This window comes from Ovis aries, chromosome 15 (genome assembly GCF_016772045.2).
Source record: "Ovis aries strain OAR_USU_Benz2616 breed Rambouillet chromosome 15, ARS-UI_Ramb_v3.0, whole genome shotgun sequence".
NCBI lineage: Eukaryota > Metazoa > Chordata > Mammalia > Artiodactyla > Bovidae > Ovis > Ovis aries.
This window is the reverse complement of record NC_056068.1, coordinates 3,077,132-3,149,220: the sequence shown is the minus strand read 5'-3', so window position 1 is coordinate 3,149,220 and position 72,089 is coordinate 3,077,132. Positions and strand designations below refer to the sequence as shown.

Genomic DNA, 72,089 nt, shown 5'->3' with positions numbered 1-72,089 from the left:
TAAAAAGCCTCGATGAAATTGAAAGAGGAGACTGAAAAAGTTGGCTTAAAGCTCAACATTCAGAAAACGAAGATCACGGTATCAGGTCCGATCACTTCATGTGAAATAGATGGAGAAACAGTGGAAACAGTGTCAGACTTCATTTTGGGGGGGGGGGCGCTCCAAAATCGCTGTGGATGGTGATTGCCACCATGAAATTAAAAGATGCCTTCTCCTTGGAAGGAAAATTATGACCAACCTAGATAGCATATTCAAAAGCAGAGACATTACTTTGCCAACAAAGGTCCATCTAGGCAAGGCTATGGTTTTTCCAGTAGTCATGTATGGATGTGAGAGTTGGACTGTGAAGAAAGATGAGCACCGAAGAATTGTTGCTTTTGAAGTGTGGTGTTGGAAAAGACTCTTGAGAGTCCCTTGGACTGCAAGGAGATCCAACCAGTCCATTCCAGATCCAACCATCTGCATTCTAAAGGAGATCAGTAGTATGGTTTTTTTGGAAGAAATGATGCTGAAGCTGAAACTCCAGTACTTTGGCCACCTCATGTGAAAAGTTGACTCATTGGAAAAGACTCTGATGCTGGGAAGGATTGGGGGCAGGAGGAGAAGGGGAGGACAGAGTATGAGATGGCTGGATGGCATCACTGACTCAATGGACGTTAGTTTGTGTGAACTCCGGGAGCTGGTGACGGATAGGGAGGCCTGGCATGCTGCAATTCATGAAGTCGCAAAGAGTTGGACACCACTGAGAGACTGAACTGAACTGAACATCAAAACCTTAGAAATGCACGAACACACACACACACACACACACACACATAATAAAAGAAAAAGGAAGGGGGATGATCTGAGGTTATCTAGGCATAGCTCAAGCAGTGACTGCTGGAAGATGATTAACTGTGTACCACCACCTTCTGCTCACTGACTCCCCCACAAAAATACTTTTGTCCTATCCCTAGCTTGCAGTACTCCACATCCATTTGCTTTTGCATTTCTTTCCTCTCTTAAAATATGTTTAATTGTATGATAATTACTTTACAGTGTTCTGCCATACAACAATGTGAATTAGCCACTAGTTTACATATATCCCCTCCCTCTTGAGCCTCTTTTCCACTAGTTATCTATTTTATACATGGTAGTGTGCATTATATGTCAGTGTTATGCTCTCAGTTTGTCCCACCTTCTCTTTCCTCTTGTGTCCTGAAGACCATTCTGTATGTCTTCATCTCTATTCCTGCCTTGCAAATAAGCTCACCAGTGCCAGTTTTCTAGGCTCTTCATATATGCATTAGCATACAATATTTGTATTCTCTGTCTGACTTTCTTAACTCTCTATAACTGGCCTTATCCACCTCAGCTTAAATGACTCAAATTTGCTCCTTTTATGGCTAAATAATATTTCATTCATTTCCAAACACCCTGTCCTCAGCCACATTTGTCTTTGCTCTCTGTTTATAATTCCCTCTGTTTATAATTTTTTATCCCTTAGGTATCACCATTATTCCATTTCTACACAAAATCTTCCTCACAGGAAAGGTTTTCCCTAATCATGACTTTCAAAATTATATACAACCACCCGCTGTGGTCACCTTTTATTTTAGATCCTGTTTCCTCATGACTCATTAGTTACAATATCTGGTCTAAATCACCTGGCTTCAAATTTCCAGTGTCGTTACTTACTAGCTGCATATATTAATCATTCACCTTATTTTTCTTCACTAATTTACAGCAGACATCACAGAAATGAAAAGGATAATAAAAACTCCTACAAGCAAATATATGCAAATATAATTGATAACTCAGAAGAAATGGACAAACTCTTAGAAATGTATAACCTTCTATGACTGAACCAGGAAGAAATAGAAAATGTAAACACACCAGTCACAAGCAATGAAATTAAAACTGTATTAAAAGTCTTCCAACTAACAAAAGTCGAGGATCAGATAGTTTCACAGGTAAAGTCTGTCAAACATTTAGAGAAAAGTTAACATCTCTCCTTCTCAATCCCTTCCAAATTTTTCAAGGGGAGGAACACAACCAAGCTCATTTTATGAGGCCATCATCATCTTGACACCAAAATTAGATAACAATATCAGAAAAAAAAAAAGAAAAAGAAAACTGCAGGGCAATGTCAATGATGAACATAGATACAAAGATTCTCAACAAAATGCTAGCAAACAAAATCCCAAAACACATTAAAAGAATCATACACCATGGTCAAGTGGGATTTATCTCAGGGATACAAAGACTCTTCAATATACATGAATTAATGTGCTACACCATGTTGAAAAATTTTAAGATTAAAAGTCATATAGTCATCTAAATAGATGCAGAAAATCTTTTGATAAAATTCAATACCCATTGTGAAAGAAACTCTCTAGAAAGTGAACATAGAGGGAATCTACCTCAACATAATAAAGAGCATATACAACAACCCCAAAGCTGACAACATCCTCAGTGGTGAAAACCTGAAAGCATATCCTCTAAGATCAAGAAGAAGTGAAGGATGTCCACTTTGCCCTTTTTATTCAACATACAGTTTTAGAAGAAGGCAATGGCACCCCACTCCAGCACTCTTGCCTGGAAAATCCCATGGACGGAGGAGCCTGGTGGGCTGCAGTCTATGGGGTCGCGAAGAGTCAGACATGACTGAGCGACTTCAATTTCACTTTTCACTTTTCACTTTCATGCTTTGGAGAAGGAAATGGCTACCCACTCCAGTGTTCCTGCCTGGAGAATCCCAGGGACGGGGGAGCCTGGTGGGCTGCCATCTATGTGGTTGCACAGAGTCAGACATGCCTGAAACGTCTTAGCAACAGCAGCAGTCTTGTCTATCTGAGAAGAAAAAGTAATACAAAGAATACAAACTGGAAAAGAAGAAGCAAAACTGCCATTATTTTCAGGTGATGTGGTGTTATACATAGAATATCCTAAAGATGACACCACAAAATCACTGGATCTAGTCAACAAATTTGGTAACGTTACAGAGTGCAAAATTAATACATGAAAATCTCTTGCATTTATATACACTAAAACTTAAAGATAAAGAGTGATTATGAAAACAATAATATTTACTTGCAACACAATGCATAAAATACATAGGGATCACTTGCCTAAGGAGGCAAAAGACCTGTACCCAGAAAACTATAAGATGCTAATGAAAGAAATCAAAGACAACAGAAACAGATGGAGAGAGATGCCTCATTCTTGGACTGCAAGAATCAATGTTGTGAAAATTTTTATACTACCCAAAGCAATATACTGATTCAAGCAATTCATGCAAAATTATCAAGGGCATTTTTCACAGAATTAGAGCAGAAAAAAAAAAAAACAACAACAAAAAACAACAAAAACAAACAAAAAAACCCCACCATTTGTATGGATACACAAAAGACCCTGAATGATCAAAGCAACCCTGAGAAAGAAAAACATACCTGGAGTAATAAGTGTCTTTGACTTCAGATTATACTATTTACAAAGCTGCGGTCATCAAGGCAGTATGGTATTGACACAGAAACAGAAACATTAGATAAATGAAAGGGGATAGAAAACCCAGCAAAAAACTCATGCAATTAAGGTCAACTAATCTATGACAAAGTAAGCAAGAAAGTACAATTGAGAAAAGACAGTCTTCAATAAATTGTGCTGGGAAAACTGGACAGCTACATGTAAAATAATGAAATTAGAACACTCTTTAACACTGTACACAAAACTAAACTCAGAATGGATTAAAGACCTAGCTGTAATGCTGTATACTATAAAACTCCTAGAGGAAAACAGAGGCAGAGCACTCTTTGACATAAATCACAGCAAGATCTTCTTATGTTTACCTTCTTGAATAATGAGAGTAAAAACAAAAGGAAGAAAATGAGACCTAATTAAACTTAAGTTTTTGCAAAGCAATGGAAACCATAAACAAAGTGAAAAGACAAACTTCAGAATGGAGAAAAATATCTGTAAACAAAGCCACTGATAACTCATGTAGCCAATAACTCATGTAGCTTGATAAAAACAAAACAAAACAAAAAAACAGAAAAATCCAACCAAAATATGAAAGTAAGACCTAAGTGGGCATTTCTCCAAAAAGAACAGAGATGGCCAATAAGCATATGCAAAGATGCTGAACATCACTAATTATTAGATAAATACAAATGAAAACTATAATGAGGTATCACCTCACACTGGTTAGAATGGCCATCATAAAAAATTTACAAATAATAAATGCACAAGAAGGTGTGGAAAAAAGAGAACCCTCTTGCATTGTTGATAGAAATGCAAACTGATGCAGCCACTATGGAGAACAGTATGGAAGTTCTTTAAAAAACTTAAAATAGAACTACCATATGATCTAGTAATCCCACTTCTAGGCATTTATCCAAAGAAAGCCAGAATTCAAAAAGATGCATGCACCCCAATATTCATTGCAGCACTATTTATAATAGCCAAGACACAGAGGCAACCTAAACTTCCATCAATGGAGGAATGATTAAAGAAGATATGGTACACATATACAATGGAATGTTACTCAGTCATCAAAAGGAATGAAATTGTGCCATTTGCAGAGATATGTATAGACCTGCAGACAGAGTAAAGTATGTCAGAAAGAGAAAAAACAAATAACATAGAATATTGCTTGTATGTGGAATCTAGAGAAATAATAAAGATTAAGTTATTTGGAAAGCAAAAATAAGGGCACAGAAGTAGAAAACAAATAAGAATCCCAAAGGTGTAAGTGAAAGTGTGATGAATTGGGAGATTGGGATTGATATATATATACACAGCTATGTATAAAATAGATAGCGAGTGAGAACCTATTGTATAGCATAAGGAGTTCTACTCAATGCTTTCAGTGACCTAATGAGAAGAAAATCCAAAAAGTGGGGGTATATGTATGTGTATAGCTGATTCACTATACAGTAAAGCAGAAACTAACAAAACACTGTAAAGCAACTAGACTCTGATAAACATTTAAAAAAAAAAAAATATGTTTCCCAGAAGTCATCAACCTTAATTTTCTTGGGTGCTCTAGTGTTTGAGACTGTATACTGTGAGTTTCAGATAAAGCAAATAAGAAAACTCTCTGGTTAATTACGATTATATTTCCTGTTCATATTACTTTTCACTTATTAAAAAAAAAAAACACCAACAACTTTTGGCAGGGCCAATGGTAATGATAATGGAAAAGGAAAATATTAAATACTCAATATAAAAATATTAAAGCTATGTTAAGAAGATACTGTTGAAGGATTTGCTTCTACTCTGAGAGGAAGAATTAAAACTTCAGAATCTGAATATTGCTTGCTATTTTACAAATTCATGGTAAGAACTGAATATCTGCTAAAAAGTCTCTGATGAAACATGTCATCACCATTTTTCTAAAGTTTTCTTCCAGTTTATTACAAGCATAGGCCATCAATTAAAAAAAAATTAGAAGCTAACACATTACACAAAATATAATATTAATATGCCAGAAAATAAATCTTGTCAATTTATCCCTTTATTCTCTGATAAAAGTAATTAATACATTTAATTTTCATTTTATATATCCTCATCCATTCCAGATACAGTTTTCTGGATTCATTTTTTCAGAATACTCTGTATCCTTCTACTTTTAGAGCCTATCTTGTCCAGCCCAAATTTTCATTCTTAAATAGTATTCTTTTCTAGATTTTCTTATAGACTCTTGGTTGTATGTACTAGTAAATTCTTTCACAACTTATTTTCAACTTCACGACATGCATAAAACTTGATGTTCATATGTGTGACCCATTTTCATGGGAAGGAGCATAGTTATGTGAAATTTCTGAAATGACAGACTGTAAATCTCTCCCTTTCAGTTAGACAAACACAAAAGCCACAAACACACACACACACACACACACACACACACAAAGGAAAGAAAGAAAGAAAAAGAAAAGAAAAGAAGGAGATAGGACAACTCAATATTGTGAAGATATTCATTCTAAATCAGTTAATAAACGTAATGTAAGTCAAATTAAAAAACAAAGAACCTTTCTTTTTCCCCCTGAAAACAGATTGAAGTTCATGTGAAAAATTAGCATGCCAAAACAGCTAAGAATTTCTGAAACAGAACTATGTGGTCATGCTACTCTAACCACGAATTGAACATGCTATAATTCCTCTAATTGAATACTTTTTACCATCATATAACTAGATAGATACACTGGAGAAATATAATTTAAAAAATCTAGAAATAGACTCAAGAACATATGAAAACTTTCATTAATAATGCAAATTGCATCACCAATCTTTGAAACAAAGGTAGACTTTTAAATTAAGTGATGCCAAAATAATTTGATAGCTGTTGAGAAAAAAGTAAACGTGTATCTTCTCACACATACAAAAGAATAAACTCCAAGGGAATAATAAATCCAATATAAAAAATAACACATGGAAAAGTAGACAATTTAATAAATCCTTCCATGTAAGGGGGGCTTCCCTGAAAGCTCAGTTGGTAAAGAATTCACCTGCAATGGAGGAGACTCCAGTTTGATTCTTGGGTTAGGCTACTTACTCCAGTATTCTTGTGGCTCAGCTGGTAAAGAATCTGCCTGCAATAAGGGAGACCTGGGTTCAATCCCTGGGTTGGAAAGATCCCCTGAAGAAGGGAAAGGTTACCCATTCCAGTATTCTGGCCTGGAGAATGTCATAGACTGCATAGTCCATGGGGTCACAAAGAGTCAGACATGACTGAGTGACTTTCACTTTCCGTGTAAGGAAAGACCCTTATTATGACTCAAATCCAGATTTAGTAAAATAAATTAACAATAAATTGAACTGCAAGGTATTTAGAAACTTACCTTTGAATGAAAAATTTTAAAAAAATCAAGTTAAAATATGTGTGAGATATAAATGGAAAGGAACTTTCAGTTCAGTTCAGTCGCTCAATCATGTCCAACTCTTTGCAACCCCATTGACTTCAGCATTCCAGGCCTCCCTGTTCATCACCAACTCCCGGAGTTTACTCAGACTCATGTCCATTGAGTCAGTGATGCCATCCAACCATCTCATCCTCCATCGTCCCCTTCTCTTCCTGCCCCCAATCCCTCCCAGCATCAGGGTCTTTTCCAGTGAGTTAGTTCTTCTCATCAGCTGGCCAAAGTATTGGAGTTTCAGCATCAGCCCTTCCAATGAATATTGAGGACTGATTACTTTTAGGATGGACTGGTTGGATCTCCTTGCAGTCCAAGGGACTCTCAAAAGTCTTCTCCAACATCACAGTTCAAAAGCATCAATTCTTCAGCGCTAGGCTTTCTTTATAGTCCAACTCTCACATCCATACATGACTACTGGAAAAATCATAGCTTTGACTAGACGGACCTTTGTTGGCAAACTAATATCTCTGTTTTTCGATATGCTGTCTAGGATGGTCATAACTTTTCTTCCAAGGAGTAAGCATCTTTTAATTTCATGGCTGCAGTCACCACCTGCAGTGATTTTGGAGACCCCCAAAATAAAGTCTGTCGCTATTTCCACATCTATTTCCCATGAAATGATGCGACCAGATGCCATGATCTTAATTTTCTGAATGTTGAGTTTAAGGAACTTTGGCAGGCGGATGAAAAATTAATACTAATTTTTCTGAGAGGGCTTTCTGGGATGAAAATAACATGTCTTAAAAATACAAAAAAAATTTAATTGAGGAGGTGACTGTGAAACTCTGAATATACTAAATACTATTAAACTGTATACATTGAATTGAGTGGGTGAGATGTAAGTGAATTGTATCTCAATAAAGCTTATTTAAAAAGAGAGGAAAGTATTAATTTTCCAAGGGAGAAAATTGTTATCCCTCTACTTAACCAAGTGATTAAATTTAGTTTAAATTTTGATTAACTCTATAATATGTCTTCTAGAGTTACTGCTGCATCACTGGAACATCCCATAGGTAATAAAAGTGAACCCTTCTTTGTATTCAGACCCTTTTGAGATCGGATAAGTGGCTGGTGAGGCTTCTACAGACTTCCCTCAGGGCTTGGATTGTAAAGAATATGTCACTTGCTTATGTTTATTTGTACAAATGAACTCTGTACATGTGAAATAACAGTATCTTCACTCCTGGTAGCTTGAAACTGTCTCTCAGATGAAATGAAAAGATTTCAAATGTCTATCTATGTCTTTGATGATTTATGGTTAACACTTTCCAAACTCGAAAATAAGGAGTTGATAGGTTAGGTAAGTGGGATAGATTGACAAATAAATGGTAAATAAGTAGATTATAGAGAGATAAAAATAAATTATTCTTAAATGGTAGCTGTGTACAAGTAAGATTATGATCCAGACGATTTCACTAACCTTAGGACATTATTGATAATATGTATAGAGAAGAACCAAAAAGAAATTCTTCTCTATTACTAGTAGTAACATTAATACTCAGTTTATGAACTTATAGCAAATTCGAAACAGGGACAAAACCTCATCTTTATTACAAAATGATAGCTAGATTCTTATGTAGAAGAAAATTTCAGTTCTATCTGCAGGAAAACAAAATAAAACTGGAATTTTAAAGATTAGGAAGTAGTGACTATAGGAAAATGCTAACTATGTAGTAAAGGTGAAGAAGTCATCAGATTTTTACTTAAAATAAAGAAAAAAAAGTTGTGACACTGATACTACATATTAGTTTACCATCTCTCCACTCGAGATGCTTTACTACTGTAAGTATAGAGTTGCTTTAGCTGTTTGAAATAGATTCTGCAGATGTTCTGGAATGAATTCTTATCAATAGACTTTACATTTTTCACCCCATACTGAGGGACCTCAAATCAGGTGTCTAGTGTTAGAGAAAGAAGATACATCTTGAAGAATTCACATAATTATAGATGATCAAATACTACTAAAGGATCTGTCTATCTGAGATGGGTATGCTAAAATTTTCTGTTTCCCCAAGCTGGCATTTATCTGACCTTAATAATAAAAACAAAACAAAATACTTTGATACTGTAGTTTAAGAACTAAATTCATACAAAGATGCAGATATTTGTAGGTACATCTCATATATACATGCAAAATTAGTACATGTACAGGTTGAGAACAACAAAGAGAGTAGTAGTTTAAATAAGGTTGTCACAGAAGCCTAAGCAATCTCTAGAACTGGTGAGTGAACAATTGCAGGGATTTCATTTTCTCTATTAGTGAGTAAAGAAAAAAATCTAATTATGTTTATATTCTAGAATGAAAAAAATGCTTCATAGCTTTGGTCTGACTGTTTCAAAACTTTGGGAGAATGCCATGGCACCTTCCCCAGCATCCCTTGCTGACAAATCTATCTTCATCTCCATCAATGTGGCTTTCATCTTAGGTAATAGCATTTGACACTGATTTGGATCACTTTGACTTATGTCATGTGTGTCGATTTAGTCGCTTCTGACTTTTTGCGGCCCCATGGATTATAGCCCATCAGGCTCCTCTGCCCTTGAAAATTTTCAGGCAAGAATACTGTAGTGGGGTGCCCTAATCCAGTGAATCTTCCCTACTCAGGGGTCAAACTCTCACCTCTTGCATCTTCTGCATTGGCAGGTGGATTCTTTACCACTAGCACCACCTGTGAAGGTCTTTTTTTGTTTGTTTTTTTTTTAGGTCATACTGGAGAGCAAGTAAAAATTTGTTAATTCTGAAACTTCATATTCACCCATTTTTTTAGAATATTTCACTAATTTAAAACCTCTTTTTTTTTTCTTTGAACTTCCATAAAAATAAGTTCAGGATTGTGTTGAATTTAATTACATATTTTATTATTTTTCTTTTATAGATTATATGAAATAATCTACTTATATTTATCTATAAAACCTTAAAAAACATGTGGTTTTATAAAAGCACAGCATTACTAGTACTTAACCTGTTATAATTCTTGGTGTTATGTTCTTGGGAGTCTTTATATGAGTAAATGAGAGAAAAGTTTATGTTAAGCACCCTCAATCACTCACTGTTCTGTACTTTTTTACTCTTTGTACTTTTTACTTTTTGTACTTTTAAGATGAGACTTAAAAAAGATCTTATTAGAGTGAGTCACTGTGATCTTTAAAAAGTCATTTCCAAAAATAATACATGCATGTTTAAATTCTTTTATGGTATTAATATTATTTTAAAAGTAAGGATTAAAATTATAATTACCAATGATTGATGCTATTATATTAAGACAATATATTTACAATTTGGTTTTAATAAAGAATTATTTTGATAATTTTTGTAATTTTTGAAATAGAATTTTAAATCTTTAATGTGAAAGTCGCACAAACATATTAAATGAAACTTTGTACACTGTACTGAAAAAATCTTTTAAGACTCAGAAAATGATAAAGATATAAATTTTATTTATAATAATATAGATATTAATCGTTCCAGTGCTATAGTTGTAAACATAAAGCAGATTTATTTTGACCATATGAAACAGATAATGAGCTTGTCCTATCATTGTCAGTTTATATTTCAATGACAAGTGAAAAAGATCAACTGAAATATTTTCTCCATGAATGCCCCAGTTGTTTTGGGCATTTAAGCTGTAAGATTCATAATATTGTTTTATATATTTTATATGATAACCATGGAAAAGATGTAATTTCAATTATCATCACATTTTTTCCTGAGCAACTGGATTCTCAGAAATATTTAGCTTGTTTTTTACTTATGCAGAAGAACATCAATGAATCACTCCATTTGAGGATATATATAGCTTACATGCCAGATCATGTCATATCAAACTCTGTCAAATGGATAAGCATAAGAAAGGCTAATTATACTTATTTAGAGTTTGTTTTGTGTATGGTGTTAGAGAATACACTAATTTAATTCTTTTACATAGAATTGTCCACTTTTCCCAGCACCATTTATTGAAGAGATTATCTTTTCTCCATTGTATATTCTTGCTTCTTTTGTCATTGATCAAATGACATGTGTGTGTTTATTTCTGGGCTTCCTATACTGTTGCATTGATCTATATTTCTGTATCAGTGCATTTTCAATTAACCCTATGTGCCACTGCAAAGAAAAACAAAACAAAACAAAACTGAGTTTCTCTCATTCAATTGGTGCAGTTTATAACAGACTCAGTATTAAACTAACAAAAGACAAGTGATAGCAGTTAGACCATCACATTGGGACTTCACTGGGAAAATCATGGGCTTACACATATTTTATGTCAGAGAGGAAACTTCAAGACCTTTGAAATGAAACTTCTCTTTTCTAAGCCTTGGAGTGGTCAGCTGGTTATTTTACATCATAGAATGAGCTATTGTAAACCCTTTATCAAAACCTCTAGCTTGCTGAGTTTTAGTTCTAGACATTTTTCTATTATGCCAATAAATTTAGTAGCTCATTATCTTTTTAATTTTACTGTTCACACTATTTCAACTCTTTACCTCATAGTTTGTTGACATAGTATATCTATGAGACTATTTAGATTAACTTTTAAAAATATGCATTTGAATGTTAAAATATATCTATTTTTTGTTTTATGCCCATCCTAGGATAAAATTAAGTGCAGTAACAAAGAGGAATAGCAGTCCACTTCTAATTTAGTTTTTAATTCCTAAAATTTACACTTTCAATTAAAAATATTTACTCTTTACATTTAAAACCAAAACATTAAATACTTGTATATTCCTAAAATTAGTGGCATTTCAGAAGCTCATCTGATCTCTCTGTACTGAACTTGTTAATGACAATAAATAAAATCTTATTTTAAATAAATGAAAGAAAAACATTACTTTGCATCATATCATGCAATATATTCATGAAAAATATCAAAGTATTACTTATTTGCCATTAAAATAATTTTAAACACATTTTTATCTAAACTCTTGTTTTCAATCTCATTAAAATTTCAGAACAAATTAAAGAGACAATATAGAACTAAACAGTAATCACAGATTATGAACAGTCTTCTTGGATCTGTGTTCTACTTTCCAGTGTTTTCTCAATACCCTATGATTTAACTTTATGAGCCATGATAGTGTTTTAGGTTGATTGACTATGAAGCCCAAAGTAACAAATAATGCCCATCACTTCACAAATGAATGAGATATGTTAAAACAGCTAGTCACTACGTTCTTCAAACACTACTACAAGCACCCTAAGTTAATTTTAGTCTTAAGATGCTACCAAGTCATCAAACTATTTCAGAAAGTATCCTCATCTAGATATATTTATTTAATAATCTAGTAATTTAACACGACCCATTCATTATATGTCAACAAGAAAAGGGAATAAAGAAGCATCAGTTTGGTTACAGTTAACTATGAAGACATTGCTACACTGCATAAGGTCCATCCTGTGAATTCCCAGGCAACCTCCTACCATGTGAAACAGATAGTGGAAATTACCACACAATTGTAGGATTTGGATAGAAAGTGGAGTTGAAAGAGATTCTTGCAAAAGGGATGTTTGGGCCACTAAAGGAAAATTCATTTGGAGGCATAAGAATTAGTCAACTTGCCTAATACCAAAAAAGTAATTACCATTGCAAATCCCCTAATGATAGGGGACAAGTGTGGTGACTAAAGTAGACGTTGTTGTTGTTCAGTTGCCCGGTCTTTGTGGACTGCAGTATGCCAGGCCTCCTGGCCCCTCACCACTTTCCAGAGTTTGCCCAAGTTCATGTCCATTGAATTGGTGATGCCATCCAGCCATCTCATCCTTTGATGCCCTTTTCTGCCCTCAATCTTTCCCAGCATCAGAAACTTTTCCAAAGAGTCAGCAGTTTGCATCAGGTGACCAAAATATTGGCACTTCAACTTCAGCAATCTCAAAGTAGAAGTCAGGCAGAAAATATTTACTGCTCAACCTGTAACTCTTTGAAATTCCATTTCTAGTGATTGAAGACAGAATCAGCTCTGGTGGAGAAGAAAGAATAGTTACATTTGCAGGTTAATAGAAGAGGTTTTCGTCACTTTCTCCTATATCCAACCAATATGTAACCATAAATGGACTGAGAGAAGCGCATATGATTGTGGATAAAAGGATCTGAAAATCTTTACAACTATTTCTATTTGACAAGGCTAACACTTATACCTCCAAAGCCAAGTGTATCACAACACAAGAAAAAGGATTCTGTAATCTAAATAGCCAATAATAAAGAGTCCTGATGGGTAGCCATGTATGAGTATGCATCTACTATATGATTAGAGGTGGCAGCTCAAATCCATAGGGAAAGAACTGAAAAATGACTTGGAGATAATTGGTGATGCATTGGAAAAAAGAAATTAAAAAGAGATGTGTACCTCATATCATATAAAAAGATGCATTCCAGAAACAGAAAAAATTCCAGAAAAAAGATAACATATACTACATATAGGAGAATATTTTTATAATTTTTGTGGTATAGGCCTTTCTAAATATGACAAATATTAAAAGTCATAAGTAATATGTATGGATAGCTTTTGTTCATAAATGTGAAAAAATTAATATAGAAAGACTATACAGAGTTAAAAAAATCTTAACTGGGTAAAGCAAATGACTATAATTATCAAATGATAGATACTTTTCATATACATAAAGCCTTTATAGATAAACATTAATTATTTAAAACAGAATTTTATTATTATTAAAAACAAAATAATAATTAATTATTAAATATAAGTATGAATAATATATACATAATAATAAAACATATTGAACATTTAACACCTCAGACAATATGTCATGTACTTTACATACATTGTGTGTATGTGTTTGTGTGTGTATTATTTAACATTTATTATTTACTATGTGCCATGCTCTATTCTTATTGTTTGTTACTTACATCGTTTAATACTCAGAATAATTCTATGATGCATATACTCATCTCATCTTTACAGATTAAGAAAATGCACTTCATTATAGTTAGATCCTCCTCATGGATTACTGCCTTGTCATGGTGATAGGGCTTGTGAAACTCAGTGAAGCTATGAGCCATGCCATGTATTGCCACTCAAGACAAACAATCATAGTGGAAAGTTCTTACAAAACGTGGTCTACTGGAGGAGGGAATGGCAAATCACCCCAGTGTACTTGCCATGAGAACCTAATGAACTGTACGAAAAAATATGACACCAAAAGATGAGTCCCCTAGGTCAGAAGGTGTCCAATATGCTATCAGGGAAGAGCAAACTATCAGTAGCCCCAGAAAGAATGAAATGGCTTGGCCAAAGCAGAAACAACCCTCAGTTGTGGATGTGTCTGGTTATGAAATTAAAATCTGATGCTGCAAATAACAATATTCCATAGGAATCTGGAGTGTTAGATCCATGAGTCAATGTAAATTGGACGTGGTCAAGTAGGAGATGACAAGAATAAATACTGATATCTTACAAATCAGTGAACTAAATCAGTTATTGGTGGATCCTAAGAAAAAGTTTATCTATCTTATCAAAGTACTAATAATTGACACAACAGTCCTGGGAACTTTTGGGGAGCTCAATTTTCAATATTACAGTTCAATATTTCTTCTACTTAAGTGTGAAAATTAAATATTAAAATGCTTCTTAGGCTTGTTACTCAATTGAATGCAGCTATGTGAAGATCATCAGTATGTATATCATATCTGGCACATATGAATTATTAGGAGAGACTTTGGTTAATTTTATTTAATTTTAATGTAGAACAAGCAGAAATAGAACATTGAGGTAGATTCATTTGGACTCAGAGGGAGAGGGAGAGGGTGGGATGATTTGGGAGAATGGCATTCTAACATGTATACTATCATGTGAATTGAATCGCCAGTCTATGTCTGACGCAGGATGCAGCATGCTTGTGGCTGGTGCATGGGGATGACCCAGAAAGATGTTATGGGGAGGGAGGTGGGAGGGGGTTCATGTTTGGGAATGCATGTAAGAATTAAAGATTTTAAAATTTAAAAAATAAAAAACTAAAAATAAAAAAAAATAAATAAATAAAAATAAATAAAACAAACAAAAAAAAAATACCTCATTTAGACATTTTAGGAATCAGTGAACTAAAATGTACAGAAATGAATAAATTTAATTTAGATGACCATCATATCTATGGTCAAGAATCCTATAGAAGAAATAGAGTAGCTCTTTCTTGCCTGGAGAATCCCAGGGATGGGGGAGCCTGGTGGGCTGCCATCCATAGGGTCACAGAGTCGGACACAACAGATGCGACTTAGCAGCCACAGCAACAGCAGCATAATCAACAAAAGATTCTAAAATACAGTACTTGGGTGCAACCTCAAAAGCGACAGGATGATCTTGGTTCATTTCCAAGGGAAGCCATTCCACATCATGGCAATTCAAGTCTATGCCCCTACCACTGATACTAAAGAAACTGAAGTTAATCAGTTCTATGAAAATCTAGAAGACCCACTAGAACTAACACTAGAAAAAGATGTTCTTTTCATCATTGGGGATTGAAACGCAAAAATAGGAAGTCAAGAGATACCTGGAATAACAGGCAAGTTAGGCCTTGGAGTACAAAACGAAGTGGGATAGAAGCTAGCTGAATTCTGCCAAGAGAATGCACTGGTCATAGCAAATACCATGTTTCAAAACCACATTATTTTTCAAAACAGACGACTTTACACATGAGCATCACCAAATAGCCAATACCAAAATCAAATCAAATAGATTACATTCTTTGTGGCTGAAGATGGAGAAGCTGCTTACAGATGTCAAAAACAAGACTTGGAGCTGACTGTGGCTCAGATCATCAGCTTCTCATCTCAAAATTCAGAGTTAAACTAAAGAAGGAGGTGAAAACTACTAGGCCAGCCAATATGACTTAAATCATATCCCCCATACATATGCAGTGGAGGTGATGAATAGAAGCAACATTTAGTATTCTGTGTGGAACAACTGATTGTTTCAGGACTGAGAAAGGAGTACAACAGGGCTGTCTGTGGTCACCCTGTTTATTTAATTTATATGCTGAACACATTATGAGAAATTTCAGGCTGGATGAGTTACAAGCTGGAATCAAAATCAGTTCAGTTCAGTCTAGTACTGTCACTCAGTCATGTCTGATCCCATGGACTGCAGCATGCCAGGCTTCCCTGTCCATCACATACTCCCAGAGTTAAGATAGGTAAGAGAAATATCAGCAACCTCACATATGCAGATGATACCACTCTAATGGCAGAAAGCAAAGAGGAACTAAAGAATCGCTTGATGAGGGTTAAGGAGGAAAGTGAAAAGGGTAGTTTAAAACTAAATATTAAAAAACTAAGAATATGGCATCCAGTCCCATTACGTCTTTGCAAATAGAAGGGAAAAGGTGGAAATAATGACAGATTTCCTCTTCTTGGGCTCTAAAATCACTGTGGATGGTAACTGCAGCCATGAGTTCAGAAGATGATTGCTTCTTGGCAGGGAAGCTATGACAAATATAGACACTGAGTTGAAAAGCAGAGATGTCACTCTGCCAACAAAGGTCCATATAGTCAAGGCTATGGTCTTCCCAGTGGTCATGTATGGTTGTGAGAACTGGACCATAAAGAGACAGAGTGCCAAAGAATTGATGCCTTCAAACTGTGGTGCTGGAGCAGACTCCTGAGAGTCCTTTGGACAGCAAGGAGATCAAACCAGTCAATCTTAAAAGAAATAACCCTGAATACTCATTGGAAGGACTGATGCTGAAGCTGAAGCTCCAGGATTTTGGTCACCTGATGCAAACAGTCGACTCATTGGATAAGTCCCTGATACTGGGAAAGACTGAGGTCAAAAGCAGAAGAGGATGTCTGGGGATGGGATGGCTGGTTGGCATCACCAATGCTATCAATGGAATAAACTTGGGCATCTCCAGGAAATGGTGAGGGACAGGGAGGCATGGCATGCTACAGTTCATGGGGTTGCAAAGAGTCAGACATCACTGGGCGGCTCAACAACAACAACAGCAGCAACATAGTTAGATACTGTGGTCAAGGTCCCACACTAGTTGGCAAAACCAATACAATATTGTAAAGTAATTAACTGCCAATTAAAATAAATAAATTTATATATATATATAAAAAGCAGAGTTCAATCAGACTCAGAACCCAAGATTTTAACCATTATATTATTTGGAATTGTAAACGCTCATATCATTATTTTTAAGAGCGATTATTTTGGAAACGGGTGTCAGCTAAATTATGAAACACCTATATTTGAAAGAATACATACTGTAGTGGTTAAATGAAAAGGGAAAACTATGTGTATTAACATGACAAAATAATTTCAGAACATGTTGCTAAGTGAGAAAAAATGTTACAGAACACACTGATATATTTTAGAAATTCTATGTGTAGGTAAGTGCATATATACCACAAAAGCATGGAGAAGGTATTGAAAAGATGCATATTTGTAATATGGTTTTTCCTGAGGCCTGAAGTGGGATAAAAGGGAAAGGAAATCAATAAGAACTTTACAAAAGTTGTTCTAAGAGCTTCTTAACATTTGAATCTTTACAAAAATATGTACATTTATAATTCCGCTTAAAAAAACCTAAAAACCATATTGAATGGTGTGATTTCCTAGGAACTGTTTGTGTGCAGCATATATGTGTAATTTTTAATATAGATAATATGCCATTGCTAAAATAAATTCAAATGGATGTGTCAAAATACTCTGTGAAATAGAATCTGCTATATTAGAATTAATTTTGATAAGTATATGTATGTACAATGCTTATGATTATTTAGTTAAGAATTGCTTTATGGAGTATTTGGGACATTTTTAGACTGATTTACAAAATGACCAATATTTATCTATATATCAGCATCTTAATGTGTTTAAGAATGCCTTATCAAAATATATTTTTAGACTGAAGATGAGGCTAGAATGGGTTAAAATATGTCACATAGAACCAGTCTGTTCATTTCCCCTACACACATTATAGTCTATTAATTTTCCATTAAAGTAAAAGTCTCCCTGAGATTTTTCCCTACAAGTCCACTTTCTGACCTTCAGGTCAATAAATGAGGCTCATATTTCTTTCCCTATAATTCTTTCTTGCAACTGGTTTAAAGCATTCATCTTGAGATGCTATTACCAGTGAAGTTGAATTATTACTAATATATACTAAATTTAAATGAACCAGAAAATATGTTTCTCACATTTCACAGTTCCTAATGTAGGTACAGTGCCTGATAGAATCCCCCAAGCTACTCTCAAAGTTCAAATTGAATATGAACCACAAAATGCTTCTGTTTACAGTGGAAAGCTCTATCACTGCCCTGCATTTGGCAAAGGGTTAATATAAAGCTGAGGCCTTAATCAACTGAGTTGTTGCTTGGGTATTCATAAATAATGCAGATCTGAATTTATTTGGGTCAGCTTTTGTTGTCTTTCAATATCACAACGAAGACTGACTTTTCTTTCTCAGTTGAAACAAATGTGAGAAAGCAGAAGTATTTTGGCACTTTCTATTCTTGTTTTTTCTGTTTCAACATCTTACTGAAGCAGAGTAGCATACACACACACAGAAAAGTGTGTATATAATAATATACAGGTCAATCACTTTCACAAACAAACACGCAAGTAAAAAACACATAGATGAAACAATAGAACATAACTTGAATCCCAACTTCCGACTTGGCGTTATCCATGTCCATGAAGGAATTTGAAGGAAGCTGCCACAAAATGTCTCAATTCCTTCCATATGAAAGTGGATGCTTCTTCAGAGGAACTCTGAAAGTTGTTAAGCAAAACCTACTGCTGCTCTCTGCCAAGCAGGGGTCATATATATGCTTGTATATGCTTCTGGTACATAAGAATATGATTTTGTGCTGTAGGTAAATATGATTTTTTTCTTCTTAAACTATCACAGTTTGCTTGAGTGCTTCCTACTAAGGAATTAAAATAGAAAAAAAATCATGTCAATGTATGGCAAAACCAATACAGTATTGTGAAGTAAAGAAATAAAATTTAAATTTAAAAAAAATTTAAAAAAAAAGAGAAAAGTTCTTGCAATGGGCTTCTGGTAAATGACATTGCTGGGCTTTTTACCACTGCACTGGAAAGACAGGCTTAGATAGTAAGTGTGATATTAATAAATACATTAGCACACCTTGAGAGAATCTTCTAAAATCTAAAGCAACCATCTTTACTGCAGAAACAGTTTAATGTCTCATTGACACCCATAGTGAACCAAGAATTTGAAAGAAAAAGTGGGTGCTTGATATTAACTGCATGGAGTAAAAAAGATGAATTTTATTATTATGTAAATTCAGTATTTACAAATTTTGAAAGAATAATATGATGAAACCCATTATTTAGTTTCCAAATTTCAACCTTCTTTCACCTATGCCTCCACCTCCTTCTGTCCTTTCCTCATGGATTATTCAAACAAATCTGAAATATTAAATACTTGAATTAAAAAATTGTATCATGTATATATAAAATATAACACTTTAAAATATAATTCAAATATTCCTTTTTATTATGCCTAAAATATGAATGAAAACGGTATCATAATATTACCAAATATTCAGAGTTCAAATATATTTATATTGTTAAATAGCATACTTGTTAAAGGATTTTTAAAAATTAGAGTTCTGATAAGTCTTATATGTTGCCATTGGTAAGTTCATGAATCTATATATCTTTCTTCCTCTCTCTCACTCTCTTGCGTGTGATATATGCACATGCTCTCTTGCTCTAGCTCTTGTTCTCACTATTTCTCAGTCTCTTACAATTTATTTTTTGCAGACTCAGGTAGTTTTCCACAATATGGTTTGGCTGTTTGCATCCCTGGGGTGTTATTTAACATGCTCCTCTCTCCCTTGCTGCTGTTAGACTTAAGAGTCTTGATGGATTCTGGAATGTGGTACTCTGTATTTTCAGCAGGAAGCACATACAGTCTTAGCTTTCTCTCCTTTATGTGATTTTTAGCTGTTATTGGTAACCATTTCCTGCATTTTTATTTCTCCTGGATTTACAAAGTCATGTTCTCATCCTATCATTTTTTTATTTGCAATGCTGGCACTTCCTTAAAGAGAAATTCTGGTACTCAATTATTTAGTTACACTTTTGACACTGGAAAAGCTGGATGCACACTCTATCCTTTCCCTTTATCAGTTTTCTAATAGTTCCTCTAGATCCTCAAATGTGGCTAATGTTGCTCAATCCCAGTTTTATCACTTGAAAATTGTGTAACACCAAGAAAATCACCCTTCCTCCCTGTATATATGTGAATTTGGTAATTATTTTAGATGATTAGATATGTAAAAATAAATAGAAACCTCAGTTAAATAGAGTTGGAGGATAAATAGAAACCTCAGTTAAATAAAGTTGGAGCATCAGAAGCCAACATGAGAAAGAAAGACGTCTCTTCTTTCCTGGCAAGGACTCAGCCAATCAAAAGCTATGGAGTCTTCGTTTACTATAGCCCTTTCATTTTCTTTTTCTCCCTACAAAAGTGCCCTCTTTCCCTTAATGTGCAGGAACTGCTACATGTCTTGCCATGGTGGAAGATCCCAAATTACAGTTCTCTGCTGATTCTGAATAAGCCCATCTCTGCTGGAAAAATATCTGTCAGTGCAGTTTCATGTCAGCAGATGTAATGTGTATAGAGTTCACAGTAGTTTTTCTTGCATTCTGTAGGATCTCAATCCACTATTATCATCATTACTTATTTGTTAAATCTCCCAGATCCAGTCTTCACACATCAAGAGTTCAGTTACATAGTTTTAGAAGCCATGGGACCAGATGAAGGAGAAAATAGAGAATACTGTTTTTTAAAGCGAATACAATTTTCCAAGTGTAGTCTTATTGAATTAATATTTACTTAACTGCCAAGTGGAATAAAATGTGCTGCAGTCATTTTAGGCCAATGGATGTCACTTACGGATGTCTTGTATATGAAAAGAAAAACATTTGTTAGTGACTCAACAGTTAAACAGAAAAGGTAAAATTTATTCAGTTGTGGATGGATAAATTTGTTGGGAGTCAAAGTATTGTGTAACTGATTTAAGAACTGATACGCACACACATGCACACACACACACACACATTTGTAAATATATTCTACTCAAACTCCAGAATTTCTGAGAAAGAAATGAGTCGTTTTGTTTTTATTTTCACCTGGTACATGTTCCTAGTACACTGAATTGTATTTTCACCTAGTAAATGTGTCCTAGTACACTGGATTATTTCCACCAAAAATCCATATACTTCTAGCCCCATCTGCCATGTTATCTGCCATGTTTGTATGCCCTTTCCTGGGTGAATGGATCTTAAAATATTAATTTTTCTATGAAGTTTTATGGGATCAGGGATCAGTGATAAGGGGCTTGAGATACAAAATAATAGAGCTAAATAGTATAAATGTGGTGTCTTTTGATAAAATCTAGCTTTAGCCTGAAAAAAAAAATTTCTTTTACAAATGAGATTTTATATAAGCTTGCAAGAAAAGGAGAATAAGAGTACTTATACAGATGGCTAACTCTGCAGGTGAGAACTTGATCAATCTAAAGTCAAGACCTCATGTTTTTTGTTTTTTTTTCCCCAGGTTTTTCTTCCCATCTTTATTTTTTTAGTATAAATTTATTTATCTTAATTGGAGGTTAGTTACTTTAAAATATTGTATTGGGTTTGCCATACATCAACATGAATCTGCCACAGGTATACACGTGTTGCCCATCCTGAATCCCCCTCCCTCCTCCCTCCCTGTATCATCCCTCTGGGTTGTCCCAGTGAAATGAATGGCCAGACCTCATGTTTAATACAGGCTTATTATTTTCATGTTTTGTATCCAAAGAGTACATATTTAACTCGGGTCAGCATTTACATAAATGCTTGCTCATTCACTCATAAGTAGTGAATTTTTGAATTTCTAACTCTGTAACTAAAAGGAGATTTTAAAGTACTCTCATAAAATTCTGAATTGGTAATTTCAGCCTCAATTTAAAGCAAACATTAATGGTATTATTAGAATTATTGTCCCACAGATCTATTAATTTGTATTTAGGATTGCTGATTTTCTTTTTATTGATAATAAAGTTCCTTCAACTCATTGAAATAATAGAAAGTTCATAAATCATGTAATCACCATGGGCTGATATTTGGCTTTCCAGAATATGACCACTCTTCCCATGTTTGACTTTTTGTAAATCCTCTGATTTGGAGAAGAAAATGGTTTCCCACTCAAGTATTCTTGCCTGGAGAACCTCATGGACAGAGGAGCCTGATGGGCTGCAGTCCATGTGGGCATGAAGCACTGAACACCACTGAGCAACTAAGCACAGCACAAAATAAATATAATAGTTTCAGCCTCTCTTGCAGCTAGATTGACAGTGTGTGGCCTTGCTGCAAGTTTGTGCCATCTTAGACTTTGAAATGGGAATTAATAAGTTTAAGCCAGAGGACATGGAACATCAAGTACAGCAATAGTAGCAACATTCTCCAGGTTCCAGGGACAGGAATAATAACAGTAGAAGCAGCGCAGTGCATGCCCAGAGTGCAGTGTTTGGTGTCAACTGTAGCAGAGGTACAAGCTGACCTGTGTGGTGCTCTTCAGGTACAACAGCAATAGAACTGGCATTTGGTCTATTGTTCAGTTTAGGTCAGTTCAGCTCAGTCACTCAGTCGTGTCCGACTCTGTGCGACCCCATGAATGGCAGCACGCCACGCCTCCCTGTCCATCACCAACTCCCGAAGTTCACTCAGACTTGCGTCCATCAAGTCAGTGATGCCATCCAGCCATCTCATCCTCTGTCCTTCTCTTCTCCTCCTGCCCCTAATCCCTCCCAGCATCAAAGTGTTTTCCAATGAGTCACCTCTTCGCATGAGGTGGCCAAAGTACTGGAGTTTCAGCTTTAGCATCATTCCTTCCAGAGAAATCCCAAGGCTGATCTCCTTCAGAATGGACTGGTTGGATCTCCTCGCAGTCCAAGGGACTCTCAAGAGTCTTCTCCAACACCACAGTTCAAAAGCATCAATTCTTCGGCGCTCAGCCTTCTTCACAGTTCAACTCTCAAATCCGTACATGACCACAGGAAAAAACATAGCTTTGACTAGACGGACCTTAGTCGGCAAAGTAATGTCTCTGCTTTTGAATAGGATATCTAGGTTGGTCATAACTTTTCTTCCAAGGAGCAAGCGTCTTTTAATTTCATGGCTGCAATCACCATCTGCAGTGATTTTGGAGCCCAAAAAACTAAAGTCTGACACTGTTTCCACTGTTTCCCCATCTATTTCCCATGGAGTGATGAGACCGGATGCCATGATCTTCATTTTCTGAAAGTTCAGCTTTAAGCCAACTTTTTCACTCTCCTCTTTTACCTTCATCAAAAGGCTTCTTAGTTCCTCTTCACTTTCTGCCATAAGGGTGGTGTCATCTGCATATCTGAGGTTATTGATATTTCTCCTAGCAAACTTGATTCCAGCTTGTGCTTCTTCCAGTCCAGTGTTTCTCATGATGTACTCTGCATATAAGCTAAATAAGCAGGGTGACAATATACAGCCTTGACGTTCTCCTTTTCCTATTTGGAACCAGTCTGTTATTCCATGTTCTGTTCTAACTGTTGCTTCCTGGCCTGCATACAGATTTCTCAAGAGGCAGGTTGGGTGGTCTGGTATTCCCATCTCTCTCAGAATTTTCCAGTTTATTGTGATTCACACAGTCAAAGGCTTCGGCATAGTCAATAAAGCAGAAATAGATGTTTTTCTGGATCTTTCTTGCTTTTCCTATGATCCAGCAGATTTTGGCAATTTGATCTCTGGTTCCTCTGCCTTTTCTAAACCCAGCTTGAACATCTGGAAGTTCACGGTTGACGTATTGTTGAAGCATGGCTTGGAAAATTTTGAGCATTACTTTACTAGCATGTGAGATGAGTGCAATTGTGTGGTAGTTTGAGCGGTCTTTGGCATTGCCTTTCTTTGGGATTGGAATGAAAACTGACTTCCAGTCCTATGGCCACTGCTGAGTTTTCCAAATTTACTGGCATATTGAGTGTGGCAATTTCACAGCATCATCTGTCAGGATTTGAAATAGCTCAACTGGAATTCCATCACCTCCACTATCTTTGTTCATAGTGATGCTTTCTAAGGCCTACTTGACTTCACATTCTAGGATGTCTGGCTCTAGATTTGTGATCACACCATCGTGATTATCTGGGTCGCGAAGATCTTTTTTGTACAGTTCTTCTGTGTATTCTTGCCATCTCTTCTTCTTTTTTTTTTTTCCATCTCTTCTTAATATCTTCTGTTTCTGTTAGGTCCATACCATTTCTGTCCTTTATTGAGCCCATCTTTGCATGAAATGTTCCCTTGGTATCTCAAATTTTCTTGAAGAGATCTCTAGTCTTTCCCATTCTGTTGTTTTCCTCTATTTCTTTGCATTGATCTCTGAAGAAGGCTTTCTTATCTCTTCTTGCTATTCTTTGGAACTCTGCATTCAGATGCTTATATCTTTCCTTTTCTCCTTTGCTTTTCACTTCTCTTCTTTTCACAGCTCTTTGTAAGGCTTCCCCAGAGAGCCATTTTGATTTTTTGCATTTCTTTCCCATGGGGATGGTCTTGATCCCTGTCTCATGTACAATGTCTCGAACCTCATTCCATAGTTTATCAGGCACTCTATCTATCAGATCTAGGCCCTTAAATCTATGTTAGCAGTTACTTAGTTTCCCCTCTTTCTGGACATTTTTCCCACCTGATTGTCTAGCTTTCCTAAAATACTTTGTGAACCACTTGTTATCCTCTTCACAAATATTCTTCTTAAATTACCCAGCCTGTTTCTTCTGCATGAAATAAAAAACCTTAAGTGCTATAAGGTGTGGTTACTTAAGTGATCAGTTAATTTTCTAGACAGGGTCAAATTCAAAAATTCAGCTAATATTTAGGGAAGGAATTCTGTCCATGTTTAGCAGGCAATGGAAAGAGCAAAATTATTATTTGATACCTGAACTCTATTTGTGTGAATATATTGAAAGATCTTTTAAGTAAACCTAAACAATATTCAGTATCTAAATTGAAAATTGGTATAAAAAAAACCTACATGTAGGTGTCAGTAGAAACATTTGAGTTGCATGAGTGTCAATATGAAAGGATATATAATATGACATAAGCTTATCTAAGCAACTTTATTTTCTATAGGTTTCTGTCTTGTGTGTGCATACATGAGTGCTAAGTGGCTTCAGTTATGTCTGACTCTTTGCCATCCCATGGACTGTAGCCTGCCAGAATCCTCTGTCCATGGGATTCTCCAGGCAAGAATAGTGGAGTGGGTTGCCATGCCCTCTTCCAGGGGATCTTCCAAACCCAGGGATCAAACCCATGTCTTTTTTGTCTCCTGTATTGGCAGACAGGTTCTTCTTCACTAGCAACAACTGGGAAGCCTCTTCTGTTTTCTGCTTGCATTTTAAATATATGCTGTGCATTTTGGAAATCACTTCCCCTGCATACGTAAGTTTTAAAGGCTTTCTAAGTATAAATGTCTGTGAAGAAAGTAGGTGATCCGAAGAGTCAGCAAATGCCATACATCAGAAGAAAATTTAGAAGTAGGCAAGTGTGACTACATAAAAGACACAATCCTGACTGCATTTATTCTCATCTGCTGTGCATGTGAATCGTTTCTTTCCAGGAGACAATATATAAAATGTATAAAAGTGCTGTTGGTATTGGAAATATTCAACATGTTACTTATATATGGCATAATAATTTTGAAAAAACACCAGGAAATTAACTTTTTCAGTTCATGGGTGATCACAACCAGCATGAGCACCATGAAGCCCTATGCTGAGACAGGAGAAAGTGTTGTATGCATTTTAAAATCTGAATAAGGTCACAGCAGGGGACTAAGACGACTTAGTGAAGTAGCTGAGAAACAGATAACTCAAGACAGATCATGGATCTTCTGATGATAATCAGCAGTCTTCCGGTAAGAATTGCAAAATTCTGTTGTTGCTGACTTCAAACCTCTGGGGAAACCAGACTGACACAAAGCACAGAATCTTGACACTTAATAACTGGCCCAATTTTACTGAGACAGGGAGGGAATCTACTCATAAGCTCTTATCAACACATAAGAAATTATTATGGAGAAAGACATTCTACTTGATACTCATTACTGTCCTGAGTGGGGGTGAGGGGGAGAGAACTCATGGATACTATATACCATTTCTTTAAAAGTATCTTTACATTATGCAGACCACTTAAATGCTCTTGAAAGCAAGCTGGATGATGACATAGGCACTTCAAAATTTTCACTTTCCAAAACGTGATCATAAGTTTATGTAGCTGTTTAGTTGATCTCAGCTACATAAACTTATAACCACGTTTTGGAAAGTGAAATTTTTGAATTGCCTATGTCTTGGCCCAGCTTGTATAGTTTATCTCCGGAGAAGGCAATGGCAACCCACTCCAGTACTCTTGCCTGGAAAATCCCATGGATGGAGGAGCCTGGTGGGCTATAGTCCATGGAGTCGCAAAGAGTCAGACACGACCGAGCGACTTTACTTTCGCTTTTCACTTTCATGCGTTGGAGAAGGAAATGGCAACCCACTCCAGTGTTCCTGCCTGGAGAATCCCAGGGACGGGGGAGCCCGGTGGGCTGCAGTCTATGGGGTCACACAGAGTTGGGCATGACTGAGGCGACAGTAGGAACAGCATAGTTGATCTCAAGCAGTGATAGAGCAAGCTGATAATCATTTCTTTTTTTTTTTTTTTTAATTCTAACCTCTAAAATGAGCATGGCCCCACCCATTAGAACAAGACCCAGTTTCCCCCACAGCCAGTCTCTCCCACCAGAATGCTTTGATAAGCTTCTTAACTTTATCTACCAGAGGGCAGCAAGAATGAAAACCACATTCCCACAAATCTAACCAAACTGATGACATGGACCACACCTTTGTCTAACTAAATGAAAATATGAGCCATGCCATGTAGAGCCACCCAAGACAGATGGGTCATGGTGGAGAGTTCTGATAGAACATGGTCCACTGGAGAAAGGAATGACAAACCACTTTACTATTCTTGCCTTAAGAATCCTATGAACATTATGAAAGGTGAAAAATATATGACACTGAAAAATGAACTCCCCAGGTCGGTAGATGCCCAATATGCTACTAGAGAAGAGTAGAGAAATAGCACCAGAAATAATGAAGAGATGAAGCCAAAGCAAAAACAATACCCAGTTATGGAGGTGACTGGGTGATAGAAGTAAAGTCCAATGTGGAAAGAACAATATTGCATAGGAACCTGGCTTGTTGGGTCTATGAATCAAGGTAACTTGGAAGTGATCAAACAGAAGATGGCAGAATGAATGTCAACATTTTAGAAATCAGTGAACTGAAACAGATTGGAATGGGAGAATTTAATTCAGATGACCATTACATCTACTATTGTGGGCAAGAATCTCTTAGAAGAAATGGAGTAGCCCTCATATTGAACAAAAGAGTTTGGAATGCAGTATTTGGATGCAGTCTCAAAAAAGACAGAATGATTTCTGTTCCTTTCCAAGGCAAATTATTCAATATCACAGTAATTCAAGTCTATGACCCAACTACTAATGCTGAAGAGGCTGAAACTTAATGGTTCTATAAAGGTCTACAAGAACATCTAGAATTAAATCCCCCGAGAAATGTCTTCATCATAGAGGACTGGAATGCAAAATAAGGAAGTCAAGAGATACCTAGAGTAACACAAAGTTTGGCCTTGTAGTACAAAATGAAGTAGGACAATGGCTAACACAGTTTTGTCAAGAGGATGAAAGCACTCTCTTCCAAAAACAAAGGAGATAACTCTAAACATGGACATCACCAGATGGTCAGTACCAAAATCAGGTTGATTATACTCTTTGCAGCTAAAGATGGAGAAGCTATATATCATCAGCAAAACAAGACCAGGGGCTGACTGTGGCTCAGATCATAAACTACTTATTGTAATGTTCAGACTTAAATTGAAGAAAATAGGGAAAACCACTAGACCCTTCATATATTACATAAATGGAATCCCTTATAATTGTACAGTGAAAGTGACAACTACAAGGGATTAGATCTGATACAGTGCCTGAAGAACTATAGATGGAGGTTGTTGACGTTGTATAAGAAGTGATGATCAAAATCATCCCCAAGGAAAAGAAATTCAAAAAAAGCAAAATGGTTGTCTAAGGCTGAGACAAATAGCTGGGAAAAGAAGAGAAGCTAATGGCAAAGGAGAAAGGGAAAGATATACCCATCTGCTTATTTAAATTATATGCAGAGTACATCATGAGAATCACTGGGCTGGAAGAAGCACAAGTTAGAATCAAGATTTCCAGGAGAAATAGCAATAACCTCAGATATGCAGATGGCACCACCCTTATGGCAGAACATGAAGAAGAACTAAAGAGCCTCTTGATGAAAAGTGAAAGAGGAGAGTGAAAATGTTGGCTTAAAAGTCAACATTCAGAAAACTAAGATCATGGCATCTGGTCCCACCACTTCATGGCAAATAGATGAGGAAACAATGGAAAGAGTGACACACTTTTTTTTTTTTGGGGGGGGGAGGGGGCCCAAACTCACTGCAGATATTGAGTGAACCATGAAATTAAAAGACACGTGCTCCTTGGAAGAAAAGTTATGAACAAACTAGGCAGAATATTTAAAAACAGAGACATTGCTTTACCACCAAAGTCATCTAGTCAAAGCAATGTTTTTTCCAGTAGTCATGTAAGGATTGTGAGAATTGGACTATAAAGAAAGCTGAGTGTTGAAGAACTCATGTTTTTGTATTGGAGAAGATTCTTGAGAGTCCCTTGGACTGCAAAGAGATCTAACTAGTCCATCCTCAAAGAAATCAATCCTGAATATTCATTGGAAGGACGGATGCTGAAGCTGAAACTCCAATAATTTGACCACCTGATGTGAAGAACTGACTTATTGAAAAAGACTCTGATGCTGGGAAAGATTGAAGGCGAGAGGAAAAGGTGATGACAAAGGATGAGATGGTCGGATGGCATCACCAATTCAATGGACATGAGTTTTAGTAAACTCCAGGAATTGGTGATGGACAGGGAGGCCTGCCGTGTTGCAATCCATGGAGTTGCAAAAAGTCAGACAAGACTGAGCAACTGAACTGAACTGACTTACTTGAGTGCAGAGGTCCAAAAAGGAGGAAGGAGAGATAAGAAAGGCTTCCTAAGTGAAAAATGCAAAGAAATCGAGGAAAACAATATAATGAGAAAGACTAGAGTTTTCATCAAGAAAATTAGAAATAGAAAGGGAATATTTCATGCAAACATGGGCACAATAAAGGACAGAAATGGTATGGATCTAACAGAAGCAGAGGATATGAAGAAGAGGTGACAAGAATACACAGAAGAACTATACCATAATGATCTTAATGACCCATATATCCACGATGGTGTGATCACTCACCTAGAATGTGAAGTCAAGTGGACCTTAGGAAGCATCACTCTGAACAAGCTAGTAAGTTGATGGAATTCGAGTTGAGCTGTTTCAAATCCCAAAAGATCATGCTATGAAAATGTTGCATTCAATATGCCAGCAAATTTGGAAAACTCAGCAGTGGCCACAAGGCTGGAAAAGGTTAGTTTTCATTCCAATCTCAAAGAAAGGAAATGCCAAAGAATGTTGAAACTACTGGACAATTGTACTCACCTCTCACACTAGCAAAGTGATGCTCCAAAATTCTCCTTGCTTCAACACAGTATGTGAACAAAGAACTTCCAGATATTCAAGCTGGATTTGGAAAAGGCAGAGAAACATATAACAAATTGCCAACATCCGTTGGATCATAGAAAAAGCAAAAGAGTTAAAAAAAAAATCTATTTCTGCCTATTGACCACTCCAAACCCTTTGAATAAGTGAATTGCAACAAATTTTGAAAAATTCTTAAAAGAGATGGGAATATCAGACCACCCTACCTGACTCCTGAGAAATCCATATGCAGGTCAAGAAGTAACAGTTAGAACCATGGAATAATGGACTGCTTAAAACGTGGAAAAAGAGTACTTCAATGGTGTATATTCTTACTCTGTTTATTTTACTTATATGCAGAGTACATCATGTGAAATCCTGGGCTGCATGAGACACAAGCTGGAACCAAGATTGCCAGGAGAAATATCAATAACCTCAGATATCCAGATGACAACACCCTTCTTGCAGAAAGTGAAGAGGAATTAAAGAGTCTTTTGATGAAAGTGAAAGAGGAGAATAAAAAAGCTGGCTTTAAACTCAACATTCAGAAAACTAAGATCATGGTATCCAGTCCCATCACTTCATGGCAAATTTATGGGGAAACAATGTAAATAGTGGCATACTTTATTTTCTTGGGCTCCAAAATCACTACAGATGATGACTGCAGCCATGAAATTAAAAGATATTTGCTCCTTGGAAGAAAAGCTATGACCAACATAGACAGCATATAAAAAGAAGGTACACCCATGGTGGATTCATGTCAATGTATGGCAAAGCCAATACAGTATTGTAAAGTAAAATAAAGTAAAACTAAAAATTAAAAAAAAAAAAAGGCAGGGAAAAAAAACAAAACAAAAAAGAAAAATAAATAAATAAAAAGAAGATACACTGTTTTGCTGATGATGGTCCATCTAGTCAAAGTTATCTATTATTTTCCAGTAGTCATGTATGGATGTGAGATTTAGACCATAAAGAAAGCTGAGTATTAGACAATTTATATGTTGTTGTTGTTGTTTTTACTGTGGTGTTGGAGAAGATGCTTAAGAGTCCCTTGGATTAAAAGGAGATCAGACTAGCCAATCCTAAAGAAGTCTGTCCTGACTGTTCATTGGAAGGCCTTATGCTGCAACTCAAGCTTCAATACTTTGGCCTCATCAAAAAAGATCCTGATGCTGGGAAAGATTGAAGGCAGGAGGAGAAGCAGGGGACAGAGTATGAGATGGTTGCATGGCATCACCTACTCGATGGACATGAGATTGCGCAAGGTTTGGGTGTGGGTGATGGACAGAGAAGCTTGGCCTGCTGCAGTACATGGGATTGCAAAAAGCCAGACATGACTGAGCAACTGAAGTGAACTGAACTGAAACCAGTATTACAATAAATGCTAAAAGATCTTCCATCAGCAGGAAACACAAGAGAAGAAAAAGTCCTACAAAAACAAACAGAACAATTAATAAAGTGGCAATAAGAATATTGCAAATGTTTAAATTACTTTAAATGTGAATGAATTAAAAGCTCAAAAGACAAAACCTGGCTGAATGAATTAAATAACAAGACCTATAAATGTGTTGTCTACAAGAGGGCTATTTCAGACCTAGGTACACTAGAGATGAGAAGATGGAAAAAGAGATTCCAGGAAAATGTAAATAAAACGTCACCAAGAATAGTAATATCCATCTTAGACAAAATACACTTTAAAATAAAGTTGTTTTTTTTTTTTTTTTACAGGAAACAAAGAATGACACTACATAATGCTTGAAGAATTTATCCAAGAAAAGGATATAACAATTATAAATGTTTATACACCCAAAATTTGCTGTTGTTATTCTGTCATATAGTCATGTCCAGCTCTTTGAGACCCCATGGACTTCAGCTTGCCAGGCTCCTCTGTCCTCCAGTATCTCCCAGAGTTTGCTCAAACTTGTGTCCATTGAATCATTGGTGCTCTCTAACCATCTGGTCCTCTGCTGTCCCTTTCCCCTTTTGCTTTCATTCTTTCCTAACACAAGGATCTTTTCCAATAAGTCAGCTCTTCCCATTAGGTAGCCAAAGTATTGGAGCTCCAGTTTCAGCAACATTCCTTCTAATCAATATTCAGGGTTGATATCCTTTATAATTGATTGGTTTGATCTCCCTGAAGTCCAAGGAACTCTGAAGAGTCTCCTCCAGCATCAGAATTCAAAAACATCAGTTCTTGCTGTTCAGCCTCCTTTTGGTCCAACTCACTTTTCCATACATGACTACTGAATAAACCCATAGATTTGACTATATGTTCCTTTGTTGGCAAAGTAATGTCTGCTTTATAATACACTGTGTACTTTTCTCATCATTTCCTTCAAAGGAGTAAGCGTCTTTTAATTGTCTGGCTGTAGTCACCATACACAGTGATTTTGGAGCCCAAGAAAGTAAAATCTGTCACTGTTTCCACTTTTCCCCCTTCTATTTGCCATGAAGTGATGGGACAGTATGCCAAGATCCTAGTGTTTTTAACGTTTAGTTTCAAGCCAGCTTTTTTACTCCCCTCTTCCATCTTCATCAAAAGGCTCTTTAGTTCTTCACTATTTGCCATTAGAGTAGTATCATCTGCATATCTGACATTGCTGATATTTCTTGAAGCAATTTTGACTCCAATTTGTGATTCTTGCAGCCCAGCACTCCACACGAAGTATTCTGCATATAAGTCAAATAAGCAGGCTGACAATATACAGCCTTGGCATACTCTTTTCCCAATTTTGAACCAGTCATTTGTTCCATGCAAGGTTCTAACTGTTGCTTCTTGATCCACATAGGTTTCTTAGGAGACTGGCAAGGTGGTCTGATATTCCCATTTCTTTAAAAATTTTCCAGTTTGTTGTGATCAACACAGCCAAAGGTTTAAGCTATTTTAATGAAGCAGAAGTAGACATTGTTTTCTGAAATCCCCTTGCTTTCTGGATGATCCACTGAATGCTGGCAATTTGACCTCTGGTTCCTCTGGCTCTTTGAAACCTTGTTTGTACATCAGGAATTTCTTGGTTTATGTATTTGTGAAGCTTATCTTGAAGATTTTGAGATTAACCTTGTTAGCTAGTGAACTGAGTCCAACTGTACAGGAGTGTGAACATAAATGGAATTGATGGAATATTACTCAGCCATTAAAAAGAATATATCTGAATCAGTTCTAATGAGGTGGATGAAACTGGAGCTTATTATACAGAGTGAAGTAAGCCAGAAAGAAATACACCAATACAGAACACTAATGCATATATATGGAATTTAAAAAGATGGTAAGGATAACCCTGTATGAGAGACAACAAAAGAGACACAGATGTATAGAACAGTCTTTTGGACTCTGTGGGAGAGGGTGAGGGTGGGATGGTTTTGGAGAATGGCATTGAAACATGTTTATTATCATACATGAAATGAATCGCCAGTCCAGGTTCGATGCATGAGACAGGGTGCTCAGGGCCAGTGCACTGGGATGACCCAGAGGGATAGAATGGGGAGGGAGGTGGGTGGGGGATTCAGGATGGGGAACACATGTACATCCATGTTGGATTCATGTCAATGTATGGCAAAACCAATACAATGTTTAAAGTAATTAGCTTACAATTAAAATAAATAAATTTATATTAAAAAGATAAACGGAGTGAAGTAAACCAGAAAGAAAAACACCAATACAGTATACTAATGAATATATACGGAATTTAGAAAGATGGTAATAATAACCCTGTATGCAAAACAGCAAAAGAGACACAGATGTATAGAACAGCCTTTTGGACTCTGAGGGAGAGGGAGAGGTGGGATGATTTGGGAGAATGGCATTGAAACATGTATAATATCATATATGAAATGAATCACCAGTCTAGGTTCGATGCATGATACTGGATGCTTGGGGCTGGTGTACTGGGATGACCCAGAGGGATGGCACGGGGAGGGAGGTGGGAGGGGAGTTCAGGATGGGGAACATGTTATACCCGTGGTGGATTCATGTTGATATATGGCAAAACCAATACAATACTGTAAAGTAATTAACCTCCAATTAAAATAAATAAATTTATATTTTAAAATAAAAATAAATAAATAAATGGAATTTCCCTTCTTTGGGATAGCAATAAAAACAGGCCTTTTCCAGTCCTGTGGCCACTGCTGGGTTTTAAAGACTTAAACACATGCTGAGTGCAGCATTTTAACAGCATCATCTTTTAGAATTTGAAATAGTTCAGCTCGAATTCCATCATCTCCAATTTCTTTCTTTGTAATAATGCTATCTAAGGCTACTTGACTTCACACTCCAGGAAATCTGGACCTAGGCAAGTGACAATATCATCATGATTATCTGAGTTATTAAGACCTTCCTTGTATAGTTTGTATGTATTCTTGCCACCTCTTCTTAATTTCTTCTGCGTCTCTTAGTTCTTTACCATTTTTTTTATTTTTTATCATGCTCATCCTCCCATGAAATGTTCTCTTGATATATCCAGTTTTCTTGAAGAGATCTCTAATGTTTTCCTCTATTTATTTACACTGATCAATTAAGAAGTCCTTTATCTTATTGCTATTCTCTGGAACTCTGCACTTAATTAAGTATATAGTTTCTTTTCTCCCTTGCTTCTCTTCTTTCCTCAGCTATTTGTAAAACTATGATGAAAGAAGCAACACTATACACCGGAGAAGTGAGAATCTCTTCAATAAGTTATGCTGGGAAAATCAAACAACTAGATATAAAAGAATAAAATTAGAACACTCTCAAACATCTTACACAAAAATACACACACGATGGATTAAAGATCTAAATGTAATGTTGGATATTATAAATTGTTAAAGAAAAACATAGGTTGCATACTCCTTGACATAAATTTCAGCAAGCTCTTTTTTGACCCACCTCCTAGAGTAATGAAAAGATAAACATTTTTCAAAAGGGGGTCCAGGTAAACTTAAAAGTTTTTCAAAAGAAAGGAAACCATAAACAAAATGAAAATACAGCTTTCAGAATGGGATAAAATATTTGGAAATGAAAAACTGACAGGAGATTATTTTCCAAAACAATCAAACAGCTAATGCAGCTCAACATTAAAGAAAAAACACTACATCGGAGTTTCAAAGAGTTAGACATGACTGAGCAACTGAACAACAATAATAATAGTCACAAAATTGACAGAAGAGCTAAGTAGAAATTTCTTCAAAGACATACAACAAGCATCTTAAAAGATGATCTACATCATTAATTATTAGAGAGATACAAATTACAACTACAATGAAGTATCATCTTACAATGGTCAGAATGGCCATCATCAAAAATTATCAAACAATAGATGCTGGGGAGGGTGTGGAGAAAAAAGTACACTTATATGCTGTTGGTAGAAATGTAAACTGGCATAGCCACTATGAAGAACGGTCCAGATGTTCCTTAATAAACTAAAAATCGAGCTGCCACATGGCGTAGAACCCTCAGTGCTAGATATATATCCAGAGAACACATAATTTGAAAGAACACATACACCCCAATATTTGTTGGAGCACTATTTGCAGTAGCTAAGACCTGGATGCAGCGTAAATGCACATTGATAGAAGAGTGGATAGAGATGACATGGTATATGTATTCAATGGAATGTAACTCAGACATAATGAGGAACAACATTGTGCCATTTGCAGAGATGTTGATGAACCTTGAGGCTGTCATACAGAGTGAAGCAACTCAGACAGAGAAAAACAGGTACTGTATAATATCACTTATACATGGATTCTAGAAAAATGGTAGAGATGAAGTTATATGCAAAGCAAAAATAGACTGTTACAGAGAGCATATTTATTGTTACCAAGTGAGGTAGGGAGAGTGGAGTGGGATGAATCGGGAGATTGGAACTGAAATATATAGACTAATATATATAAAATATACAACTAATGGTGACCTGCAGTATAGCACAAGGAACTCTGCTCAGTGCTCTGTGGTGACCTAAATGATAAGGAAACCATAAAAAGAGTAGATATATGCATGCTTATGTCTAATTCACTTTGTTGTATAGCAAAAGACTAACATAACATTGTAAAGCAATTGCACTCCAATAAAAATTAATTAAAAATAGAAAAATGTGTGTTAGTCAGTCAGTCTTATCTGACTCTCTGTGATCCCATGAACTGCAGCCCTCCAGGCTCCTCTGTTCATGGATTTCTCCAGGCAAGAATACTGGAGTAGGTGGCAATTTCCTTCTTCAGGAGATCTTCCTGACCCAGGAATCAAACCTGGGTTGCCCCCATTGCAGGCAGATTCTTTACTGACTGAGCTACAAGTTAAGCCCAATTTAGGCAGTCTAGTAATATCTCTGTTATGCTATGCTATGCTTAGTCACTCATTCATGTCTGACTCTGAAAACACCCAAAAAAATAAAGGAAGAAATCCCCAGGTTTGGGAAATGTATAGGTGGAGCATATTTTTCATGAATTGAAGAAAAGTTTCAGTCACTCTAGGCACTTCAGTAAGTGCTAACTCACTTCAGTTGTATCCGACTCTTCAATCATATGGATTATAGCCTGCCAGGCTCCTCTGTCCATGGGATTTTCTAGGCAAGAATACTGGAGTGGGTTGCCATGCCCTTCTCCAGGGGATCTTCCCAACTCAGGGATGGAACCCACGTCTTTTAAGTCTCCTGCATTGGCAGGCGGGTTCTTTACTACTAGAACCACCTTGAAAATTCAACCAGGCTTATAAAACTGGTCATAAATGCTTTCAAGGTTCAAACGTATTGAAGCATATCATCAAGCATATTACCTGTAGATAGCACCTTCTGAGTCACTATATGGATATTTGACATTTTGTGTATCAACTCAGCAGGTGATGAACATTGAGATTATTTCTTGATTTTGCCTATTGTGCACAGTAACATTAGGAACATTCACATATGTGTCTTTGTCTGGAAGTGTTTTCCTTTCTCCTGGGTAGATTCCCAGGAATTAAAATGTTAGCATGTACAGTAATTTACCATTCCACTTTTTAAAAAGGTGTCAAACTGTTTTTCAAAGTCACTATTTTGTCCTTGTTCAGTCACTTAGTCATTTCCAACTCTTTGTGACCCCATGGACTGCCATATGCCAGGCTTCCCTGTCCTTCACTATCTCCCATAGTTTGCTCAAATTCATGTGCATTGAGTCCAGGATGCAATCCAACCATCTCATCCTCTATCATTCCCTTCTCCTCTTGGCCTCAATTGTTGCCAGCATCAGGGTCTTCCCCAATGAGTCCACTCTTCTCATCAGGTGGCCAAAATATTGGAGCTTCAGCTTCAGCATCCATCCTTCCAATGAGTATTCAGGGTTGATTTCCTTTAAGATTGACTGGTTTGATCTCCCTGCTGTCCAAGGTACTCTCAAGAGTCTTCTTCTTCCCTGATAGCTATAAAAGGTGTACCTTCTTCCCACAGCCTGATCACCTTCAGGGCTACCAACTTTCCATTCACCTCGCTTTTCCCTTTGTATACTGTACCATAACCTCCTTCTCCTAGCTCTTACAGTTTTCCGTGTGAGTCAGCTTTTCCAAATTTGGTACTTGTTGGTGAACTGGGGCAGGCTGGAATGCCCCGAAATTTAGGAGACTCTTTGCCCGCAGAGGAGCTCTTATTAAAGTTAATGCCAGCATTGTTCTCAGAATGCACCCTCTTTATTTGATTAGTGGGTTTCTCAAACGGGCCAAAAGTGCTCTATGTCCTCTGAACTCTGACTTTCTTATCCTCAGGAATTGTGTCCAGTGGTTTGATCACTAAGTCCATTTCTGGGCAGTTCCGTGTGGCCATCTTTGTGAAATATATCTCACTAAAGGTGGTGAACTCTTTCTTCCAGGCAATGCAGCTGAAACTATCCAACAAAGGTCTCGGCAACTTCTTCCTCTTGCCGATCTTCTCGGCTGGCTGTGGCTCATTGAGGTCGCACATCCGGGCGACACAGGGCTTGGGCAACTTCCCCAAACTGGTCCAGAGCAGAGCGCAGACAACTGCGAGGGCGCATGGGCAGGGAAGGCGGCGCCTCCTCCCTTTCCTGCACCTCCCCCACCTCCTTCTCCTCTGGCCGGTAAGTGGGATTCTTTTCAGTAAGCAAAGAATCCTAAAGATATAAAAAATATATATATATTGTTTTATTGCTTCTCCATATCCCCCTCCTTTTTTTTTTTTTTTTTTTGCTTCATTTCCCTTACAGTTTTCTATAGCGTACATTTGTGGTGAGAATTCATGTTGAAGTCAGGAAAAAAAAAAAAAAAAAAGAGTAGTTGACATTTCCCCTGAAATACTGGTGCTCTGACTGTATGCAGTAATTGATGAGATTTTGAGTTCCCCTTTTTGGTGGAAAGCGAGAATATATTTTAGTTTCACGAAAGATGGTGTAGTTCATTAAGGTGGAGTTTTTCATTCTACTTTGCTTTTGAAGTATACAGTTTTTTTTTCATTCTGTTTTTACATCACTGGACTGTGAAAAGTAGTTAACAGCTGTTAAAAAAGCTTGTCAGGCAAATAGGCACATAACAATGGGTATGTATCATGTTCCCTCTGACAAACATCCCCTTCCCTTTTTATAGCTGGGCAATTCCTTCCCTGTGAGTAATAGTTGAAGGAATTAGTTGAATTCCTTACATAGTGAGTATTAATTGAAGTGTAATTGTTAGTTGAATGGAAGCTGAAACTGCCAGATAGTTTTCTCAGGACATGGGATAAAATATCATTTCTGCCAATCCAATTCAGCAACTCCAGACTTGGAATCGGGAGACAAGGACAAGGAACCCATCATGTCAGTGTACAGCATCAGTAACAGGGGCAAATGGTTGTGGTTAGAGGCAGCAAAGAACGGTGTCCAGTTTTCAGCATCAACAATGAAAGCACTGCACCCCATGGTGCCTATGCTCTGTGGAAAATGCACCAGTTTCCTGATTGAACTAGTGTTGCTGATTTTGACGCCTCTGTTCCTCCTAAATTTCCGCCCAAATTTTTCAGTTCCAATTATCTTGGCTTCCTAGAGTTTCGGTTAGTTATGTAACACCCTTTTGATAAATTCATTGCTTCCTGTTTAAATATGCTTCTTGTTGTTTTTGCAGCAACTAAGTTGTCTGTTGCAGCAACTAAGAACAATGACTGATTCTGGGTTCTTCAAAGTAGTCAGCAGTCTATGAAAAGACAGTGAATATACCTTACGTTCAGTTCAGTCTCTCAGTCATATCCAACAATTTCCAACCCCATGGAGCATGTTAGGATCCCCTGTCCATCACCAACTCCTGGAGCTTGCTCAAACTCGTGTCCATTAAGTTGGTGAGATCATTCAAGCATCTCCTCCTCTGTCACCCCCTTCTTCTCCTGCCTTCAGTCTTCCCCAATATAAGAGTCTTTTCTAATGAGTCAGTTCTTTACATCAGGTGTCCAGAGTATTGGAGCTTCAGCTTTAGCATCAGTCCTTCCAATAAATATTCAGGACTGATTTTATTTAGTCATAGCTTTTCTTCCAAGGAGCAAGTGCCTTTTAGTTTCATGGCTGCAGGCACCATCTGTGGTGTTTCTGAAGACTAAGAAAATGAAGTCCCTCAGTGTTTACATTGTTTTCCCGTCTATTTGCCATGAAGTGATGGGGCTGGATTCCATGATCTCAGTTTTTTGAATGTTGAGCTTTAAGCCAGCTTTTTCACTCTCCTCTTTCACTTTTAACAAGAGGCTCTTTAGTTTTTCTTCACTTTCTGCCATAAGGATGGTGTCATCTGCATATCTGAGGTAATTTAGATTCCTCCCTCCAGTCTTGATTTGAGCTTGTGCTTTGTCCAGTGTCAGACTTTATTTTTTTGGGCTCCAAAATCACTGCAGATGGTGACTGCAGCCATGAAATTAAAAGACACTTACTCCTTGAAAGAAAAGTTTTGACCAACCTAGAGAGTATTTTCAAAAGCAGAAACATTACTTTGCCGACTAAGGTCCGTCTTGTCAAGGTTATGATTTTTCCTGTGGTCATGTATGGATGTGAGAGTTGGACTGTGAAGAAGGCTGAGTGCACAAGAATTGATGCTTTTGAACTGTGATGTTGGAGAAGACTCTTGAGAGTCCCTTGGACTGCAAGGAGATCCAGCCAGTCCATTCTGAAGGAGGTCAGCCCTGGGATTTCTTTGGAAGGAATGATGTTAAAGCTGAAGCTCCAGTACTTTGGCCACCTCATGCGAAGAGTTGACTTATTGGAAAAGACTCTGATGCTGGGAGGGATTGGGGGCAGGAGGAGAAGGGGATGACCGAGGATGAGATGGCTGGATGGCATCACGGACTCGATGGACGTGAGTCTGAGTGAACTCTGGGGGATGGTGATGGACAGGGAGGCCTGGCGTGCTGCGATTCATGGTGTCTCAAAGAGTCGGACACGACTGAGAGACTGAACAGAACAGAACTCTGCATATAAGTTAAATAAATAGGGTGAAAGTATACAGCCTTTACCAAATATACAGCCTTTCCAAATTTTGAACCCGTCCTTTATTCCATGTCTAGTTCTAAATGTTGCTTCTTGCCCTGCATATAGATTTCTCATGAGGCAGGTATGGTGGTCTAGTATCTCAGTCTCTTTAAGAATTTTCTACAGTTTGCTGTGATCCACACAGTCAAAGGCCTTAGTGTAGTCAATGGAGCAGAAGTAGATTTTTTTTTCTTGAATTTTATTGCTTTTTCTATGATCCAATGGATGTTGGCTATTTGACCTTTGGTTCCTCTGCCTTTTTTAAATATGACATGAACATTGGAAGTTGTTGATTGATGTACTGTTTAAGGCTTGCTTGGAAAACTTTGAACATTACTTTCTTAGCATGTGAAATGAGTGCAATTGTGTGATACTTAACATTCTTTGGCATTGTCTTTCTTTGGGATTGAAATTAAAACTGACCCTTTCCAGTCCTGTGGCCACTGCCAAGTTTTCCAAATTTGTGGGCATATTGAGTGCAGCACTTTTATAGCATCACCTTTTAGGATTTAAAATAGCTCAATTGGAATTCCATCACTTCCACTAGCTTTGTTCATAGTGATGTTTCCTAAGGCCCACTTGACGTTGCACTCTAGGAAGTCTGGCTCTAAGTGAGTGATCACACCATCATGATTATCTGGGTCATTAAGATATTTTTCATATAATTTTTCTAGGTATTCTTACCACCTCATCTTAATATCTTCTGCTTCTGTTAGGCCCATTCCATTTCTGTCCTTTATTGTGCCCATCGTTGATGAAATTCTCCCTTGTTATCTCTAATGTTCTTGATGAAACCCTTAAGCTTTCCCATTCTATTGTTTTCATCTATTTCTTTGCAATAACGTCTTAAGAAGGCTTTCTTTTCTCTCTTTGCTCTTCTTTGGAACTCTGCATTCTGATGGGTATATCTTTCCTTTTCTCCTTTGCCTTTTGCTTCTCTTCTATTCTGAGCTATTTGTAAAGCCTTCTTACCATGTACAATGTTATGAACCTTCATCCATAGTTCTTCAGGCACTCTGTTTATCAGATTTAATCTATTGAATCTGTTTGTCACTTCCACTGCATAATTGTAAGGGATTTAATTTAGGTCATACTGAATGGTCTAGCAGTTTCCTCTACTTTCTTCAATTTAAGGCTGAATTTTGCAATAAGGAATTTATGATCTAAACCACAGTCCTTATCAGGAAACTTTTAAAATAGGAAGCTGATCTGTAATTACCTTTGCTTACCTTGAAGTTAACAGTTTTACTTTGACCCAGAACCAATTACCAAGCAAACAAGTCACAGTTGCATTAGGAAAAATAAAATAGCTTTTTTAACTGATATTTTGAAGTGAGTTTAAGTAAGGGACTCTTTATAGTTGAACCAACAAGAGATAATGCAGTTTTGCAGATTGGCAATAGTGAAAACCTCCCTCAAGGTAGAGAGATAAACTATTGCCAGTCATAGGAGAACTAGCAGTAGGAATCTGAAAGGAGTTATAGTTACAAAATGTCAAAATCATAGCCACAACCATGGGACCAAAGCAGAGAGGAAGTTGGAGATCAGTGAAGAAGTATTTTGATCTTAAAATCACAGGCTTAAAGTCAGCTGTTGTGTTCTCCCATTTCTAATCACATTAACTAAATGAAAACTGGTGAACAACATAGTATCCCTTGAATGAAAATTAATTTACCTTTGAAATTAATTATGAGAATTTTGTGATATGCTCTATCTCATTAAATTACAGTGCTAAAAAGTTTCCCAGGAAAATACATACTAATTGGAGAAATGTCGGTATTATCCAGGAGAAAATTAAACATTTGTTTTTCTAAAGCATTTTTGAAGGATTTGGAATTAGAAAACGTGATTTTTATTTAAAATTATATGGTTTATAAACAAACAATTGCGGAATGATAACATGAGGGGGATCAAAAACTTTCTTTTCAGTAAGACAGAAATTACAAACAGTCATTTCAAATCTCTGGAATTTATCCTAATAACATATAGAAAATTGAGAAATATTTAATGAAGAAAATCTATTAAATTCTGGTAAAAATGGGGGCAAATTCTGAATTTGAGGAAGCATAACTCACTTTCAGCCCATCTGTAGCTCAGCATTTTGGGAGCCACACTATAGGCAGATAATAAAAGATAAAAGAGAATGGGACTTCTCCTGCCAGCTTCCAATAAAAAGGTTTGGATTCTTTCTTTGGGAAGTTCAGAACCGCAGCACTTTTTATTACTCTCGCCTTTGTGTTGGAAGAGCTCTATTCTAGATGAGAGGAACTGAGAGACCTGGGCACACATTTTCTATTCAGCTACCAACTCACAAGACAAAAGCATTATGCTAGTGCTGGGCGCACAAGCCAAGAACACTGAGTCTTGCCTACCCTGCTCCAGCTTGCTGAATGAGCAGAGGCTTTATGCTGAGAAAGGTAATTCAAGAAGACCAGAGAGACTGCCCCTGCTTAGGGCCTCCCTCACAGAGCAGGAGGTTAATTCAAAGGCAGAAAACATTGTTTCCACATTGTGGGTTCAGAGTGTTGGTGGACAATTTAGACCCAGCAGAGAGTCAAGCATTGAGAACAACTAGTTCAGCAAGGAGACTGACTATTTGGAACTGAGCATGAAGAATTTCAAATTAAAGGGCACTTCCAGAAACAATGGAGATTTTAGCAGTTTACAATTAAGAAAAGACTACTAGCTCTATGAAAGCAGCAAGATATACCAGCCAAAAATTTAGCAGACAGACTAGAGGAAGAGACAACTAAAAAGAGTACTTCTGGAAGTACTTAAACCCTAGACACAAGAACTACCTAGAAAAGGAGATAAAATTTAATTATATAATTGTTTAACAATTTATGCCCTGGGGCATCATTGATAATATGACAAATCAGCTAGCAATTAGAGCAGGTGAACAACAACCACAGCATCAATAAATGCAGATCAGTTAGTATTCCATGAAAATGAAAACCAAAGGACAGCAGAGTGGCTCACTTTCACTTTGGTATTCTCTAGTGGCTCAGAAAGTAAAAAGTCTGCCTACAATGCTGAGACCTGAATTCAATCCCTGGGTTGGGAAGATCCCTGGAGAAGAAAATGGCAACCCACCCCAGTATTTTTACCTGGAAAATCCCATGGATGGAAGAGCCTGACGGGCTATAGTCCCTAGGGTCACAAAGAGTCAGACATGACTGAGTGACTTCATAAGGAAGTCCATTCATCAGGAATATATGTCAACCTAAATAGATGTGCATCCAAGACTGAAGCATATATTTATATTAAAAAAAATATTAAAATATCTGAAGGAAGAAATGGATAATAATGTGATGGCAGTAGGGGATTTCAATGACCCAAATTAAAAAACGACAGAAATCAACAGAAAGCACTTGTCTTTAACAATACTTGAGACAAAATATATATAGACATGTACAGAACATTCATTCAATAGTAGGAGAATAGACATTTTCCTGAAGTACACATGAATGTTCTCCAGAAAAGAACATAGGAGAGGTCAACAAATCAGTCTTTAAGAATATTAAAATCATACAAATTATTTTTCTAACCACAATGGTATGGAACTAGAAATCAATAACAGAAGCAAAGCTGAATAATTCACAATTATGTGGAAATTTTCTTAAAGTATTGCTGAACAATTTCGAAAAAGAAATCAGAAGAGAACCCTAGAAATATCTTGAAACAACTAACAGTGAAAACACAATATGCCAAAATCTATGAGATATGGCAAAAGCAGTTCTCAGAGAGAAGTGTACAGAAATAAATGTCTACATTGAGAAGAAATGAAATATATCAAATATTAATACAAAATCTAAATTCATACATCAATAAACTAGAAAAAAGAAGAATGAACTAAGTCCAAGTAAGCAGAAGAAAAGTAATAACAAAGATCAGAAAAGAAGTAAAGGAAACTGATTATAGGGGTACATTTTTGCACTGAAATCTAAAGATGTTTTAAAAAACACTTTTCACAAAAATATAGTCCTTTGTCATTAAATTATTTACTCATGTGTCTGTACATTTTTGTATGTTAATTTATGAATGATTTTTTCAGTAAAAAATACATATTCAAGAACCAAAAAAAAAAAAAAAAAGGAAAGCTAAAAAGAAACGAATTGCCAGTCCAGGTTTGATGCATGATACTGGATGCTTGGGGCTGGTGCACTGGGATGACCCAGAGGGATGGTACGGGGAGGAGGAAGGGGGGTTTGGAATGGGAAACACATGTATACCAGCGGTGGATTCATGTTGATACATGGCAAAAACAATACAATATTATAAAGTAATTAACCTCCAATTAAATAAATTTATATTCTAAAATAATAAAATAAAAATTAAAAAATAAAAAAGAAGAGAGTTTTTTGAAAATATAAACAAATTTGGCAAAACTTGAACTATATTTTTGGCAATAGACACTTCTTCTATGTTTATGAAAATGAGAGATACACAAAAATCTTTTAGAATTAAGAAGTAAGTTCAAGATTACAAAATTCAAGATCAATATAAAAAAATTGTTATATTTTTACACACTAACAATGACCATTCTGAAAATGAAGGAAATAATTCTATTTACAATAGCATAAAAAATCAACAAAATACTTTGGTGAAATTTTAAATAAAGAAAAGCGCAAGACTATATATGCACTGAAAGCTACATATTTTTGAAAGAAATGAAAGAATATCCAAATAAATGAAAATATATCTAATGATTATTGATCAGAAGACTTAATATTATTAGATTCGCTATCAAACACCCAGCTGGCATTTTTTTCAGGAATTGTCAAGATGATCTTAAGTTAATATGAAAATTTGAAGGCTCTGATATAGTCAAACAATCATGAAAAAAGAACAGATTTGGGAAGCACACACTTACTGAAGTGAAGCACACACTTTTTAAGCATTACTAAATTAATCAAGACTGAGTGGTACTGGTATAAAGATAGATATGTAGATAGAGGGAATAGAATTCTGAGTACAGAAGTAAAATTTTACAGTCATGATTAACTCATTTCAACAAGGTTCCCAGACGGCTCAATGGGGAAAAGTAGTCTTTAATAAATGAGAACAGAACAATTGGAGGTTCACATGTAAAAGAATGAGGGTGGACCTCTATGCCACACCATACCCCCAGACTAATTCACAATGAAATATAAACTTCATTGAAGGAGATAAAATTATACGACACTTAAAAACATTGTAAACAATCTTTCTGAACTTAGATTAGACATTAATAATACTAAAAGTGCAACTGACCGTAGAAAAAAATAGAAAATTCAGATAACATTAAAGTTAAAACATTTGTGTGACAAATGATACCATCAAGAAAGTGAAAAGACAACTCAAAGAAAGAGGTAAAACAATCAAAAAATATATTTTTGGTAAGAAAGTTGTATCTAGAATATATAAAGAACACTTAAAACTGATTAAAAATATAAATGATCAAATTAAAAAGTGTGCAAAGGACCTTAAAAGATATTTCTCTATAGTAAGCTTACAAATTGTCAGTAAGCCCATCAATAAATGCTCAACATCGTTAGCGACAAGAGAAATTCCAACCAAAACCCCCGTAAGATACCACTTCACATCTGTGGGGATTGGTATTATCTAATAGATAAAAAAAAAGATGAGGATTTGCAAAATTGAAACTCTCATGCATTGCTGGTAGCAATGGAAAATAGCGCAGCCACTTTGGAGAATGTGTTGCCATTTCCTCAAAATTTAAACATGAACAATGTTACTATATGAAATTCTATTGCTAGATATCTACTCAAGATACCAAAGTACCCACAGAAAATTGCACATGAGAATGATGTTTGCTCTGGATTTGTCATATTTTTATGACAAACCTTTATTATGTTGAGGCAGATATCCGCCTTTATAAGTTCCTCTATGGCAACTTTCTGGAGAGGGTTTTTTTTTTTTTTTTTTTTTTGAATAGAACAGTCTTTTGGGAGAGGGTGAGGGTGGGATGATTTGGGAGAATGGCATTGAAACATGTATAATATCATATATGAAACGAATAGCCAGTCCAGGTTCAATGCATGATACTGGATGCTTGGGGCTGGTGCACTGAGACGACCCAGAGGGATGGTGTGGGGTGGGAGGAGGGAGGAGGCTTCTGGATGGGGAACACGCGTATACCTGTGGCAGATTCATGTTGATGTATGGCAAAACCAATACAATATTGTAAAGTAATTAACCTCCAATTAAAATAAATAAATTTATATTTTAATAAATAAATAAAATAGACCACCAAAAAAATACATAAATAAAAAATAAATCCTAAATGGGTTTGAGTTTTTTCAAAAGCTTTTGCTGCATCTATTGAAATGACCATATGGTTTTTATTATTCAATTGTATAATGTTATGTTTCACACTGACTGAGTTGTGGATATTGAAAAATTCTCACATCCCTGGGATAAAGCCCATTTGATCATGATATATGACCAAGGGTGGGATGATTTGGGAGAATGACATTCTAACATGTATACTATCATGTAAGAATTAAATCGCCAGTCTATGTCTGACGCAGGATGCAGCATGCTTGGGGCTGGTGCATGGGGATGACCCAGAGAGATGTTATGGGGAGGGAGGTGGGAGGGGGTTCATGTTTGGGAACGCATGTAAGAATTAAAGATTTTAAAATTTAAAAAATAAAAAACTAAAAAAAATAAAAAATAAAAAAATAAATAAAGGGTTGTTGGATTCAGATTGCTAGCATTTTGCTGAGGATTTTGTGTCTATGTTTGTCAGTGATGTTGTCCTAAAATTTTCTTTTTTGTGATTTATTGGTCTGATTTTAGAGTCGAGGTGCTGGTGACCTCATAAAATGAGCTTGTTATTCTTCCTTCCACTGCAGTTTCTTGGAAAACTTTCAGGAGAGTAGGTATTAACTCTTATCTAAATGTTTGATAGGATTCAACTGTGAAGACATCTAGTCCTGGACTTTTGATTATTGGAAGATTTTTCATCACAATTTCAATGTCAGTATTTGTGATTGGTCCGTTCATATTTTCTATTTCTTCCTTGTTGCCTTGGAAGGTTGTATCTTTTCAGTATTTGTCCATTTCTTCAAGGTGGTCCATTTTGTTGGTGTATTGTTGCTTGTAATGGACTCTTATGATCTTTTGTATTTCTGTGTAGTCCAGTGTAACTTTTCCATGTTCATTTCTAATTATATCGATTTGAGCCCTATCCCCTTTTTCCATGATAAGTCTGGTGAAGGGTTTATCAGTTTTTTGTTTTTTTTTTTTTAATCTTCTCAAACAACCAGCTTTTTGTTTCATTGACCTTTGCTATTGTTTCTTTCATTTATATTTTATTCATTTCTGATTTGATCTTTATGATTTCATCCCTTCTGCTAACTTTGGGTTTTGTTAGTGCTTCTTTCTCAGTTGTTTTATGCATAAATTAGGTTGTTTATTTGAGATTTTTCTTGGTTCTTGAAGTAAGTTTGCATTGTTATAAGCTTCCCTCTTAGAACTGCTTTTGCTGCATTTCATAGATTTTAGATCATCAAGTTTTTATTGTCATTTGTCTCTGGGTATGTTCTGATTTCCTTTTTCATTTCTTCAGTGATGTATTGGTTATTTAATAATATACTGTTTATCCTTCATGTGTTAGTTTTTTTCCCCTGTAATTGATTTCTACATTTATAGTATTGTGACAGAAAAAGATGCTTGATATTACAATTTTTTTAAATTTACTGAGGTTTGATTTGTAACCTAAGATGTGATCTGTCCTGGAGAATGTTCCATGTGCACTTGATAGGAACATGTATTCTGCTGTTTTAAGACTGAACACACTTCCTCTAAGATCAGGAATAAGGCAAAGATGTTCAGTTTTGCCAGTTTTATTCAGCACGGTTTTGGTTTGGAAGGGAATTCAAGTGAGGAAAAAAAAAAAAAAAAAGAGGTAAAAGTGTAACTGTTGACAGGTGACATAATACTGTATATAGGAAATCCAAAAGATTTTTAACAGAAAACTGCTAAAGTTCATCAATAAATTTGATAAGGTGGCAAATTGCAAAAATAATACACAAAAGTCTCCTGTATTTCTATACACTAACAGAAGACCAGAAAGAAATCAAGGAAGCCTTCCCATTTTCCATTGCATCAAAATAAATAAAATGTCTAGCAATAAACTTACCAAAAGAGGCAAAATATCCATACTCAGAAAACTATAAGATATTGAAGAAAGAAGTAAAAATGACATAAACAAATTATGATGAGATATACCTTGTTTTAGGATTGGAAGAATCAATATTGTGAAAGTGACTATACTACCCAAAACAATCTACAGATTCAATGCATGCCTCATGAGATTATCAATGGGATTTTGCACAGAATTATACAGAATATTTTACACTGTATGGAAACACAAAAGACCCAAATAATAAAAGCAATCTTAAGAAAGCAGAAGAATCAGACTCCCTGATTTCAGATTCTACTACAAAGCTACAGCAATCAAAACAGCAGGATACTATCACACACATCAATGGAAAATGATAGAAAGTCCAGGGATAAATCCACACACCTATGGTCACCTAATCTATGAGGGAGACTCTAATATACAATGAAGCAAAAACCATCTCTTTAAGAAGTAGTTCTGAGAAAACTTAACAGCTACATATAAAAGGATAAAATTAGAATAGTCCCTAACATCATTAAAAAAAAATGATACAGATTAAAGACCTAAATGTAAGGCTGGATACTGTAAAACTCTTAGAGGAAAACAGAGACAAATTGACACAAATTGCAGTAAGATCAGTTTCTACCCACCTCCTACATTAATGAAAATAAAAGCAAAAATAAACAAATGGGACCTAATGAAACTTAAAATATGTTGTGCACCAAAGGAAATAATAAAGAAACTGAAAAGACAACCCTAGAATGGGAGAAAGTATTTGCAAATAAAGCAATTGAAAATAATCTTCAAAATATACAAACAGCTCACTAAACAAACAAACAACGCACTCAATCAAAAAATAAGCAGAAGATCTAAATAGACATTTCTCCAAATATACATATATGTGGCTAAAAAGCACATGAATAGAGGCTCAGTGTCACTAATTATTATAAAAATGCAAATCAAAACTGAAATGCACTTATCACCTCACACAGATCAGTATGACCACCATAAAATAATCTACAAACAATAAATGCTGAAAAATGTGTGGCAAAAAGGGAGTCATCGTATAGTGTTGATGGTTATGTAAAATGGTACAGCAACTATGGATCATAATTTGGAGGTTCCTTTGAAAACTAGAAATAGAGCTACCATATTTATCCAACAATCTCACTTCTGGGCATATACTCAGGAAAAAAATCATAATTTAAAAAAATATATGCACTGCATTGTTCACTGAAGCACTATTCACACTAGCCAGAAAATGAAAGCAACCTAAACATCCATCAACAGAGGAATGGACAAAGAAGGTGAAGTGTGTGTGTGTGTGTGTGTGTGTGTGTATGTGTGTGTACACACATATATACATACTATGGAATATTAGCCATAGCAAAGAACTGAATAATCCAACTTGCAGCAACATGGAAGAACCTAGAGATTTTCATACTGAGTGAAGCAAGTCAGATAGATAAAGACAAATATATGATATAACTTATATGTGGAAACCAAAAAAAATGGGTACAAAGGAATTTACAAAACAGAAATAGAGGTATAGATATAAGAAACTAACCTATGGTTACAAGGGTGTATGAGGGGGTGAAGGGAAAATTAGGAATATTGATATTGACATATACACACTACTATATATAAAATGGGGAGAAGACGATGGCATCCCACTCCAGTACTCTTGCCTGGAAAATCCCATGGGCAGAGGAGCCTGGTAGGCTGCAGTCCATGGGATCATGAAGAGTTGGACAGGACTGAGCGACTTCCCTTTCACTTTTCACTTTCATGCATTGGAGAAGGAAATGGCAACCCACTCCAGTGTTCTTGCCTGGAGAATCCCAGGGACAGGGAAACCTGGTGGGCTGCCGTCTGTGGGGTCACACAGAATCGGACACAACTGAAGTGACTTAGCAGCAGCAGCATATATAAAATAGATAACTAGTAAAAACCTAATGCATAGCACAGCAAACTCTACTCAATACATGTGATGGCCTATATAGGAAAATAATCTACAGAAAGAGTAGGTATATGTATATGTGTAACTGATTCACTTCACTGTAGCCCTGAAACTAACAGAATATTATAAATCAATTATACTCTGATACCATTTTAAAAATGTACATAAATGTTCATAGAAGCATCCCTAACAGTGACTAAAAGTTGGAACCAATGCTTTAATTGATTTACAAATAAACAACATATAGTAAATACATACAAGGGAGTATTATTTGTCCATAAAAGAAATAAAGTAGAGATATATGCCAAAGCATGGATAAACTTATTATGTCATTTACACGAAATACCCAGAGTAAGCAAATCTATAAATCTATAAAGAGAGGACATGTAGTCAGTCAGTGCAGTTCAGTTGCTCAAGTCATATCCGACTCTCTGCAACCCCGTGGACTGCAGCATTCCAGGCTCTCCTGTCCATCACCAACTCCTGGAGCTTGCTCAGACTCAGGTCTATTGATTTGGTGATGCCATCCTACCATCTCATCCTCTGTCATCCCCTCTCTTCAATCTTTCTCAGCATCAGGGTCTTTTCCAATGAGTCAGTTCTTTGCATCAGATGGTCAAAGTATTGGAGCTTCAGCTTCAGCATCAGTCCTTCAATGAACATTCGGGACTGATTTCTTTTAGGATTGACTAGTTGGATCTCCTTGTTGTTCAAAGGACTCTCAAGAGTCTTCTCCAACACCACAGTTCAAAAGCATCAATTCTTCGCCACTCAGCTTTCTTTATGGTCCAAATCTCATATCCATACATGACTACTGGAAAACCAGAGCTTTTACTAGATGGACCCTTGGCAAAGTATGGTCTCTGCTTTTTGATATGCTGTTTAGGTTTGTCAGAGTTTGTCTTTCAAGGAACAAGTGTCTTTTAATTTCATGGCTGCAGTCACCATCTGCAGTGACTTTGGAGCCTAATAAAATGGACTTGGACAAGAAACGGGGAGTGAATGATAATTGCTATCATATCTCTTTTTAATGCTTACAAAAATATTCTAAAATTGAATATTTTTATATTGGTTGGTTGCTCAAGTCTATAAACATACTGAAAAATACTGAATTATATACTTGAAGTGACCTAATTTCATGCCATATAAATTATATCCCAGTAAAGTTGTCCTTTAAAAATGGAATTGATTTAGCAATCTCTAACAATTTATTCTCCTTTTCCAATAAAATACCCATGAAAACAGATAAAAATATGAAAACAAGACCAACCAGTTTTTAAAGTTAAGGAGAAATTTCTGATAATTGAAATTTGAGAAGTACTACATTAAAAAAAAATTACACACTTGCTCAGCCAAGTGAAAAATAGCAAAAGTGGCTCACCACTCCCTAACCTTCCATAAATAGGTAGACATACCCTCATCTTTTTTGCAATTTCTTGTACAACAGGTTGACAAGCAATTTCATGTCAACCTTGGAATTAATTGTTCTGCCTCCATAGACACTGGTTTTCTTTTTTTTTTTTTTTTTTCCTCTTTGGATTTTTATTTTATTTTATTTTTTTTTAATTTTAGTTTTTTATTTTTTAAATTTTAAAATCTTTAATTCTTACATGCATTCCCAAACATGAACCCCCCTCCCACCTCCCTCCCCATAACAACTTTCTGGGTCCTAACATGTATACTATCATGTGAATTGAATCGCCAGTCTATGTCTGACGCAGGATGCAGCATGCTTGGGGGCTGGTGCATGGGGACACTGGTTTTCTTAAACTTTTTAAGTCATTCATCAATTTTTTTTCTCCTTTTTGTTTTCATCAAGAGACACAGGTACTGAGAAACCAAGCCTGAATGGATTTAGAGAGGAAATTGTGGTGGAGAGTTATGCCCTTGGAACTCGAAAAATCATTTTGAAGAGTGAAATGTTGGAGTCTTGTCATTTCTCATGAGTTGCATCTATTTAGGGCAAATGGAGGTCAGAAAATAAGATTAGAAGAATGTACACTCAGATATGTACAAAATTTGGCTAGATATGGAAATTGAACTAGGAGTTTTGCAAATGAAACTGCCATCCTACTGTGAATATAAAAAAATAACTTGGACGGCTTCCATGTTGCCAGAGAGTGATGTCAAAGGATATACTTTAGTCAAATGGACAAATTCAATTTCTTATTAACAATGAAAACTAGGGTCATCTCAGTTCTAATGGTTAAAATTTACACTTTGGGGAAATTAAAAAATATGCATAAATACTTGAACAATAGACTGTCTCAGAGATCCTCTGTTTCTTTTAAAACCATTTAAAGGAAATAATAACCAGTTGCTAACAAGAAACAGAAGAATATAAGTTTAAACTTTGCAGTGGTTTATCTCTTCCAGTTCTCCTCTTTTAAAGTAACATTCAGCAGTACAGACCACATTTGTTAATATAAGGGGCAATAATAGCATATACTTTAAATTTTTGTTTTTATTCATCTTTGATTGGAAAAGTCAATGAACCTATGAATTACTATAAGATAAAGTATTTTTTTAATGTTTTGTGATTCAAGTATCCACTGACAGAAAATTAACTACCTGAATTATACTTAGTAATGTCAAATATACAAGAAATACTTACATAATATCAAATAAGAAAGACTAAGACTAAGAAAAAAGATGGTGTGAGTCCCAATATAGTATTTTTTTCTACATTTAATTTAAGATTGGGTAAGATTGGCACTTGGCCCATAGTAGTGTTCAATATATATGTGTTGAATATTGAAAACATCCAAAATGTATTTGAGGATATAGTCTATTTAAGAATTATTTGGTAAATCTCTTTAAGTGAAAATAAGTTGTAACTCCCTAATTTTTTTCCCCTTATAAATCAACAATATCACTTAAGTTATCTTGCAATGTTGGTTATAACAAAACCCAAGTCGCTAAAACTTATGGAACATTTATAATATTCTGGGCAGTGCTCCAAACAAAAAGTTTTTAAATATTAGCTCAGTTCGTTGTCACAACATCACTGTGAGGCAAGTGCTATTATTATTACTCTCATTTTAGGGATTAAAAAAAAATGAGAGAGAGAGCATGAAGAGGCACAACTTTTTGCATTTAAACCCAGGTTACCTGAAATGAAGCCTCCATGCTATAAAGTACCATGTTTTACTGTTTTTCCCTGTTATAGCTTTACCTGTCTACCAATCTTACATGCAAAGTGATGGCATTAGTGCTTTGAGGTGCTGATAGGCAGCAAGAGAAATTGAAATTCAAAAAGTATCCTCTTTTCAACAGTTTGTCTGACACACCAAAAACAAACTGTGAGAGGATATGCCTTTCAGCCAGTTCTTTTTGACTTTTCCTAATTGCAGGAAGAAAAAGCAATATTGCTTGTTTTCTTTTTTTCCTTTTCTATCACTTGAAAAAAAAGGGAGAATCTTAATCTCATATGTCATTTTGGCATTTTATATCATTTTTCTAGTTACTCCAAAGTTAAGAGAACATAAAAATATAGGAATCACTTGTCAGGTAATTATAGTAATGTGACTTTTCCTTTATTTTTATTCTTCACTTTAGTTTTCTTCAAAGTCTGATTTTTTATGATGCTGACCTCAACTCTCTGTCCTTCAAAATGAAGCAATTTAAGGTGTCATTTTTATAAATATTTTAACAATTTTAAGCACAATATTTTGAATTATATTTTTAAAAATCTGAGATTCAATACAAAAAAAATGTTAGAGATCACATTTTCAGCTTATACATGGGAGAAATACATAAACGTGTTTAGTGAGTGAAGTCACTCAGTCGTGTCCAACTCTTTGTGACCCCATAGACTATAGCCTACCACACTCTCCATCCATGGAATTTTCCAGGCAAGGGTACTGGAGTGGGTTGCCATTTCCTTCTCCAGAGGATCTTTCCAACCCAGGGATCGAACCTGGGTTTTGTGCATTGTAGGCAGAAGCTTTTACCATCTGAGCCACCAGGGAAGTCATATTTAGTGCATATTTCAGAGTAATATACATAGTACATAGAACATATTTAGTACATAAGTTTAATTATGTGAAAGTCGCTCAATCATGTCCAACTCTTTGCGACACTATGGACTATACAGTCCGTGGAATTCTCCAGTATTCCAGTATTCTTGGACTTCCCCTGTGGTTCAGCTGGTCAAGAATCTGCCTGCAATGAGAGAGAAACCTGGGTGCCATCCCTGGGTTGGCAAAATCCCCTGGAGAAGGAGGGAAAGGCTATACATTCCAGTATTGTGGCCTGGAGAATTCCATGGAGTCTTTAGTCCATGGGGTCACAAAGAGTTGGACATGACTGAGCGACTTTCACTTCACTTAATTTTGTAAATAATTCTGACTCTTTATTTTGTGTGCCTGGAAGAAGTAATGCTGAAGTTCAAATACAAATAAGATAACTTAAAAATGGGTTTAATATGTTTAAGATATCAGGTTTATTTCATATAACATATATATTTTGATAACATTTAGCTAGAATATGTGATAAAGAATTTTGTAGTTTAAATTTAAGTTGAATCCTAATTTACCTTGTTTTCTTAGCAGTACATGAAGATAAGCATTATTCCAAGAAATGGCAAAAGTATGGGAAATTTTATAACTCACTATATTTTTTCCTAGTATGCAACTCATTAACCAAATATTCTGGTAGCCTCCATCAGACTGATACATAAGAACGACAGATTTTAGTTACATTTAGGGAAACCCATATCAAATGGCTTCGCTGGTGGCTCGGATGACAAAGAATATGCCTGCACTACAGGAGACCCAGGCTTAATCCCCAGGTCAGGAAGATCACCTGGAGAGGAAATGGCAACCCACTCCAGGATTCTTGCCTAGAGAATCCCATGGGCAGAAGAGCTTGGTGGGCTAGAGTCCATGATGTTGCAAAAAGTAGACGGGATTGAGTGAATAACACTTGCATTTCACTTTCGTATCAAATGGCATTTCCAAACTTAGAATCTTACAACAGAGAAGCAACCTTAAAGTTCTATCAACCTTCTTACCTCAAATCCTTGCAAGGAATTCTTTCTCTCTAGTGTTGAAGAGTTCATCTTAAGCATACCTGATGCTACATGGGTAATCAGAGTATTCTAAAAGCTGTTGATTAAGACGTAGCAAATCCCATAGCTCTCTAGGATCCTTCTGCCTTTCCAAGGGCTCTTTTTTTCCCCCAGATTTATGAGAACAATGTCCCTTATAAAAACAGAAGTCTTGCCTTATGTACTCCGGAAGGCAACGTCATTTCAAGTTTCAGTAATATTGTCTGTAAAATTTATGGAAGCAACTGAAATTCTTCCTAAAATATTTGATTATATGGTATATATAGGGGCTTCCCTGATGGCTCAGTGGGAAAGAAGTCTCCTGCAATGCAGGAGACCCAGGTTTGATCCTTGGATTGGCAAGATCCCCTGGAGGAGGGCATGGCAACCCACTCTGGTTATTCTTGTCTGAAGAATCCCATGGGCGCAAGCACAGTACATAGGGTCACAAAGAGTTAGATATCATTGAAGTGACTGAGCATACATGCTGATGTGTGTGCTGCATATAGTTATAAGTACTTGTTTGCCACTGGTCAGAAACCAGTAAATAGAATCTAATAGAGAAGCATGATCAAAATTTTCAATGTCACATGCTGCTGCTAAGTCACTTCAGTCGTGTCTGACTCTGTGCAACTGCATAGACAGCAGCCCACCTGGCTCTCCCGTCCCTGGGATTCTCCAGGCAAGAATACTGGAGTGGGTTGCCATTTCCTTCTCCAATACATGAAAGTGAAAGTGGAGTCGTGTCCGACTCCTAGCGATCCCTCCTACCAGGCTCCTCCATTCATGGGACCTTCCCAGCAAGAGTAGAGGAATGGGTTGCCATTGCCTTCTGCGATATGAAGTGATAAAGTTTTATATAAGTAAAGCAAAGGGTAATTTACATTCAGTTCAGTTCAGTTGTTCAATCAGTGTCTGATTCTTTGCGACCCCATGGACTGCAGCACGCCAGGTACCTGTTCATCAAAAATTCCCGGAGTTTGCTCAAACTCATGTCCATTGAGTACGTGATGCCATCCAAACATCTCATCCTCTCTCATCCCCTTCTCCCACCTTCAATCTTTCGAAGCAGCAGGCTCTTTTCCAATGTGTTAGTTCTTCTCATCAGGTGGCCAAAGTATTGGAGTTTCAGCTTCAGCATCAGTCCTTCCAATGAATATTCAGGACTGATTTCTTTTAGGATTGACTGACTTGATTTCCTTACCATCCAAGGGACTCAGAAGAGTCTTCTCCAACATGTATAATATCATATAAGAAACGGATCACCAGTCTAGGTTTGATGCAGGATACAGGATGCCTGGGGCTGGTGCACTGTGATGACCCAGAGAGAGATGGTATGGGGAGGGAGGTGGGAGAGGGGTTCAGGATTAGGAACATGTGTACACCCATGGTGGATTCATGTTGATGTATGGCAAAACCAATATAGGATTGTAAAGTAAAATAAAGTAAAACAAAACAAAACAAAACAGCTTACTGACATGTAAATAGAGAGGTTGATATGGGGGCAAGAAGACCAGGCAAAAAGGAGACGATATTATCACATTTATGCGCTCAGCTTTCTTTATAGTCCAACTCTTACATCCATACATGACTTCAGGAAAAACCATGGCTTTGACTAGAGGGACCTTTGTTGGCAAAGTAATGTTTTGGCTTTTTAAAATGGGATCTAATTAAAATTAAAAGCTTCTGCACAACAAAGGAAAATATAAGCAAGGTGAAAAGACAGCCTTCTGAATGGGAGAAAATAATAGCAAATGAAGCAACTGACAAACAACTAATCTCAAAAATATACAAGCAACTTATGCAGCTCAATTCCAGAAAAATAAAAGACCCAATCAAAAAATGGGCCAAAGAACTAAATAGACATTTCTCCAAAGAAGACATACGGATGGCTAACAAACACATGAAAAGATGCTCAACATCACTCATTATTAGAGAAATGCAAATCAAAACCACAATGAGGTACCACTTCACACCAGTCAGAATGGCTGCGATCCAAAAATCTGCAAGCAATAAATGCTGGAGAGGGTGTGGAGAAAGGGAACCCTCCTACACTGTTGGTGGGAATGCAAACTAGTACAGCCACTATGGAGAACAGTGTGGAGATTCCTTAAAAAATTGCAAATAGAACTACCTTATGACCCAGCAATCCCACTGCTGGGCATACACACCGAGGAAACCAGAATTGAAAGAGACACATGTACCCCAATGTTCATCGCAGCACTGTTTATAATAGCCAGGACATGGAAACAACCTAGATGTCCATCAGCAGATGAATGGATAAGCAAGCTGTGGTACATATACACAATGGAGTATTACTCAGCCGTTAAAAAGAATTCATTTGAATCAGTTCTGATGAGATGGATGAAACTGGAGCCGATTATACAGAGTGAAGTAAGCCAGAAAGAAAAACACCAATACAGTATACTAACACATATATATGGAATTTAGGAAGATGGCAATGACGACCCTGTGTGCAAGACAGGGAAAGAGACACAGATGTGTATAACGGACTTTTGGACTCAGAGGGAGAGGGAGAGGGTGGGATGATTTGGGAGAATGACATTCTAACATGTATACTATCATGTGAATTGAATCGCCAGTCTATGTCTGACGCAGGATGCAGCATGCTTGGGGCTGGTGCATGGGGATGACCCAGAAAGATGTTATGGGGAGGGAGGTGGGAGGGGGGTTCATGTTTGGGAATGCATGTAAGAATTAAAGATTTTAAAATTTAAAAAATAAAAAACTAAAAAAAAAAAATAATAAAAAAAATAAAAATAAAATGGTGCCTAGTTTGGCCATAGCTTTTTTCCAAGGAGCAAATGTCTTTTAATTTCATGGCTTAAGTCACGATCTTCAGTGATTTTTAGAGCTGCCCAAAAATAAAGTCTCTCACTGTTTCCATTGCTTCCCCATCTATTTTCCATGAAGTGATGGGACTAAATGCCATGATCTTAATTTTCTGAATATTGAATTTTAAGCCAACTTTTTCACTCTCCACTTTCACTTTCATAAAGAGGCTCTTTAGTTCCTCATCACTTTCTGCTGTAAGGGTGGTGTCATCTGCATATCTGAGGTTATTGATAGTTCTCCTGGAAATCTTGATTCCAGCTTGTGCTTCATCTAGCCCCGTGTTTTGCACATAAGTTAAATAATCAGGGTAACGATATACAACCTTGATGTACTCCTTTCCCAATTTGGAACCAGTCTGTTTTTCCATGTCTGGTTCTAACTGTTGCTTCTTGACCTGCATACAAATTTCTTAGGAGGCAGGTAAGGTGGTATGGAATTCCTATCTCTTGAAGAATTTTCCACAGTTTGTTGTGATCCACACAGTCAAAGGCTTTGGCATAGTCAATAAAGCAGAAGTAGATATTTTTCTGGAACTCGTTTTTCTATGATTCAATGGATGTTGGCAATTTGATCTCTAGTTCCTCTGCCTCTTCTAAATCCACTTTGAACATCTGGGAGTTCTTATTCCACGTACTGTTGAATCCTAGCTTGGAAAAGTTTGAACATTACTTTGCCGGTGTGTGAGATGAGTACAAATGTCCAGTAGTTTGAAGATTATTTTGCCTTACTTTTCTTTGGGATTGGAATGAAAACGGACCTTTTCCAGTCCTGTCTCCACTGATGTGTTTTCTAAATTTGCTGGCATATTGAGTGCAGTACTTTAACAGTATCATCTCTTAGGATTTGAAATAGCTCAGCTGGAATTCCATTACCTTCACCAGCTTTGTTCATAGTGATGCTTTCTAAGGCCCACTTGACTTCACACTCCAGGATGTATGGCTCTAGGTGAGTGATTTATCTGTGTCATGACGATCTTTGTTTGTATATTTTTTCTATGTATTCCTGCCACCTTTTCTTAATATCTTATTCTTCTGTTAGATCCATACCATTCCTGTCCTCTATTAGTGATAAAGTATATTAGGATAGCCTATTGCTTCTCCAGCAGATCTTCCCAACCCAGGAATCAAACCGGGGTCTCCTGCATTGCAAGCAGATTCTTTATCAACTGAGCTATCAGGGAAGCACAATGATTTTCATTATTTAGAAGCAAAAAGTAAAATTTTTTTTTAAGTCAAGATGATATTTATTAGCTATGCTACTTAGCACTTCTGGTTTGAGTTGGAAAAATAATGCTTATCATATGGGCTATGTGAGAACAGTAAAAAATATCTGTACAACACCTATCAAATAATAGATAATAAAGATAATTTCTAATATTTTATGTCATTTGGTTATTATACCTACTGCTCTGTCAATTTAGTACAACAGATTTTTCAAATGTAATATTTAAGCATAGCATATAGAATTTTCACAAATTAGTAAACATGTTAGCCAGTACCCAGGATAAGAAACATAACAGTGCTGTCATCCTGAGAAGTTCCCCTACCCATGTCCTAATCATAAATCACATCCTCCACAAGGATGCTCCCATTATGATTTCTAATATATTGATGAATTTTGCCTGTTTTTGAACTTGATAAGTACTTCCTAAATCCTCAAATCTGTCAGCATGCTACATGACCCATAGGACTTTACAGATATGATTTAAGTTAAGAATTTGAGATGGAGTAAGTGACCTAAGTTATTTAGATAGGCCCAGTTGATCACATAAATCTTTAAAAGCAAAGAAACTTTCCTCACTGCTGTGAATGAGAAAGAGTGAAATAGAGGGAGAAAATCAGAGACATGGAGAAAAGGAATCACAAATAGAGACAGAAATACAGACAGAGCGAGAGACAGAGAGATGACAGAAAACAAAGAGAGAGATTCAATGGGGAAAGAAGGGTGAGGAACATTCCTGGCATTAATAATTCAGGTCTTAGCCATTACTTGAGGAATGCTTTTAGAAGCTGGGAATGGCTTCAGAAGGGAGTCTCACCTGGAGTGTGCAGAAAGGAACATAACTGCTTTAGTTTAGCTTAGTGAGAGCTGATGAGGTTTTGATTTAAAGAACTGTAAAGTAACAAATTTGTATTGTTTTAAGCCACTAAATTTATGATAATTTGTTACAGCATCAATAGGAAACAATACAGTTATATTCCTATGGCTGGAATTGCTGAGTTATAGAGTCATCTTATGCTTGAGTTGATTGGAAATTGTCAAAGAACTTCCAAGGCTGTTTTACCAGTCTATACTTCTACTAAGAGTACGTGAGAATTCTAGTTCCTACACATCTTCGTCAACATTTGGAACTTTCTTTTGTCATTTCCATTCTTCTAGTAAAATTGTATATACTTTGATTCTATTCTGCATTTTTCAAATAATAAATGAATTCAAACACTGTTCATGTTTATGGGGAAAGCGGACTGCTTACCTTGTGATGTGACTGGCAAGTCTCTTCTTTTTCAATGCATTTCCGTACCTAATCCAGAGAAGTTTTTTTTTTTTTTTAACTATATTCTATTTTTTTCTTTGTTTATTATTATTTTTTTTACTTTACAATATTGTATTGGTTTTGTGACACATCAACATGAATCTGCCACATGAGTCATCTCTCAGACATAGTTTCATCAATATTCTCTCAGACATAGTCTCATCAATATTGTCACATCTTCTTGTAGTCTGTCCATTCTTCTACTATCTTACTGGTTGATGAAGACAAACAAAAATTAATACACTCTTAGCATCTTTCTGTATTATTTAAGGAAGCTTTTACTATCCCAAGATCATTAAAATTTTCTCCTATTATTTTTTCTCAATCTTTTATTTTTTGCCTTTTATATTTAATGCAATCTGTCCTTAAGAAAGAAGTTTTAAATCTGTTACAAATGACAAAGTGAGGTATGGAGATTTAAACATTAAATAAAAAATGAAAGAATAGAGTAAATTGTGGTCTTCTGCTGTGCTTATCTACAAACACTGTTTTATCTACTGACCTTGTCAAGTCTTCCCTGATAACTCCAAAGTCGAATGGGCCTTTCCCTTTCTCAGCCCCAATATTTTTCAATCCACTCATGAGGTGTACTTTTTAACATTTGTAGATATTATATGCATTTGCATGTGTTGCCTTCCCTCCTGGATTGTTAGACTCTGTGATCAATGGCTGCGTCATCATACATCTCTCTGGGATTCGCAGAATTAGCCCAACTTAAAACTGGTGGTATTTATTACGTGATTGCTAAAAGAAAGGAAAATAACCATTAATTTCTATGCTTTACACATATAGTTCACATGGCAACGATACTTGCTATATGACTCAAAAAAAATCATGAAAAACTAATTACAAATAACAATCTTCTGGCATAAAAAAGATCTGAGAAAACAAAAATCTTTCTTTTTCATGTAAAGACATTTTATTTTACTTTATTTCTAAAATTTATTTGTTTCTTTTTTGTTTTTATTTATTTGTTTTAAATATAAATTTATTTATTTTAACTAGAAGTTAATTGTGCTGGATCTTCATTGCTACCTGTGAGCTTTCTCTAGTTGCAGTGAACAAGGGCTACTCTCTAGTTGTGTGCAGGTTTCTCATTTGATGGCTTCTCTTGTTGCGGAACATGGGCTCTAGGGCACATGGACTTCAGTAGTTGGGCTCCACAGTTGTAGCTTGAGGGCTCTAGAGCACAGGCTCAGCAGTTGTGGTACACAAGCTTTGTTGCACTGCAGCAGGTGGAATCTTCCCAGATCTAGGATCTAACCCTTGTCCCTTGTGTTGACAGGCAGATTCATAACCAATGGACCTCAAGGGAAGTCTGGAAAGGCATTTTATTTTAAATATAGATGTCTGTACATGTCAATTCCCAAATCTCAATTTAGCCTTCCCCCCAAATCTTCCTCTTTGGTAACCATAAGTTTGTTCTCTAAAGATACTGATCATAACAGATTATTCACTTTAGAGATGCAATGAGAGACAAGCAAAGGACAGGAATCCCAATGGCCAATAGAAATATTAGATAATTGACTTCTTTAAGCTCTAAGCCCATCAGACCAAATCAAGTTCAGTTCAGTTCAGTTCAGTTCAGTCGCTCAGTCCTTTCCTACTCTTTGAGACCCCATGAATCGCAGCACACCAGGCCTCCCTGTCCATCACCAACTCCCGGAGTTCACTCAGACTCATGTCCTTCGAGTCCGTGATGCCATCCAGCCATCTCATCCTCTGTCGTCCCCTTCTCCTCCTGCCCCCAATCCCTCCCAGCATCAGAGTCTTTTCCAATGAGTCAACTCTTCACATGAGGTGGCCAAAGTACTGGAGCTTCAGCTTTAGCATCATTCCTTCCAAAGAAATTCCAGGGCTGATCTCATTCAGAATGGACTGGCAGGATCTCCTTGCAGTCCAAAGGACTCTCAAGAGTCTTCTCCAACACCACAGAGAAGACCAAATCAAAGTAATGCATATATTTAGCCTCCTCTATGTCTCATGTACTCAAAATTTTCAAGACAATATATATCTCAGAGAACCACTTGTGGCCAAGATTTTGCCACACATGACAAGAAAATATATCAATCATATGAATAGTAGCTACTTAAATGACAAAACAATATTTTATTAGCTCTAATTTTTGACTACTCAATACCCCGTCAGTAACACATAATTGCATTCTAGTTAGTGGTGGCTAGGAAAGTGGCTCTTTAACCTAAAGTAGCCAAAATTTAGAACTCTCTTCTTATATAAACAAAGTTGTGGTTTTTTTTTCTCCACCTTTTGACCTTCTACCTCAATATACTCTTACTTTTAGACAATTGTCAAGAATATCTGTGTTCTTGGAGTTTTGCATTAGAAGTTATGAACAATTAAAAAGATTCATTCCCATTCTCTAAGAGTAAAATGCTATCTCATGTCCTTCTTTAGTTATGTCAGGAGCATTTTTTAGCACTTCGAAAAAGTTGCTCCTAAGAAAAAGTGTGATTGTAACACATTTGAATAAATTAAAAGAGCATATGTATTTTAAGAGAAATTGAGAGAAGTGCTTGAAACACAAAGAGCTACACTATTGTTTTTTAAATGCCTATTAGAAGATTTCATTACAAGGCAAGATCAAGTTTGATTTTTATCTAATGAACCTGAACTTTCTGCCAGTATTAGTCATTTCAGCAGCATACCTGAATTCACAGAGTATGACCACATCAGTTTCTGATAGATTAGTAGGCAATGTACTCAGCCTTGATTAAGCTGGGAGACTGCAAATTCTTGATCTTGATATCAAACTTTGTTTCTTATAGGAAAATCATTCTACTCTAAAAAAGGATGAGATAGTATTTTAATTAAGTGCTCAAAACAGCTAATTTACAGCTAAAACTTAATATATACCAAGAAGATTTCTATTTTATATATTTACTGTCAAAAATATCTCCAAAGCAATGTTTTTCAAAGTCATTTGCTTAGTTTTGAGAGGTAGTTTTCATATCTTAAAAAAGTAAAAACATAACAGGATTCAAGATTCATTTTATCCCAATGGCATGATAAATTTTTAGGTATTTAGCATAGTCTAGACAACAATTTTGATTTTTCACTGTAATTTTTGTTGAGATTTTTTTCAGCTGTCATAACCAGAGAAGACTGATAATTCCTTGTAACTAAGTCCAATACACTTTAATTTCTCCAGCCCCTGAGAACAAAGGGTTACTCTCTACTCAGGAAGAAGGCAAATGGGAAACATTGGAAGAACTTGCTATTAGTAGTGATTATTATTATTATTATTATTATTATTTTTAATTTCAAGCATGAACTCAAAAAGGAGTCATTGTGACTTTCTTATGATTACTTTCTGTAAAAGTCTGCATCTTACTCATTTTTGTCTCCACAAGACTCAACACAGCATCTACCATCTGAACAGAAACTAAAAAAAAAAAAAAAAAAAATGCTTCCAAGATATTTTTGCACTGTGAATGCCTAGAAGCTTGAGTGCTACTTATCTAAGACCTACTTTATTCTGTTTTCATTATATTTGAAATTTGTAGTTGCAGAAAGAAAAGGGTACCCATGGATATTACAGTACCTACAGCCCAGTAGGGCTATGGTGTTTACACCACCTACCCCACTTTTGGATATGCACAGAACACTTAGGCGTATGCACCCTATGGACAACCCACTGATGTCAATTATACCCAGGCTCAGATGAATGCAACCTATGGGCAGACCACATATGCAACTTCTTATGGGGAGCCTCCCAATGGATATACTACTTGAACTGCACCCCCCACAAGGGTACTGTCAGTCTGTCCAGTATATGTTACTGCTGCTTATGATATAATCACTGCTACAGATATTACCAACCAGGCCTCTTATGCAGCTTATTCTGCATATGACACCTAACTTGCTCAGATATGGACAACAGAGTAGCTGCTATGGTCAACAAAGCATCTATGATCATCAGCCACCCACTAGTTACCCTTCATCCCCCAACTGGATGCTATAGCCAGGTTCCAAGGCAATATAGGCAACAAAGCAGCAGCTATGGGCTACAAAGTTCATTCCACATGACCACCCCAAGAGCACCCACTCCTGTTTACAAGCAGGAGTCTGGAGGATGTTCCTGGCCAGAAGAGAACTGGAGAATGAGTGACCTGGTTAACCTGGGCAGAGAAAAAGGGAGATTTGATTGTGGATGTAAGAGCAGAGGTTGGAAGGGAGGAAGATGAACTGAATGGTTGCTAGGGAGTGAGGTGGCTTCAATGAGCTTGGTGGACCGATGGATGAAGGACAAGATCTTGATTTAGGCCCACTGTAGGTCCAGATGAAGACTCTGGCAACAGTTCAGGTTATGTGCAAGGACGGATTAAATGCCGTTGTGACATTAGATGACCTGGCAGATTTCTTTAAGCAGTGCAGAACTGTTAAAATTAAGGAGTGGACAACCCGTGATCCATATCTACTTGGAAAAAGAAACAGGAAAACCCAAAGACCATTATGCTACAGTGTCCTATGAAGATCTGCCAAAACCGTTATAGAGTGGTTTGATTGGGAGATTTTTAAGAGATTCTCTTGCAAAAAGGAAGCTTCCAATGAACATCATGAGGGAAGGAATGACACATTGTGAGGACAGAGGGATGCCACTACATCCTGAGGAGGTCCCGGGGCCTTGGAGGTCCTGAAGGACCCATGGATCAAACGGAAGTTTGTGGAGTAGACAAGGAGCCTTCCCACACAGAAGGCCCTGGGGTTTCCAAGGGAACTCATCTTGAAGAGGAGACTGTAAGTGCCCTGAAGACAGAATCTCATCCAGAGTGCAACCAGTCTAAGGCCCCAACACCTAAACGCTTCCACCCACCACCTTTCCAACTCCTAGGGACTGACTGTGGCAGGGGTGGCTCTGGTGGTAGGTGGGAAATAAAAGGTGACCTCATGGACACTGCTGGTTCAAGTTCAGTTCAGTTCAGCCACTGAGTCATGTCCGACTCTTTGCAACCCATGGACTGCAGCACACCAGGCTGCCAGTCTATTGCCAGCTCCTGGAATTTACTCAAACACATGTCCATTGAGTCAGTGATGCCATCCAACCATCTTATTCTCAGTCATCCCCTTCTCCTCCTGCCTTAAAAATTTTCCAGCATCAGAGTCTTTCAAATGAATCAGTTCTTCACATCAGTTGGCCAAAGTATTAGAGTTTCAGCTTCAGCATCAGTCCTTCCAATGAACATTCAAGACTGATTTCCTCTAGGATGGACTGGGTGGATCTACTGGCAGTCCAAGGGATTCACAAGAGTCTTCTACAACAACACATTTCGAAAGCATCAATTCTTCAGCACTCAACTTTCTTTATAGTCCAACTCTCACATCCATACATGACCACTGGGAAAACCTTGGCTTTGACTAAATGGGCCTTTGATGGAAAAGTAATGCCTCTGCTTTTTAAATATGATGTCTAGGTTCATCAGATGACCATTATATATAGTACTGTGGGCATGAATCCATTAGAAGAAATGGAGTAGCCATCATGCTCAACAAAAGAGTCGAAAATGCAGTACTTGGATGCAGTCTCAAAAAAGACAAAATGATCTCTGTTCATTCCAAAGCAAACCATTCAATATCACAGTAATTCAAGTCTACACACCAACCAGTAATGCTGAAGTAGCTGAAGTTGAGAGTGGTTTTTTGAAGGCCAACAAGACTTTTAGAAATAACACCCCAAAAGATGTCCTTTTCATTATAGGGGACTGGAATGCAAAAGTAGGAAGTCAAGAAACACCTGGAGGAACAGGCAAATTTGGCCTTGGATTAAAGAATGAAGCAGGGTAAACGCTAATAGAGTTTTGCCAAGAGAAGACACTGGTCATAGCAAACACCCTCTTCCAACAACATAAGTTAAGACTCTACACATGGACATCACCAGATGGTCAACACTGAAATCAGATTGATTTTATTCTTTGCAGCCAAAGACGGAGAAACTCTATACAGTCAGCAAAAAGAGGACTGGGAGCTGACTGTGGCTCAGATCATGAACTCCATATTGCCAAATTCAGACTTAAATTTAACAAAGTAGAGAAAACCACTAGACCATTCAGGTATGACCTAAATCAAATCCCTTATGATTATACAGTGGAGTGAGAAATAGATTTAAAGGACTAGAACTGATAGATAGAGTGCCTGATGAACTACGGAATGAGGTTCATGACATTGTACAAGAGACAGAGATCAAGACCATCCCCATGGAAAAGAAATGCAAAAAAGCAAAATGGCTGTCTGGGGAGGCCTTACAAATAGCTGTGAAAAGAAGAGCAGTGAAAAGCAAAGGAGAAAAGGAAAGATAAAGCATCTGAATGCAGAGTTCCAAAGAATAGCAAGAAGAGATAAGAAAGGCTTCCTCAGTGATCATTGCAAAGAAATAGAGGAAAAGAACAGAATGGGAAAGACTAGAGATCACTTCAAGAAAATTAGAGATATCAAGAGAATATTTTATGCAAAGATGGACTCGATAAAGGACAGAAATGATATGGACCTAACAGAAGCAGAAGATATTAAGAAGAGGTGGCAAGAATACACAGAAGAACTGTACAGAACAGATATTCATGACCAAGATATTCACGATGGCATGATCACTCACCAAGACCCAGACATTCTGGAATGTGAAGTCAACTGGAACTTAGAAAGCATCACTATGAACAAAGCTAGTGGAGGTGATGGAATTCCGGTTGAGCTACTTCATATCTTGAAAGAAAATGCTGTGAAAGTGCTGCACTCAATATGCCAGCAAATTTGGAAAACTCAGCAGTGGCCACAGGACTGCAAAGGTCAGTTTTCATTCCAATCCCAAAGAAAGGCAATGCCAATGAATATTCAAACTACCACACAATTTCACTCATCTCACACGCTAGTAAAGTAATGCTCAAAATTCTCCAAGCCAGACTTCAGCAATACGTGAACCGTTAACTTCCAGATGTTCAAGCTGGTTTTAGAAAAGGCAGAGGAACCAGAGATCAAAGTGCCAACATCAGCTGGATCATGGAAAAAGCAAGAGCATTCCAGAAAAACATCTATTTCTGCTTTATTGACTATGTCAAAGCCTTTGACTGTGGGGATCACAATAAACTGGAAAATTCCGAGAGAGATGGAAATACCAGATCACCTGACTTGCCTCTTGAGAAACCTATATGCAGGTCAGAGGGCAACAGTTAGAACTGCACATGGAACAACAGACTGGTTCCAAATCAGAAAAGGAGTACCTCCAGGCTGTATATTGTCACCCTGCTTATTTAACTTATATGCAAAGTACATCATGAGAAACGCTGGGCTGGAAGAAGAACAAGCTGGATTCAAGTTTGCTGGGAGAAATATCAATAACCTCAGATATGAAGATGACACCAACCTTATGGAAGAAAGTGAAGAGGAACTAAAAAAGCCTCTTGATGAAAGTGAAAGAGGAAAGTGAAAAAGTTGGCTTAAAGCTCAACATTCAGAAAATGAAGATCATGGCATCTGGTCCCATCACTTCATGGGAAATAGATAGGGAAACAGTGGAAACAGAGTTAGACCTTTTTTGGGGGGCACCAAAATCACTGCAGATGGTGACTGCTGCCATGAAATTAAAAGATGCTTACTCCTTGGAAGGAAACATATGACCAACCTAGATAGCATATTAAAAAGCAAAGACATTACTTTGCCGACAAAGGTCCATCTAGTCAGGCTATGCTTTTTCCTGTGGTCATGTACAGATGTGAGATTTGGACTGTGGAAAAGCTGAGTGCCAAAGAATTGATGCTTTTGGACTGTGGTATTGGAGAAGACTCTTAAGAGTCCCTTGGACTGCAAGGAGATACAAGTCCATTCTGATGGAGATCAGCCCTGGGGGTTCTTTGGAAGGAATGATGCTAAAGATGAAACTCCAGTACTTTGGTCACCTCATGCAAAGAGTTGACTCATTGGAAAAGACTCTGATGCTGGGAGGGATTGAGGGCAGGAGGAGAAGGGGACGACAGAGGATGAGATGGCTGGATGGCATCACTGACTCAGTGGACGGGAGTCTGAGTGAACTCCGTGAGTTCGTGATGGACAGGGAGGCCTGGCATGCTGTGATTCATGGGGTCACAGAGTCGAACACAACTGATCGACGAAACTGAACTGAACTGAACTAAGTTTGTCATAAATTTTCTTCCAAGGAGCAAGCATCTTTTAGTTTCATTGGTGAAGTCACCATCTGCAGTGAAAAATAAAGTCAGCCACTGTTTCCTCTGTTCCCCAGTCTATTTGTCATGAAGTGATGGAACTAGATGCCTTGATCTTAGTTTTCTGTTTGTTGAGCTTTAAACCAACTTTTACACTTTCCTCTTTCACTTTTATCAGGAGGCTCTTTAGTTTTCTTCACTTTCTACCATAACGGTGGTGTCATCTGCATATCTGAGGTTATTGATATTTCTCCTGGCAATCTTAATTCCAGCTTGTGCTTCATCCACCCCAGCATTTCTCATGATGTACTTTGCATATAAGTTAAATAAGCAGGGTGATAATATACAGCCTTGACATACTCCTTTCCTGATTTGGAACCAGTCTGTTGTTCCATGTCTAGTTCTAACTCTTGCTTCCTGACCTGCATACAGATTTCTCAAGAGGCAGGTCAGGTGGCCTGGTATTCACATCTCTTAAAGAATTTTCTCGCAGTGTGTTGTGGTCTACATAGTCAAAGACTTTGGCGTAGTCAGTAAAGTAGAAGTAGATTTTTTTTCTGGAGTTCTCTTTCTTTTTTGGTGATCAAATGGATATTGGCAATTTGATCTCTGGTTCCTCTGCCTTTTCTAAATGCAACTTAAACATCTGGAAGTTCATGGTTCACATATTGTAGTAGCCTGGCATGGAGAATTTTGAGCATTACTTTACTATCATGTGAGATGAGTGCAGTTGTGAAGTAGTTTGAGCATTCTTTGGCATTTCCTTTCTTTGTGTTTGGAATGAAAACTGACCTTTTCAAGTCCTATGGCCACTGCTGAGTTTTCCAAATTTGCTGGCATATTGAGTGCAGCATTTTCACAGCGTCATCTTTTAGAATTAGAAATAGCTCAACTGGAATTCTGTCACCTTCACTAGCTTTGTTCATAGTGATGCATCTTAAGGCCCACCAACATGCCTTTACATTCCAGGATGTTTAGCTCTAGTTGAGTGCTCACACCTTTGTCATTATCTGGTTTTTGAAGATCTTTTTTTGCATAGTTCTTCTGTGTATTCTTGTTCACCACTTCTTAATATCTTCTGCTTCTGTTAGTCCATACCATTTCTGTCCTTTATTGAACCCATCTTTGCATGAAATGCTCCCTTGGTGTCTCTAGTTTTCTTGAAGAAATCTCTAGTCTTTCCCATTCTATTGTTTTCCTCTATTTCTTTGCATTGATCACCAAGGAAGGCTTTCTTATCTCTCTTTGTTATTCTTTGGAATTCTGCATTGAAATGGGTATATCTTTCCTTTTCTACTTTGCCTTTTGCTTCTCTTCTTTCCTCAGTTATTTGTAAGGACTCCTCAGACAACCGTTTTGCCTTTTTGCATTTCTTTTCCTTGGGGATAGTCTGATCCCTGCCTCATATACAATGTCACAAACCTATGTCCATAGTTCTTCAGGCTCTGTGTATCAGATCTAATCCCTTGAATCTATTTGCCACTTCCACTGTATAATCAGAAGTGATTTGATTTAGGTCATACCAGAATGGTCTGGTGGTTTTCCCTATTTTCTTCAAGTTAAGTCTGAAGTTTGCAATAAGGAGTTCATGATCTGAGCCACAGTCAGCTCCCAGTCTTTTTCTTGCTGACTTTATAGCATTTCTTCATCTTTGGCTGCAAAGAATTTAATCAATCTGATTTTAGTGTTGACCATCTCATGAGTCCATGTGTAGAATCTTCTCTTTTGTTGTTGGAAGAGGGCATTTGCTATGACCAGTGCGTTCTCTTGGCAGAACTCTATTAGCCTTTGCCCTGTTTCATTCTGTACTCCAAGGCCAAGTTTTTCTGTTACTCTAGATATTTCTTGACTTCCTACATTTTCTTGTCCCCTGTAATGCAAAGAACATCTTTTTTGGGTGTTAATTATAGAAGGTCTTGTAGATCTTCATAGAATGACTCAACTTCAGCTTCTTTAGCAATACTAGGCAGGACATAGACTTGGATTACTGTGATACTGAATGGTTTGCCTTGTAAACAAACAGAGATGATTCTCTCATTTTTGAGACTGCATCCAAATATTATATTTCAGACTCTTTTGTTGACTATGATGGCTATTCCATTTCTTCTAAGGGATTCTTGCCTGCAGTAGTAGATATAATGGTCATCCGAATTAAAATCAGCCATTCCAGTCCATTTTAGTTCGCTGCTTCCTAAGATGTCAACATTCACTCTTGCCATCCCTGTTTGACCACTTCCAATTTACCTGGATTCATGGACCTAACATTCCAGGTTCCTATGTCATATTGCTCTTTACAGCATCGGACTTTACTTCCATCACCAGTCACATCCACAACTGGGTATTGTTTTTGCTTTGGCTCTGTCTCTTTACTCTTTCTGGAGTTATTTCTCAACTGATCTCCAGTAGCATTTTGGGCACCCACCACCCTGCAGAGTTCATCTTTCAGTGTCCTATCTTTTTGCCTTTTCATGTTGTCCATGGGGTTCTCAAGGAAAAACTCCTAAAATGTGTTTGCCATTCTTTTCTTCAGCGGATCACATTTTGTCAGAACTTTCCACCATGACCCGCCCATCTTGAATGGCCCTACAGGGCATGGCTCATAGTTTCTTTGAGTTAGACAAGAATGTGGTCCATGTGATCAGATTGGTTAGATTCCTGTGAATGTGGTTTTCAATCTGTCTCCTCTCTGATGAAGAAGGATAAGAGGCTTATGGAAGCTTTCTGAGGGGAGTGACTCACCTAGGACAAAATGGGGTCTTGCTCTGAATGAGGGGGCCATGTTCAGTAAACCTTTAATACAATTTTATGTTGAAGGGTGGGGCTGTGTTCCCTCCCTGTTATTTACCTGGGGCCAAACTATGGTGGAGGTAATGAAGATAATGGTGACCTCCTTCAAAAGGTCTCATTCAGGCACTGTTGCACTCAGTGCCCCCAGCCCTGCAGCAGACCACTGCCGACCCACACATCCACCGGAGACTCCTGGACACTTACGGGCAAGTCTGGGTCAGTCTCTTGTGGGATCACTACTCCTTTTTCCTGGGTCCTGGTGCACACAAAGTTATGTCTTTGCTGGCCGAGAGTTTATTTCTGAGGCTTGTGTAAGTTTTGGCAACTCCACTCCAGTGTTCTTGCCTGGAGATTCCCAGGGGTGGGGGAGCCTGGTGGGCTGCCATCTATGGGGTCACACAGACTTGGACACGACTGAAGAGACTTAGCAGCAGCAGCAGCAGCAGCAACATTGTGGTTCCAGTGGATTGTTAAGAGGTTGCTGTGGTGGAGACAGAGTTGGCTTCAGTGGCGACTGGAACATTAACCATGGGGGCTTTAGTGGAAGAAAATAAGGTGATCCTGGGTGACCCTTAGGAACTTAGATGAAATAGAGGGGTAGTAG

At 36.9% G+C, this 72,089-nt stretch overlaps 1 pseudogene; it reads left to right on the top strand.

Annotated features, from left to right (window-relative positions):
* Positions 1-34,826: 34,826 nt before the first annotated feature.
* Positions 34,827-65,191, top strand: LOC114118356 (RNA-binding protein EWS-like; annotated as a pseudogene).
* The last annotated feature ends 6,898 nt before the right edge of the window (positions 65,192-72,089 follow it).